The sequence below is a fragment of the Triticum aestivum genome, chromosome 6D, assembly GCF_018294505.1.
Source record: "Triticum aestivum cultivar Chinese Spring chromosome 6D, IWGSC CS RefSeq v2.1, whole genome shotgun sequence".
Taxonomy (NCBI): Eukaryota; Viridiplantae; Streptophyta; class Magnoliopsida; order Poales; family Poaceae; genus Triticum; species Triticum aestivum.
The window spans coordinates 62,056,797-62,128,885 of NC_057811.1; the positions used below are offsets into that span (position 1 = coordinate 62,056,797).

Below are 72,089 nucleotides of genomic sequence, written 5' to 3' on the forward strand. Positions count from 1 at the left end.
CTTCGCACGCAAGGAAGTGCCTCCTTATTACGCAGAAAAAAATGAATACTCCCCCTGCTAGCTGGGACCCAGTACAGTGGCAGGCTGACTTATGGGCCTACTAAGTTGACGGGGATGGAGGGCTTTGTCAACTTAGTCAATATGCACGATTCTAGCTCCAGTGACCGTACGATGTCCATCCAACGGCCGTAGTGCTTCTTCAACCTCTGGCCTTCTTGCTCCAGCCGCCCAAAGCAGCGCCGGTCGTGCCTCGTGCTCCTGCCTCCCGTGGCCGGCTGCGATGCGGCGGAGGCCTCACCGCCCCCTACTACTCCCACCGCTGGCCAGGCCATCCCTCTACTCACCCACACCCCCTGTTATTCTGCGGCGACAGCAGCCTCACACCGCAGTGAACCAGTGAACCCTCATACTCCTCTACGCGTGGGCATCCACTGCCGCGTCTTCCCCGGCTCGGCGTCGTCCCCTTCCTAGGCCTCGGCGTCGTCCACCGCCCTGGTGCTCTCGGCGCGGCGTGGTCAATGTGGTCAAGGAACGGCTTCCATCGGACGTGGACTATACGTGGAGAGGCTGACAGCTGGGTCCACGGCCGCATCAAGGAAGTGCCTCCTTATTACGCGCAAAATAATTATTCCTCCACCTAACAGCGGGGACCCACCGGACGGGCCACCGTATTTCATGAAAAAAACGTTTCCCCCTGACTGCTGGGACCCACCAGCTACATCTTCGCACGCAAGGAAGTGCCTGACAGTCGGGACCCACCTGGTCGAAGCGTACGTAGCGTTCTCATTCTGGTCGCGAACGTGTACGTACATACTGGTCGATGTAGAGGCGCGCACGTAGCATGTACACGTACGTACAGCGGCTAGGGTGCAAGAAAGTAAATACGGCCACGTACGTACGTATGGGCAGGGTCTCGAACGCCTACTCGCGCGTACGTACGGCCAGGGCTCATGTACATGGCTGGGTCGGAATGGAGAAACAGCGTCGTCGTCGTGTTCATGGGGAGCCAACCGGCTGGGTCAGAACGAAATGCGTCGTCGTGTTTATCGGGAGGGCTTGGACGGAACAACCGATGAAAACGAGGCCTGGCGTACCGCAGAACGGAGGAAACGGCCTTGTGTTCGACCGGCCACGTTCGAAACGGGATCCTGTTCATCGGGAGGGGTCTGGCGTACCGCAAAACGGAGGAAACGGACCTCCTACGGTCGAAACGGGGGTCCTGTTGATCGGGAGGGGTGTGGCGTACCACAAAAACGGAGGAAACGGACTTGTGTTGGAGCGCTACGGTTGAAACGGGGGTCCTGTTCATCGGGAGGGATGTGGAGTACCGCAAAACGGGACTCCACGAGATACTGTTCATCTCCACCGTCGACCCCCTCCAGCCTCCACGGGCTACTGTTCATCCACCGTCGACCTCCTCCAGCCTCCACCTGCGACTGTTCATCCACGGGCTCCTGTTCATCCAGCCTCCACCGTGCGCTACTCCACCGGCTACTGTTCAACCAGCCCTCTCCACGGGCTCCTGTTCAACCACCCCTCCACGGGCTACTGTTCATCCTGCCCTACACCGTCTACTTTTCATCCTGCCCTCCACGGGGTGGTCCTGTTCATCCTGCCCTCCATGGGGTCCTGTTCATCCAGCCCTAACCGACTCGAACGATCAGGGTCCTGTTCATCCACCCCCACCGGGAACTGTTCATCCAAACCCCCCAGCAACGCTCACTGTTCATCCAGAGGCAACGCCACCGGGTCCTGTTCATCCATCTCCACCGGGAACTGTTCATCCACCCCCCCCCCCCCGCAACGCTCACTGTTTATCCAGAGGCAGCATCGATCGGCTTCAGTTAGCAGCAGTAGCGAAGGAATCGCTCGATCCGGTTCAGTTAGCAGCCATCGATCGATCGCTCAGGTTCAGTAACGCGTAGCCTGCAGTGCAATCGCTCGGGTTCAGTTAGAGCCCAACGCCTCGCACACACGCGCGTACGTACGAGAGAAACGCGCATCGCTCGGCCCCCGACCACCCACCGTAACTGGGGACTCCCCGATATTTTCCGTGCCCTCGCTTCTACCACGGTTTTTTCCGTCATGGACGGCCCAAAGAATGTCATGCAGCTGCGTCTCCGGCCCGCCCAGGACGAAAAGCCCATTTTCTGTCATGATTTTTTGTCATAGAAGTAGGACCCCACCACATCTATGATGATACCGGGTTTTGTCACAATTATCGTCATAGAAGTGTCATAAGTATGACAGAAAAGATTTTCGTTCGGCCCAAAATGTCACGGATGTGTCTTTTTTTGTAGTGTAAAGAGGTGGAGTGGATTCCTCACATAGCTCTGCCAACTTGGACATAATCTGTAGAACTGGAGCCACAACATCGACGATCACTTCACCCCCGACGTCAATCGACACCGCAGAGCATGGCCTAGCACGAGGAGAGAAACCTCCATAGAGGTCGACTTCCTCTCCATCTGCAAAACTAACCTGAAGCTCAGGGAGCAGATACCCAATCGGCACAACCTGAAGTTTACCAAGAGCAACCTCCGCCCTTGCCAAGACACTCTCGACACGCACAAGACATTCACAAAGCTCAATGCAAAGAAGCTCAGCCTGCTGCTCAAGGACGGGTTGTAGTGGCACGCCAGCTTGGATGACGGATGCAGGCGGTGGAGCAACACATGGTTGCGGCGCAGCCTGGTCGAGGGGTTGCTTCGCATGGCAAAAGCGAGCAATGTGGTCGAAACGGAGGCAATTCCTGCAACGGATTGGATCTCTGCAGGAGTGTGCTCGATGACCCCGGCATAGACACCGAAAACATCTGCCTCTCAGCGACGCCAAAGGAGGAAGCCGTGCATTGAAGGTAGGGCGATGAAAAGCCGGAGGAGGCGTGAAATGACGCTCCTTCGAGACGAGCTGCCAACCCCCAGCTCATCCCCGCGCGGAGCAACCGCACAACACTCAAGAACGGCAGGTGCCTCATCCCGATGGGAGCATCCACGCCAATCCCCCCAACCCGGGCGCACTATTGAGTTGTGATTAGCCGTTTGCCACCGTAATTCGTTTCATGGACCTCCGTTTTTTTTAAAATGCCATTTGCATTGACCGCTCGTAAAGCCATCTTTGATGAGGTTTCTCACTCATGGGAGGTGCCTGTCAGACATAGTTGGGAAAAGAAAAAAAATATCACACGGGCATGGCTTGAAGAATCAGGAAGAACTAACATGTTTATTCATCGACAATTTTGTTTTTATTTTTATTTTTATTGTGCTCTCGATTGTTGGGAGTTGTTAACTTTGTAGTATGTTTGTTATAATCACACGGCTGTTAGCATCTATAATAAGTTGATGTATATGTTTGTAGTTCCTCTATCTGAATTTCTTACGCTTTTAACTATGACGATAACTAAGTCCTAAGCTTTGAAATTCAAAGTTGGAGGTCTTCGGTACCAAATATTAACTCACTCCACTTCCTAAAAGTTACTACCAAATAAAGTTTAGTATCTGGCGAATGTGTTTTAGTGGCTGTCGTGTTAATTTCCTGTCAACGCTGTTACCGAACGCTCAAGCATAGTTATCCCTCTTTCAAAGCTATAATGATACTCCTCTGTCCTGAAATAAGTGTCTCAACTTTGTAGGAACCTTAATAAGTACTACCTCCGTCTAGGTGTGTAAGTCATCTTACGTTATGCACCATGACCAAGACGGAGAGGAAAACAAGAAAACTTAATGTCTTTTTGCTAATTAATAGCATTGCATGCAATGAACTAACCACTGCATGTCATGTTTGGTAGTCTCAAGTTATTGAAAGCATGCACGGCCCACATATCTTATTGGTTGATATGTCACAAAACAAGAAACAAGAAATGAGTTAATATACCGTGCCTAAGTGTTTTAGGATTATTTGATTTTCGTAAGGTGACTTGCACACCTAGACAGAGGGAGTACTACAAAATTGAGACACTTATTTTGAGAAGGAGGGAGTATGATGCAACGACCAATGAAAGCTAAATTGTCCTTACAAGTAAGGAAAATCTTTTGTCAAAGTCTTCCTCGCGTGAACAAATGTAAAGAAAAAAATCTTGCGAGGAAAATGTAGTTACTTGTTAAATCAGCAAAATTAGCCATCTTGCAAAACTTAGCTGCCAATTCATTTCCAATACAGAAAAGAGACGATCGTTTGCGGTGAGAAGGAAAATTTTGCTAATACATTCCCCTTGTTTAGCAGGCTTACGTTGCCCCCAAAATGGCGAGTTATATCACGGACCCTACCCTCTGTACATCACACCAGCAAAAAGTTATTTACTCGCCCCAGCCAACCCAAACAGAAAGACCCTAGTACGGTTAGCGCCAAACAAGAGATCTCTACTAACTAGAGAGATATATACGCCCCGGCTGATTCCAATGTTACAGTGTTGTCCACACCCAGTTATCTTGGAACTCTCGGAGGCTTGCCCGAGGCGCCTGTATCGCAACGCTCAGCTGTCGAATGTTGTTGCTCCTCCAGGAAACCGTACACCCGCGAACGGAACTTCTGGGCCAAATCGGCGAGATCATTCGCCATCTGAGGGTTTAGCTGCCTCAAGGGGTACTTGCTCCTCTGGGGCAGCCGGTTGGCGATGTCGATTGTCAACCCCGCGCACCGCTTGCTCCCCATCAGCACCTCCAGGGTTGGCTTTGAAAACATGGCGTGCGAGGCTAGTCGGTTTAGAAGGATCAGAACTTCTCTCATCAGCAAATACCTGCATTGAAAAATTATTATTTGCATCAAATGCAAATAGGGAAGCACCGAAAACTCTCATATTTACAGCACTTGTTCAAGAACACAAAAGCATGTAATCTACGATAAAATTACAGATTATTATCTTGCAACAACTGTTCAGATTTGTCATACAGCCCACACTTTATGTGCTTGAACAATTGGGCAAAGCAATATACATCTAATCTTCAGGTGGGCTCAAGCTCCCTAACAAAGAAATACAACTATGCATCCAAACTTCAATCAATTATTCCTTATAGTGATGTATAAGTTAGCCTTCTGATCTATTATTTGTGCAACTATTTTACAACATTTTAAAAATACTGAATGAACAAAAAGGTACTCCTCCGTCCCATAATATAAGATGTTATTACATCCAATATGGCGAATGATATGATGGGACAGACGACAGAGGGAGTAGCTTCAAAGTTAATGGTCAACTAAAGAATAACATCTTATATTATAGGACAGAGGGAGTAGCTTCAAAGTTAATGGTCAACTAAAAGAACTGGGGGGGGGGGGGGGAGGTTTCAGGTCAGGATGGAGAAGTTTGAAGAATACCTTTCATTCAATAGCTCATGTACCTCGGTTGAAAAATCAACTTTGCATTCCATCTGTGAAGCAAGGACTTCCATGGTCAACTCAAGAAAACTGTGGGCAGTCACTGAACCTAGAAGCACTTCATATCCCAATTTGCCACTAGAAGCTATGAACGCTAATAGATTCACAACTAGCCGACAAAGCTTGAGCTCCTGAAAAACATCAGCTCTCTTTAGTTAATAAAATTTGGAAATACAAATGCTAGCTATTTTAGCTATGATGAACTTCTATTGTTGCAATCAAGCTTAAAACTTTGGAGGACATATTATGCTCATGCAGCAATGTTTTTTAGCATGGCAGGGGAAAGAACCTGTTACTCTCTTTTTAGGGTGCATTTGATTGAGGGGTGGCAGAGATATCCACTTTTTGGGTGCCGCCAACTGTTTGGATGTCTGCTGGATGAGGGCAACCACCCTTTGCTTGCATGGGTCCCGTGAGTGCAGGTGAGGGTGTACCCCCATTGGCCCGTCTCAAGTCCCGCCCCCTCGTAAAAAGAACTGTATCCTAGTGCTTGAACTACTGTACATTCAGTCATATGAATTGTTTCTATAACACAGGCTAATCTCACGACATCTTCACAATAGGTCGTCACAACCCAATGTTTATCCACATCCGTCCGACCAAACAAAAAAAATGGCTCATCCAATCCAACTTTTGTCCCTCTAACCAAACGAAAAACTGGCTCATCCCACTGATCCAATCGAACAAAAAAGGGATATCGTCATCCATGTAGACTTGGATATCCCCAACTCAGCCTGGGAATGGGGCGGTCTCGTTTGGGTATTTCCGTGCGGGTTACTGATTGGTTTCACTCTGGTTGGGCTATGCACAGAAAACGCTAAATGGGTGGGGCGGTGCGGGTGTAGCACAAAAGTGGTCTGGATTGGGGTGGTGCGGGCAGAGTCCGAATGGAGAGGCCACGGGTTCGACCCACATGAGTACAGCCGCTCCAGGCCAATAGCCACCAGCCACAGACTCTCTACTTCTATGGGGTTTCCATGGCTGCCGCTATGCGCCGCCGCCGCTGCCGTCAGAACATGATGCTGCCAGCATCATCCTCCTCCATGCACCCCACCGGCGCCGCTTCAAGTTCTCGCTCTCCACCATTGATTTGAGCGGCGTGACATGCCAAGGCATCACATGAGAAACGATCGAATCAAGAGCTGGCAATCCAGGCGAACACCACACCGGTTTCTTGACGTCTGCAACCACGGCCGCACCAAGAGGTGGATGGAGTTGAGAAACTTCAGTTCCATACGGCACGACCACACCAAGACGTCCTGCAGGTTGGATAGCTTCACAACCACGGGCTTGCACGGTTTGAGGAATCGGGTTCAACCCAAAAGTTTGGAACGGTTTGGTGTGGGTTTGATGGAAGTTTCCCATGGTCTGATGTGGGTTGGATTCTGCAAATTGTTCTGCGGACTGGTTTGATTTCGATCGTCGACTTTTTGTGAGTGGATTGGATTGGATTCAGTGTGGGTTTCAAACCATTCCCAGGCTGATCCCCAACCCATCCCTCTTTGATCTCAAACAAAACACACCCTTAAATCAAAGGTTCCAACCTATAAATGCTACAGACAATAAGTTAAAGCTAAATATGTTTATGCAGAGTCCTGACTGAATCACTAAAGATCCAAGGAACATACCAGAGAAGTTGTTGCTTCACAAGTCAAACATTCAGACAAGTCCTTAAGAACTGAGTTTATAGCTTGCTGTGGTTCGTTTTCACATCCAACAGTTTCCATCAGTTCAGAACCATCTTTACCTCCACTGCAAAGCATCTTCAACATCGCAGGGCCTAACAGCAAGGCAGAAACAGGTATTAGCTTGCAGTTACTGGGCACAGGGAAATCAAAATAACAGCAACAAAAAATGTATACATCCCGTTAAAAAGAATCAGAAAACAAATACCAAAAAGATTGTGTGTCCCAGTACACCTAATATACCAAGAGGAACGAACGTGACCAAAATAGCATTTCTTCTTGGAGCACGTGTTTTTTTTAACAGAGTGAACAGTTAGCAAAAAATATCTGTAACTTGAAGAATTGTATAGAATCCTTGCGAACACCATATTTACGTTTAAAGGTCCGTGGATTATCATACATAGGCAGTTAGTTTAATATGCAAAATGAACCCACAGTTTTAGGCTTTTAACACCAAGACAGCATAAGTCCACATCAAAATACCTCCAGATATGACTCGACGCAAGTTTCTCCATGAGCAAAAGCTATACATGACAGTAGACCATCGATAAATACAATTTACATTAAAACTTGAGCACTGCATCAGTTTTTTTCAAATAAAATGGAAGAACTATATGATGCTAAGTTGCAATAGAGATACAGCAACCAACTTAATTTATGAGATGTCACACGCAATTATGTACATGATGTGTGTTTGGAACAAGCCAGTTAGGCAGCAGAAAGTTCAGGAAATTGACGAGGGTCCAAAACCCTTCTATCAAGCATTTAATACAAGTTTGTGATTGTCCAAGCATTTCTGTAATTATTTCCCCCTAAAATAGCTAGGAAATTCAAGGGATATGGTGTCAGGCAACTAACTATTCTGCAGAAGGCACAGTGGAGCATTCAACTGGCAAGAATAGTGCTCCATATGCAACATATTATGTTCTTAAATATGGAAGATAGAATATCTAAGCACAAGAACTTACAGTTCAAAAGCAAGAAAAGTAGATGCACCGAATGCTTCTTTACAAGCAATGCATTCTCTTTCTGCAGCAACTGATGCAAGCTTTCCATTACAGAAATAAATCCAAATCTGAAAGTAGCAGCATAATATATTAGGCGTCAGCATAGGTAATTTCAACCAATTTAAGAAAAATAAAGATTCTTCACATGTTTGCTTACTTTTCACGCTCCCCTTTGGAATCACTAGTCCTTACAGTGAGAATCATTATGGATAATGCATCAACACGAATACCCTCTTCCGAATATTTTAGCGCAATTTGTAGCACTCCAGTGAAGAATGGAGTCCAGAATGTAGAAGGAAGAAACATATTTCCAATGTGAAGTCCGTCTTCCTCTGGGTCAGGCGTATTCAGCAAAGCAGAACTGTGTTCTTGATTGTTCCTCTCGATTTCCATGTTATTGTCAACATACGTCTCAATAGAAACATTATTCCTGAGGTTACACTGAGGAAAATCATATTAAAGTTCATAAGCATTACATCCTACCATTATAAAGAAGTGAAATAAAGTAATCATACAATCCACACTTCTTACTGTATTACTGCCTATTTTCAAAAACTGCACTTGGTAGAACCTATAAATAGGAAAATATCCAGGGAAACAACCCTTTTGCTGAAAACTCTGCAGAAACCATGTGTACAAGTTTTAGAAGGAAAAAAAACTAAGAAATCCCATATGTAGGTGATGTTTTTTTTTTTGACACTTAGGTGAGGTGAAGTCATATAAACCTGAAATTTTTCAAGTTCAAACTGATTTGCATTTGAAAGCTAGAAAAAATAAGTCAGCATTGAGTACTGTTCCTTTTACTATTGGCTGTTACTTGTTTCTCTTTTTCATAGCTCCCAAATGCGCTGGAGGCCTAGAGTGCGTTCTTGAATTTTTACATGTTTGAAAAATGCCACCTCCCCAACATAATGCTTCTTTTTAGATTTTTCTAATCTGATGTCCACAGTCTTCAATGGAGAGGTAGATTACAGCAGATATTTTCCTACAGCATTAGTGGGGAGGCTAGTGGTACATCGTTCGTTCTTCTGATTCTAATCAAAACAACAGCACCTAGGACTGAATGTGCAAGGAAACGGAATTCCTTCATCTGGTGGAAGCCATTGATGGTGTTAGCCTCAACCCTGACGATGACGACCAATTTATTTTGCAATGGACCAAGTCAGGGCTCTACTTGGCCAGCTTGTCATACCAAAAGCTTTTCGTCAGCACAGCCAATTTGCCAGCTTGGAAACTGACACTGCTGGCCATACTTGAAATGCAAATCTTCACTTGGTCCCGGATGACACTTTCTCCATTTCGTCGATACTGATAACAACGTATATTGACCTCGTTTCTTTTTCTTGTCATTTGACTTCTTGGAATGGAGTTCTTCTCATGATAGTCACACAAGAGAAAGGAACTAATGAAGCAAATGATTGACCCATCATATATCATCCAAAGAAAACCTTCAAACGAGAGTAGGTTGGGGCTGAAGTAGTGGAAGAAGAGCAGGAAGTGTAATCTTTCCGGGACTTGGACTCGCATAACTACTAGCAATCATTCATATTATCGACGGAGTTATTAACCTTAGCAGCGCAAAACCGGTGTTGGACGGTGGACTACCTCGTGAAATGAGGGCTGGATCATCCTGAGACACGCCTCCTTTGCGACCAGGAAGGACAAACACTTTTGCACCTGCTGTCAGAATGCACTTTCACCCAGCAGGTCTGGCATTTAGCTTTGGCCAGACATGGACTTCATGGCATGACCCTCCACCCGGTGCGGTGATCGGTTTTTTGAGTGGTTCTGAGTGCGCTGGTGATGACAAGATGAAGGCACTTGGCCACTCAACGTCTTCATGATTTGAAGGCTCTGGAGACTGCACAATTCCTGCATGCTCAACAAAGTAATGTCATGCTACCAGGAGCAGGTAGACTCCATTTGGGTGGAAGCAGGGCCATGGAAATTGGCAGGCGCAAAGATACTGAGAAGGGTACCCCTGCTCATGATACCCCCTGGTGTCTCTTAGGTCTGGGCCATAGCTGTAGCTCTAGCTGCAGTTCTGTTCCTTAGGATATATTTTTCTTTGTTTTCTTTGTTTTCTTTAGGAGGGCCTAGGTGTCTTCGTTTCTGGTTTGGCTTTTCTGTTGGTGTTCAGCTGTCATTTGTGTCATTTTGATGCCTTCTTTCTATAGTTGTTAATGTGTTACTATGGCTAGTGGTTAACATTATCTAGGTTGAACATTTGACAAACCAAAAGGCATCCTTGTCCCTCACACAAAAGCAAAGAAAAGGCCACTGGATCATTAGAGAAAGATAACATTGATACTGAATATGGTAAAAATGGCTGTTCTGCATTTCCCTTGTCTTAATTACTACTTTGTTTTAACATTTGTTTAGCCTTCCAAAGATGCAGACAAATTGCTAACCACATAACAGCTATCCTGGGAATCCTGGCAACAAGAAATGTATTCAATGAAGTAAGGCATACCTTTGGTTAGACCTGGTTCCATGAGTGAGCAAGTTCTGCAAGATGCTATGCAATATCCGCAGTGCTCTACTGACCACAACAGCCTGAAAAGAAAGGGAACAGGTAAATACATGCATAAACCAGCTGGGCCAGTCGAAGTCCAAAACTCGTAATTAAAAAAAAAAATTGCCCTCACTTTGACATACATAGCAAAAGCTAAGAGGGTTTAATGACTATATATGCACTACAGAAGAGAAAACAATCATGATGTGTCACAGTTACCATTCTTCAAATCAGTAGAAACATTATATCCAATCGAACAGACTCTACCAACAGATGCATAGTTGCATAAGAAATCTATATAGCTATTAACACTAGCATTTTCCAGAGTCTACATAATGTCAACTGGTCAGCCTTTTATTCTTCAACTAAGCAACAAGCAAGGGAAGAGGAATAGAAGTGCTCAGAACTTAAGCTTGCAAAATAATGATGATTCCTTGTTAATTAGAACTGGTTCTTGGCTGGCCAGGATTTTTACACCCAAAAATGGGTGGAAATTGGTCAAAGGTAACCCTGTGTTCATCGGTAATTACAGAAAATCAATCATTTTCCTCCCCCGAAGGAATTACAAACAACACAGAGATCACCATTTTGCAATCATTCAAGTCGAATTAATCAACTATGTTAAAAATCATTAATAACCTAATTAGTACTCCCTCCGTCCCAAAATAATTGTCGTTGATTTAGTACAAAGTAATCAGCGACACTTCGGGGCGGAAGGGGTATTAGCTTATAGAGTGCTTAGAGCTATTTCTTTTCCTATGCCAGTGAAGAAGCACAATAGATAGTCATACAAACAACAATGAAATGGCTAAATAAGCAAGTGTTTCTATGGAGATAAAGCAGGATAATTGGTTCTCACATTACCAACAACACACAGATTTAGCAATGCTTCAAGAAGCGTCTGTATAGGTATGGTGTCACTATTCATCTGCACAAACAAAATAAACAGGTTGGAGATATGAGATGTTATAACAAAAAAAATACTCCCTTCGTTACAGAATGTACCACGTACTAGTCTTGGCTCTCTAAGTACTACTCCCTCTGTTCCTAAATATAAGACCTTTTAGAGATTTCACTATGGACCACATACGGATGTATATAGACATACTTTAGAGTGTAGATTCACTTATTTTGTTTCGTATGTAGTCTATAGTGGAATCTCTAAAAGGTCTTATATTTAGAAACGGAGGGAGTATTCAGTGCATGCATGGAGGAATAAAACGTAAAGCTGGATATTTGCTAGGTATATGGGGGACAACACACTTATTTTGCATTGGACTGTGAACAAAAACAATACAAACTATACCTTTTTTCAGAGGAACTAACTGGATTAGAAGGCAATATAGGAAGACAAGCTAACAGTAGCATTCTAGCTGTTAGAAGAAATAGCAACCTGTATTCCTATGAGACCATAGGACAGTATATATGCACATACAGGTGTGCTGGAAATCCCTTATACAACGAAGATGCTACGCAGCTAACGTAAAACAACTATACATGTGTCTAACACTAGCTACTGTATATACAGAAAATGGGTGAGTGCGGTGTTCCCAATTTAAATGGTGCATTATTCTGGTGGAAACAAATCGTTTACCACTCTGTCCTATCGCAAGGCAAATAAATTGCAAGCATTGTATAACAGATTTTAGCATTGAAAAGTAAAGTTGAAAAGCAAAGTAGAGTTTCAATCTTGAAGTGCATACTTAGTGCGAGCTGCAACAGAGAAAAAGGAATCGAAAGTTTTTGTGTTTACATGACCATCACCTTGACAATAATATCATATACTTCCGAAACAGCATTATTCATGGAGGAGCTCGCTTCAGTAGAGGTTTCACACTTGTCTGGCAATCTCGCAGATTGGAAAAGTGTCAACATTTCTTCTGAGCAAGAAGCAAGGATCTTCGAGATCAAACTCCTCCCTAACATACTGTTAGCTGGCCTGCCCCAGATTGCACATAGGTTGCTAGAGATGTTATTCATTAATACTTTCTTGCGCTCAAGATGTCCACTGTTCAGTGGAAGATCTGTCTGGACTCCTTTAGTCTTAATGTCCTTAGATTTGTTCCTTTCTAATTCAGGGTGGGCGCTTTCCTACCATTCACAGCAGAACTGATCATTAATGAAATTTGTTTCGACAATATAATAGAGAACAATACAAATAAGCTAGGCATAGTACCTCCAAACATACTCTCTTCGTGGATGTCCAACAAGAACCCCTGGCATGCAAAGCCTCATTTGCAGGGGTATGGCATGGCTGATCAATATCCATCTCCCTACTAGAAATATCTCTGCTACACCCAAAAAAAAATATAATGTTAATAGCATCAAGCATGCACCCAAATGCAGTATGGATGTCATGTGAACCAAGTACAGTTTCAAAAAAGCATTCCCTACCATCGAAGCTGGTTCGAGGCCAGTTAGTTATATTTACAGAAGTTCACACAGAAAACACGTGTTACATGAGTTAAAGAGAATAGTACTTACACATTTGCCTTCTTAAGATTATGAATCTCTGCTTCTTTGGCCTCGATTTCAAGGTCTTTCTCTGTCATGCCTTTCTTCAGCTCAATGTGCTCGTTTTTCTGCATGATTGATTTGCAAGTAAATATGCGAGTCAATTCAACACTAGACTAGTAGCTGCCATGAACTTGCAGCAGTCCACATCACAGAGTAGGATCAAACAGGATCAAAACGCACCAAGCTCGAATCAGTTACAACACAGCATGGGCATTGATGAATGGTAAAACTAGTACTGCTACTATTATGAACCAATAACAATAAGCGGGCAGTGAGATGCGCACCAAGTCATTCATCTGCTTCAAGGTACGCTCCAGCTCCCTCTGCAACATCCGGTGGGATCACAAGCATCGTCAGATCACGAAAGGCGGCGCGGTGATGAAAGCACTATGTATGGCTATCTATCTCACCCTAAGCTCCTCGGCCGACTTGCTCTCTTTCTCCTTGGCCGCCCTAGGGAGCCTCCCCCTGGGCGGCACGGCCTTGACGCGGTCACCATGGGCCTGGCTCAGCGCCCTGGCATCCCTCTCCCTCGGCGCCCCCCTGGGCCGGTCGGGCCCCGCCGCCCCTGTGATCTGGCAGTCGCTGTCCTCGGCCGCCACCGAGGAGGAGGGGCGCTGGGAGAACTCCCGCGGAGGAGAGAAGCCGCCGCAGCTGCTGTCCGGGACGCGCTGGGAGAGCTCCCTCGGGGGCGAGAAGTGGAGGGGCGCGCGGGGCGCGGAGGCGGGGACGTGGGAGGGGTGCGTGAACGGGGAGGCGGCGGGGGCTCGGTAGAGGGGGGAAGCGGATGCGGCGGGGGCGCGGGGGAGGGGAGCGGCGGCAGATGCAGCGGAGGACGAAGGAGGGTACGAGGCGGCGGGGACGCGGGGGAGGGGAGCGGCAAACGCGGCGGAGGAGGGAGGAGGGCACGAGGCGGCGGAGGGCGGCGCGTGGTGCTGGGTGGTGGCGGCTGGGTCGGGAGCGGGGGTGGCGGTGCTAGGGTTGCGGGAGGCGGAGCTCTCCTCGGCTTCGCGGCAGATGTTGTCGAGGTACTGCTGGTTCGCCTCCCACCAACCGTCGTCGAAGCCGTCGCCGTCCATCCCCGCGGGCGCCTCGCCTCGTCTCCCCCGCGGCGGCGGAAGGAAGCGCGGCCGAGGGTGGTGGTGGGGGGGGGGGGGGGGGGGGGGGGCTGGGCGTTTGGGAGAGGCAGACGACGCGCCCTCCTGGGGTTTTCGGTCCTGTGCTATATACGTCTACGAAACACTCTCAACAACTTCTTTCCAAATCAAAATCACGGTACAAACGCAGACGTTCATACACACGCACATACACCCAGACGTTCATACACACGCACATACACCCATCCCCTACGACGCACGCCGTGTCCATACGAGCTCGAACATACTACACGAAGAAAAAAAAGGAGTGGAAATTTGCAATGAGTTTTGGCGGTGAGAACTGAGAAGTGCACGCACCCACAAATGATCTCTCTTTTCACAGTAGGGATGAAACAAGCACAGGAGTCTGCAGGTAGCGGCGACAGCATCGCCATTGTCATCAGGTCGATAAGAGGCACAAGAAAGAAGAATCATCTGATTGTGTGTGTGTGTGGCAGATCGGGGTCGCCATGTTTGTTTGTTACAAGAATCATCATCAATCATCACGAGCTATGTAAGTAGAGTAGAGTAGAGGTCCCATGCGTCGTCGGTCAGTCAGGGCTCCTTCTGGTGGCTGCCGCCGTTGGTGTCGCCCCGTTCGTTCATGTCGGGGACTGCGTCGCCGCCGCCGCCGGTCTCCCCTAGCTTCGCCTGCAGCAGGTGCCAACACCACCGTTCAGTCAAGCTCCCTTCATCCTTTTATCAAGGTACTATTATTACAACACATGATCAGGGAGGCAGGGGCTGCGTGAGGTTTAGCTACCTTGAGAGAGGTGTTCTTCGAAAGGAGCTCCTCGTACTCCTTTTTGATCCGGTCGAGCTCGATCCTGAGGGACGAGTTCTCTGACTTCAAAGCCTCAGCCCGCTGCCCGAGCTCTTCACACTCGGCCTAGAACAAGTAATAACATGCTTTTTTAAAAAAGAAGCAACTGGCGCTTTCAAGTGTACAGTGAGTACGGCATCTGTTTTACATCATACCTGCTTGCGCAGCCGGGACCTGCGCGCTGATTCCCGATTGGACAGCTTCCTCTTCTGCTTCTTCAGTTCCCTTTCATCCTGAATATTTATTTATTGGCAAGAATACAGTTATTATATGGAGAAAACAGCTGAATATAATAAAAAAATAACTCCAAATCATGGTATCATTCACGCATGATAGGATTGACTAAACTTTCCTACAATCTCATTTTGAAAATGAAGGGGAAAAAAGGTCCAGCAGAAGGTTTTGTTCAGTGGACTGTAGGTATGTTCTGGTATAAATGTCTTGTCAAGAACTACACCTGAGCACAATAACAGAACACATCAAACTGGTTTCACATTGAACAACCAAGAACTATCTCCAAATAACCTAAGGAAAATTTGAGCTGCAGTTCGGAAATGAAACAAAATGCCGTCAAAAGGTGTGGCTCAGTGGGTGGCGGCAACATAATGTATGACTAAGAACTCAAGTATAAGCAGCACGGTTGCAAAAGCAACTTTGGTTCAGCGGACTAGTAACGCAAATGTATGGTCAAGCACTACACAGCCAGCAATGATTACATAGCAGACCAGTAACCTTGACTCCTTTTCGGAGAGAAACATTCTGGTAACATAGCAGGACATGCCAGTCTTCAAAGGTAAGATCTTAGTCTAACGTTTGTGCAGAAAGTAAGGCGAGACGGAGCATGTGCCAAGGACTTTACCCATTGCTCTCCTCGAGCTGAACCAGACGGTACTTTGCCGCGCATTGCAGGAACAGGTGAAGAGCCAGTTGCACCCCAGTAGTCCATCCCTATGTTCAAGTTCGTCGCAGGACCAGCAACTCCTCCTATCACGGCACCTGATTGTACTGGAACCAACGGCATGGATTTATTAAATGTTCCATGCGATGATGAATGAGATACGCCATTCTGAGCACTGCCTGCATCACCGAATGTACCCTCCATCTTATGCAAAGAAATGTGCAAGTCCACTTTATCTATCATAAAACTATAAATAAGCCCTCAAATGCATACCATTTTCATTTACATCATTCTCCTTTGAATGTGAATCCTGTTGCAACAAAATTAGTCCACGAGTCAAGAGAAAGTTGAAACTTAAACCAAATAAAAGATATGATGTGCAAAGTAATATCAAAATATCAAACTCACATTTTGAGAATTGGCATCACTTCCTTCACTCTCACTATCACTTCCGCTTTCACTGCAGGTTGAAGGTACCATATAATTAGTTGTTTTGGAACTAAAGAAACTTGTAATTACCACACATTGCTAACAAAAACCTGTTGGACGTAACCCCATTGGCAGATGGACCAGATGTTTTGCCAGGCTCATTTTTCCCTGAAATTACGAACAGAGATCTAAACCTGATTCCCAAGCTTAAATAACCTTAACACTGATCTTGGAAGACTTACCATTCGTTTCTGCAGCACCTGGTGCAGCTCCCTGAAAGACATGTCGAAATTTGCATGAACAACTAGTGACAATCAGAAAAAAAAAACAAAGAGATTATTACTTACAGCAGGTTCAGGATTTCCATTTGTTTGCATAGGATAATGAAATGGATGCACACCCTGTACAAGTAGTTATTGATTCGTACGAGCATGTCAGTAAAATTGGATACATATGGTGTGCGAATAGGAAGATAGCTTTGTAGATTACACTTGTCAGGTACAAAAGTTCATACAGGAGTAGTCGGATGGGCATATACTGTTCCTGGTGGATACATCATATAGGGGGGTGGTGGTGTCCCGTAAGGTGGCACCATGTGCTGCAATTGACAGGTCCATATTTTTAGGTTTACATACAAAAAGCACATGCCTACATATAAACATGATTTTACAGTTAATGCAAACCACCACCTGCCTAACTTTCACCCCCTTTCTTCCTCTTACAGAATTCTTTATCGCTAAGTAAATAATATTGGAGAGACCTTTTTAATAATATCGGGAAGAGAAACACATGTAATAATAAGAACTATAAATGGTCTATCAACAAAGCAGGAAAGATCCCAAATTCAAGATGAGGCGGACATCAACTGAGGTAGGATCAGATGATCAGTCCCTAATAATAGAGACCAAGATTCCAAACAGCACAAATTCATACTTTGCCGATCTTGCTCTAAGCTGAACAGGGATTTATGAGGAAAAGGGACAAAGTTTCCTATAGAGGGCACCTGAGCTCCCCACATATATGGATGAGCCTGGCCTGCAGCAACAGGAGGGGGGAAAAACCCATGTGGTGGCATCGCTGGGTAGCCCTGCCAAGATTTACAAGATAATAAAGTCAATGACAACATTAAATAACATAATTAATTCAGTAAAATAGAAGCACATCCATCTCATTGGTAGAAAAATCATAGAATAACCTGAAAGCCAGGCCATTCAGGGTAAACTGGAGCTGTAGTGCCAGAGGTAGTAGCTGGAGGTTGCTCCTGAGAATAGGAAAGTAAGAAACCAAAATGGGATTAGTAAAAAGAGAATGTTTATTACAACAGAAACAGGGAATTTGTATTTTGATCCAACAGGGTATTTCCTTCCGTCAGCACAAGGAAACTGGCCTAGGTAACTAGAACTGAAGTAGCCAAAATATCTTTCAGTAATGCAGTCCATGCTGTTAAATGTTGGTTCAAAACAATGGCGATTAGACTGACAAGCTGTGGGATCGAGTTTTAACAAACATTAGCTCTATTAATGATCTATCTGCCTTGCAAAACTCCAATTTTTTTATAAACCTAACCTTAGCTCCATTAATGATCTATCACCTTGCCATGTGGGCCTTGCCTGTCAGTTTTTGTGGTTAGTTCCATGAAAGAGAGAATTTGTGTGGTAAATTTCCAAAGGTTGGGGTATTGCGTGACTAGTGCCCAGAGATTGGGTTCCTTGATACAGTATTTACTAAAAAGTTAAGGGGTCTATCAGTGCCACTGCTTGAACAGATGTACGCACTTCAATTACAAAAAACAAGATTTGCAAGGCATCAACGTTCTTGAGCCAGCCAAACCATGGTAATCTGAGTAGTAAGGAAATGTGCACTTCTGCTATAATTTATATCATACAATACTTATTCAAAGTGTCTTCTAATTTGGGTGTAACAAAGTTACTGTCGTTTTAATAATCCATTAGGTGCTTGCAACACATCCAAGCTACATACACAGAAACACGGGAAGGAGCACTAAAAAACCAATCAATTTTGTCTTTTCGAGCGAATGGTCGGAACCAAACTAAGCACCACAAGACAATCCATTCATTCGAAAAGATGAAGACGTTGTGCAATCAGGCACCTGTTCTGGTGGCTTTGAAGCCTTAGGCGGCGTGCTAGGATCATTGCTCCCCATCGGATTCACCAGCAGAGCTTCCGGACGACCAGCTCCACCAATCACTCCATATCAAAACCAGTATACCTGTAACTCTGGGTGGCAGGAAAACCTAGAGCTGCAACAGAAAGGAAATCAAACATTTTAGCAGCAAGTTTTATTATGATAGGGTCGAAAGGCTTGAGAATTTCGCAGGCAGAACAAGATTCCACTCGTTTGGTGATCCCCTGGCGTCCAATCGAGCAGTAAGCTACAGCGATAGCAAGGAAATCACACTGAACCTCAAGAGAAAACTCCAAGGCGCATTACGCAGCGCCACCACAGGAACCCACACCAGCTAAAATTCTGACGAACCGCCGAACCCTATCTAACTAACCCTAGCCGATTCGGGCGCAGAGCCGGAGCCGCGTCCATCCGGCGCCACGGCTTCAAACCCCCCCAGAGATCAGAAATCCGCGGGTCTCTCGTCCAATGCGAGTGATGCACCAGGTAACCCTTCCGAGTGTTTCAAAAATTACCAGCAGGCCTCACCGGGCTCGGGCTTGGGGCGCGAGCGGCTCGCCGGAGATTCGGGGGCCGGCGGGATACGACGCCGGCGAGGGCGCCGCCACCCACGCGTGCAGAGGAGCGGCCCTCGCCGAGACCAGCAAATGCGCGGCGGCGGGGGAGGGAGGGGAGGAGGTGGTGGAGGAGGAGGGATTGGGAGGGGGGAGGGATCGAGGAAGAAGAGATGGAAGCTCCGCGGGGGGGGCGACTGCGTGGACCGGGTTCACGGCGGACGGCGGGCAGGAGGACGCGGGGGGGCCCGCGGTCCAGGCGGGCGATGATTGGTGGGCCGGGTCCACGGGCGGGTACGGCGTGAGCAGCGGCAACTGGCTGGGAGTGGCCCACTCCACTTGGATGGATAGGCCGGGAGTGGCCCACTTGGATGGATGCTGCGGCGGCAACAACCGTCGCCGGCGCCATGCTGGCCTGCCCATATCCCCTCCCTCTCTCAACTGGAGGAGTAATTAATCATTTCTTTGTGAATTGTGAGGCCATGTCATGCCAATTATGAATCCTTAATAATGCGGAGGGATGGAGATAAATAGATTTTTATAAGAGCAACTTGCGGAACGAGTGAGGGTCCTAAGAGCGTGGAATAAACCGAAGAAAAAATGATGTATGATTGCCGCCTCATGGATCGTCGAATCTTATGATCAAAGCACGTGGGATTTTGCGAAATTATCGCTCCGGCGGCAGTGGATGCATGAAAGTTATGTAGTGGCCGGGTTCTCAAGAAATTAGGGTTTAAGGTTGAGTATTATGTTTCACATGAGTTTTTTCGCTGCCAAAGGATGGAGACAACTTCAGATTTTTATAAGAGCAACTTGTGGAATGAGCGAGGGTCCTAAAAGTGTGGAAACCGAAGAAGAGAAAAGATGTATGATTGCAGTGTCATGGTTTGTTGGACCTTAAATAGAGGAATTCACAAAATCGCTGCTGCTTAAGGTCACATTCATCGCATCCCTTTATTCTTGAAAATCATCGCACTGGCGACGGCGGATGTATGAAAGCAATGCAGGGGTCTCGAGGAATCAGAGTTTAAAGTCTAGGATTATATTTGATAGGATTTTGTTTTTCATTGACTCAAACTCATTGAAAAGACCCTTCTTTTGTTCTTTCTACTGTACAATCAAAACATACAATGCTTCAAGCTCGAGGATGTATAAATTCAAATCAACATCACATTACAGTCCCATCAATGAAATCAAAGAGCAGTGCAATGAACGAAGCTTTGTGGTTGTAGGTCGTGGTAGTCTATGTTGTAAATATGATTATCGCACAAGGTTGTTCACGTAAACAAATCATCGTAAATTCATAATCCACCATGACGGATCCTAGATGAGGAAAAAGAAATAGACCGAGAACAGCAGGCAAAAAAAGGGATCTCGCACAAAGTCACCAGCCCTTCAGTTCAAGGGTTTAGTTGGTTGCTCTATTTGAAAGTACACGTCCCCCCTTCACCAATTCAGCTTTGTCTGCTTTCCACTCACTGTCCAACAATGTACAGCTACTAATAGTGGTACAAGGGATCTGATCAGCCATGAAACCAGGCCTGATCCCAACACACTCAACTGAGAATGGTGCAAACCAGACCCACTCCTCAGAGGCTCCAGACGGTGAGGGGCACAAGGTAAAGCTCCTTTGCTCCTCGGGCCGGAGGGGGAGTGGATGACAGTTCTCGAGGCGGCAGCCGAAGGCGCGCTAGAACCCAGGCTTGCGTTTACACCCTCACACCCACTGGAGCTGCCCTTGATGCTCCACACAATGGCGGATGTCGCCGTCTACGGCGACCGTTTGCTTCCTCATCGCTAGAGCGGTTGGTCTCGTGTTGTATTTCACCTGGAACCTTCCAGCTGGGCTCGCGTCGCTGTTGTTCGAGCTTTCGGGGAGGACCTCGTCCAAGAACTCGTCCAAGAACTCGTCGGCGACGTCGCCGTCTTCGTCAATCCTTAACCTCCTTGTATACCACCGGAAACCCTGGTTGGATGAAGACATGGCATGAATAAATTCGTATTCAAACAACACGATGGAAACAGCAAAATCTCAGGTAGTTTACAACATCGCAGGAATTTCACATTTTTCATGATACGAAACAAACATTTTAATGTGTTGATAGCACAACCTTCCAAAAAAAAGAACAATTGATGGGTAACAACTGACATCCTGTATTGCATCACTAGAGAAAACGGTGATGTGTTTTGTCATTTGCTCGTCAAGAGTAGGCAAATAACACCAAATTTGGTAGCTAGAGTGTACAGAAAAACCATGGGCTTGTGCAACACACAGAATGCTCCACATACACTCTTCTTAAGATCTTCCCACCCACCCATGCACCAACCCACAGAGCAAGCGCTCACACATGCACGCACACAAAGCTAGTCTGGTGTCCTACAACAGATTTGGTGATCAGTAATCCCTGAATGCTATCTTCAAATTCCTGGCGTTCAATACCACAGATATTTTATGCAACTTGGAGAATAAGGTATATTAGAGTAACTGTGGCCCTTGATCCAATGTCGGACCTGGGCAGATAACAAATTATTAAACCACATGTGTGACCTTTATGCTTAAAATGGGCATGATCACTTGAATGACATATGAATATGATGCATATCCAAACTCATATTTGTAGAAGTTATATCAACCATCAGTAAGTGTAGCAGCAGCCAGATTTCCAAGTCCACATCAAACTTTGGAGAAGTGTCTAGGCACCACTCGTGATGGATTTGGGAAATTCTGTACATTATACATTTGTGTACAGTCTAGTGCAAGTGCTAGGTCTAGTTCATCATTTAATGGTGACACATGACAGTAACTCATATCCGCTATCCAATACCATAGACTATCACATAAATTATGCATAACAAAAACGATAATATTGTATTCGCAGCAAAAAAACATTTTTAACAAAAAACAGGGGAACAGCTCTATTTGCACTAGGCACTGTAAGGTGCATCTCTATCCTGGGATTACTGTAGGACATCACCAGTAACTGCTCAAGGATCGAACAAGGGGCGCTCCCAGACTAAACAATATCAAAATCAGAACCAAAAGGTCTAATTCCGTATAACACATTACACATCACATAATACCAGAGTCAAATCCAACGATAGAGTAGGCTAAATGGTCATACCAGATCTAATCAGACTAAAAGGATTCACATCCCGAAGCGACTCTTAAAAGAGAAATAGGACAACAACATACTGAAGGACGACAACATACTGAATAGACAACTAAAATTGTGCTTTTGAGTTAAATAGACCATAATTGCATAAAAACTATCAACGCTCAGCAAACTAACATTGAATACCAAAAAAGCAAAAACGGGTAAACTCATCATGAGTTAATTATCCCATTTGGCCCTTGCCATTATCAAAAAAGTACTGGTGGAGTATCAATTGCACAATTCTTACAGGCACTAGAAAAACACCTAAACCAACAAGTCAACAGCGAGTCAGCAACCACCAGATGAGCAAGTCCATTAGCTAGGACCTAGAGCTGGTAATTTTGAATCACTACTGAACTTGGATAAGTACCAAAAGCAAAAGGACTTGAATTCCAAAAAATGCTTAGCTAAGCTGACATCCAGGCCGCTCATCGAGCAGCCTATGGACAAAGATGCCCTGCAGATGTGTTGTTAATTACGCAGTACAAGCTTCCGTGGCAAGCTCAGTGACTTCTTGGCCATGATCTTAGACCAGTGCTGGTGCCAATTCTTGCTAAACCAAGATGTGGTCCTGTTTCTAAGCAGGTGCCTATGGAGGCCGGCATGGGCATGGCATCAACAAACCCCACTGAAGCAGTCACATCAAGCAGAAGCAGAAGGAAGGGTTTAGAAACAAGAGCAAGTCTGAGGCGCAGGAGTTACTTGCGCGTGCATGTGTTTTTTTGGACGTGAAGCCAGAGCTTGGGAAAAAAGGAGTTGTGCAGGCCTCATAGAAAATGTGGACTTCAATTTCAAGAGTCCATTGCCAACTTGGTCCATTCACGGTGCTAACGCCGTATGAAGAATGCGGAGAACGTGAACAAGAATAAAAACAAGAAGGTTACCGCCAAGGGGAAGGCAACCACAACTACCTGATAGATGCCACTCAGTGCTTTGTGTCATCAGCATAGAATTTGTAGTGGTGGTCCTCATCAATGGGTTGGTTTCTCGGGTTTTCATTTAGTCATTGTGGGCAGTTAGATGATGCTAGTAGCCATGTTTCGTGGGCCTGCATGTATGGTGAGCTGGGGGACAAGGTGCACCTATACGATGGTCAATGGTGCTACGCTCGGAATGTGGCCAAGTAGGTGCGGCCGGCGCCCACTGTTTCTCTTTTTAGGAGTAGTCTGCAAGCCATGTAAGTGGACGTGTTTGTAACAAAATTTATTCTTTACTTAATGAATTGACAGAGGTCCTGCTGGTATCTCTAAAACATGATAAAGTATGCCTACCAGATTAAAATAAGTATTAAACTAGAAAAAGAAACGGGCAACCAGATGAAACGAGTTAAGCTTGTAGAAGAGTGGCTACATAATTGATTAATAAACATGAGAATTAGAAGAGCGGCTACATAATTGATCAATAACCAAATGAATTTGTACTCTAAAGATATATGCCTGCCTTAATATGTTCTAAACAATTGGTATCTCAAACTAAGTTTTGAAGTGATGAAGTCATATACTTCCTCATGCATCCGAACGATGGCACGATATCCTACCTTCTAATGGAAAATATCTCAGTGTACACCCCATGCACAGCATAATCTATCAGACACAAAGTATGGCCCTCAATGAACAACAAAAGTTTTAACACGAATTATGCACATTGCTTATTTTCTGGGTGAGCTCCTTTCCAAACCCTCCGTAACAGTCAGGTACAAAGTTCACCAATACATGGTAAGGCTCCCCTCTTCTGAGTGACTAGCAAAATATGTTGGCGTCATTTCTAAACCATTTTGCAGCTTCCCTCTATTGCAGTTAAAAAAGGCATCACTGTGCTAAACCGACTAGCTACGTTGCCCAAGTCATGACCAAGAAGGTCACATCTTTTGGCGGTGGACTAAATATAATCTTCACAAAGTTGCATAAGGAACCTACACCCGCACAACCTGAAACTGATGGGGAGGGGGGGGGGGGGGGGGACTGCAGCACCAGGACCAGGAGCTATAGTATCCATGGTCGCCTGCCAATACCAAATTCTAAAAACGTACAGCTGCACTGCAATTGTCAGAACAGGAGAAAAGGAGAACAGACGCCCTAAAACCTAAAGTTTGCATAAGCACGCAAAGCAAACCCACGTCATGAAGCTAAAAAGCAGTACAGAACTGGCACAGCCGTCAGCCAAGATTGGATTCGTCCAAGGCGCCGCCATCTAATCGCAGTATATGCGATGCTGTGACGGGCAAGATCCTCAGAGCCCGAGATTCCCACAATCTGAGCTACTGCTCGAACTCCAGCAATTCGGCGAGTAATCATACATTTCAACTAGCAGTACAGTAGATAGAAAGATAAAAAAAAAAAGAGTAAGAGCTCTACCAAGATCTCACGCGCTAGTGAATACAAGACCTACGAGGAGCAGCGGAACTACAGGCAGCACGCACATCACCGCGTAGTACGGGGGGGGATACCTGGACGCCGCCGTCTCCCGCGGGGCAGGGCGCCAGCACGGGCCCGGCCGCCGGCCGGTCGACCGGCACGGGCACCTGGACGCTGAATCCGCGCCTAGTAGCGTGCCCGGAGGCCGCCGCCGCGGCGGCGGCAGCGGCCACCTTCTCGTGCGGGACGTCCCCGCCGCCGCCGCCGCCGCCGCCGGCGTCGTGGTGGTGGTCGGCGTCGTCCCTGGAGCCGCCGAAGATGCCGGCGATCCGGCGGAAGAAGCCCATCGCCGGCGGGATCCCGCGGGAGGGGGAGGGGGAGCGGCGGTTGATCCGACGGCGGCCGGGCGCGAATGTCAATGGTCGGTGGGAGATGGGGATATGCCTCCTTCCTTCCTTTCGCTGCTTGGAGTTCTGGGCTGAGACGTGGGGAAGCAACTTCTCCTCTTCTTGTTCGATAAGTTCTGAATAGAAAGAAAAATGTGCATTTATATATTTTGCAGCGGATAAAATAATTCGCTACAAATCTGATGTCGGATTTTTAAGAATGACAAATCTGACCGTAGAATGGCAAATCATGCTTGTTGAAGAAAATTGGCATGCTCATGACAACATAATTCGCCAATCCCGAAAGTCAGATTTTGATTCCGGCACCAGATTTTTAACATTCCCGTAAAATAAATCATTTTCCTAGTTTCTTTGGCTTGGTTTCTTTACCATGATTTTTTATGGCTTGATGGTTTGCCTTCTTCCATCTTTCTCTTTTCCATGAAACCTATATCGACTGAACCCCCCCCTCCCGCGGCGCTCCCGCGAGCGACCGGGGGGGGGGGGGGGGGGGGGGGGGGGACCCTAGCGCCGCCCCCAGTCCCTCCCCTTCCTTGAGCCTCCCTCCTCGACGTACTGGCGGGCAAAGCCCGGCCAGTGCTGGCGGCGGCGGGGCCCTCTACTTCCCCCTCTCGGTCCGGCAGTCGTGGGCCTCTGGAGCGGGCGACGGAGCGACGTTTGCTCGGGGTGCGGCAGCAGTAGCTGGCGGCGGCGAGGCGAGTTGTGGGCCGCGGCATGAAGCGGTTGCAACAGAGGTGGTGCGCAGCGTTCGGCCAGATCTGGGTCCAGCCGGCGAGGGCCACGGACGGCGCGGGCTGCGGGCGTCCGCCCCTACCGTGGATTCCGCTGGTGGTGGTGGAGGCGCAGCGGCGGTGGTAGGTGGGAGTGCTGGTCAGAATCCAGTCGTCCCACCGGCTGGACGACGGCGGCAGGGCGGATGGGCTCCCCGGTGAGTATTCTTGGCGTTCGGCGGTTGTACTTGGGGCCCCCCTTGCCGGTGGTCGGGTCTGCGTCGGTGGCCTTGCGCGGTGTTACGTCGGCCGCTGAGATGGGGCAGCACAGGGGTGTGTCCGGTGGGGAGGCTGGCTGGAGGGATGGGTGGCGCCGACGTGCTCGGGCCCCCGTCACTGGCACAGGGGTGTGCCGGTCCGGATGCGTCCGCTCCCCCACCTCCCCCTTTCCCTGGCCGCGTGTTGGCTGCCGCAGCTCCGGCGATGTTCAAGGCAGGATGTATGCTGCAGTTTGTCGGTCGGTGGTGCTCCTTTGGGGCAAAGTTGATCTCTTTGGATGGTCTTGGGGGTGTCTGGATGTTGGGTGACGGCCCTGGCGGCAAGAGGCATGGCGTTCGGGGGCGAAACGTGCATCTCAGGTGCAGGCAGGCAGCCATGGTTTCGCGGGGGATGTGGCTGCGGGTGTTTGGCGGAGCAGGGGTGTGTCGGCGGAGTGCGGGCATCGGGGTTCATCACTTGCCCGGTCCTTTTCTGGTCATCGGTGGCGGCGTCCATGGACGTCGTATTCTTCTTGAAGGCTCCGTCGCGGTGCTCCCACCCCCTGCGTCGCTCCGGGTGAAAACTTGATCTGCGGATCGGGCGATGGCGGCTATCCGTGGCCGTACCCTTCTGGGAGGCATCGTCTTGGAGTCCTTACTTCGTCATGGACCGTCTCACTCCCTCGGTGGCTCCAAGTGGTTCTTTGTAGCTCATATTTTGTTGGCTTGGTTTGTGTCCGAGGGGTGTGATGGTGCTCGGCACCTTTGTATCCAGCCTTGGGTGTGTTTGTTGTGTGTCGTGGTGGCGTGTGTGTGCTCGGCTTGCTCAGATGTATGTAGTGATGATTGCTTTAAAATATAAAGCGGGGGGGGGACCTTTTTCGGTAAACCTATATCATGTTTGGTTAGGTGGGAATTAGTGGTATGAAATGAAAGTTTGAGAAACCTTTCTCTCAGATTCATACTACTATTTTCCGCTACACACCAAACATGGGTTAGGACAAATAACCAGCTTCTCAAGCCTAGACCCTGAATAAACTTCCACCTATAAACTCAAAGTCTTGCTAGTTCTTTGTAGTTAGAGCATATTTTGTTCAGAATTTCACAAGGTACTATATTGCTTTGCAATTTCTTCTAACGAGTTGTGTGTGCCGGTGGGGGGGGGGGGGGGGGGGGGGGGTAGGAGGAGTAGAAAAAATATATTTAATGCCATTATTCAGAAACTGATCAACTTTTCCTTCAATCCTAGTTTCCAGGGAAAGGTAACCAAAAATCTACAATCCAATTGAACCACTTTTTCGCTTTTTAGAAATTGTACATGCAGTGAATGAGACGACTGTCTTTAGCGACATAATAACATCTTGATTACTTCCTCTCTTTTGGTTTTATAAGGCTTGGGTGTATTTTCAGATCATCATTTTGACCAACCAAAACAAGTTATATGCCAAACAAAGAATATATATAACTGAATTCGTATTCAAATAAAGTTTCTCTTGAAATATTTTTATGACATATAACTTGTAATGTTGGTCCAATTGATGGTCGAGAAATATGTGCGAGCCTTCTAAACTGTAAGTGAGGGAGTATGCCTTTGGAGGCGGTTTAAGTTCAATTTGATTGTGTTTATTAGAATTTATGTGATTTTGAAAAAATTCTATCAATCAAGCACCTAAGTTTACAAAATTCATGCGTCTTTTTAATTCATCTGTTTTGTGCATACAATTTTTCAGTCATATCTTGTGTTTTTTGTGGATACACTTTTATATTCATGCGGGCTAAAAGTGGCCATGAGTTTCCCTTATAATCTACTCTCTCCATCCACTAAAGTTAGTATAAAGTTGAGACACTTATTTTGGACGGAGGGAGTATTTTACATGCATTTTCAAAGGATATTTTTCATTGAGTTCAACCACATGTAAGTTCTTTTCAATGAATTATGCCGCTGGTCCTACTGGTAATTCAACAACATGTTCATGAATATAGCAACACATATCACGGTATCCAATTCCTATGTTTTGCATATCCATGTGTTTTGGGAATCTTGTGAACCGTTGGCTCTCACTCTGTAGTTTAGTCATGCTTCCTCAACCCGTAACCAACAACGACATGTTATCTTTTGTTGTTACCATGGGGTTGTTGATTCTGGATCCTAAGTATGATACAAGGTCTTGACACCTAGGGCGTGTTTGGTTGCAGTTTGCAACAATAGTTGCATTGCATGTCCATCTCCAGCCAGCCTGGTTGATGAAATGCAGCCTCATATGCAGCAGATGCAACCTGTTTGGTTGTCTGCATCGCATGGAGCAGCATTTACCCCCCTGCTGTTTGGTTGACGTTTTTGTGCTTAGGGTGTGAGCAGATGCAAACTTCAGCTGTTTGGTTGCAAACAACGTTTGTGTTCTGCTCACCCCATTCAAATGTGGTGGCCTTACCACCACATGATCAACACAACAGCAACAGCAGAACGGGAAGATCAAACAAGCAATGTAATGACAGCAAACTTAACACAGCAAGCAAGGAAATGACAGCAAACTACTTAACTACATAGCATAAGTCTAGATTAAAAGCACGGGCATCCTCCTTCCTTGCTCCATGCCAGGGTGCTGCTCCTGGCCAAAATATGAACAAGTTCCCAGCACAAGTCTCGCCACACACCATAAAAGTTCTCCACTAACACCTTACTTAACTTAACTACATAGCCCGCTCGATGTTACCAACGCAATTGTGCCTGCTGCAACGAAACCTGCACATGACCGAGGAGTCGTGGTTGTAGATCTGAACCTTCAGTCCGAGTCCTGATATGTGCACAACGACGAGGTCGCCGGGGACGATCCGCACTACAAAAAAAAAATACTTCCGTGATGATACGTGTTTGTCACAGTAGGTCGCATTTTTTGTCATGCATGTACATCCATGACGATTTTATGACAGAATCAAGATAGTCATACCTGTGCTGTCGTAGAAGTGTTCCATGACATTACCAAAATTATCATCACGGAAGTGTCCACTTCCATGACGATAAATCGCGCGTCACAGAAGTGCTTTCGTCAAGGGTGACCGACACGTGGCATCCACCGTAACGGAACGCCGTTAAGCTATCGGGTCGGGTTTTGGATCCGATAACCCGTTAACAGCCCCGACCAATGGGAAATTTCCACGTGTAAAATTCTTATTGGCCGGACGAAACACGTGTCAGCTCGTCAGTGGGTCAGATAGGCGCCTATGATATGTCGACACGTGCCACGGCCCACCACTAGGCCCATTTAGCTTACAAAGCCGGCCCGTTTGACTTGGTCAAAAGTTAACGGGCTGGCCCATGAAAAGCCTGTTAACGGTCTCTTCGCAAATAGCCCATTTTACGGCCCGTTAACTCACGGCCCGTTAGGCCCTAAAGGAAATCGGCCCAACAACGTCATGTGGGCCGTCGAATATAACACCAGCCCATTTCACTTTCGGCCCATGTATGGCCCACGACGTCTTTCGGCCCATATGAGGCCTTCGTATCTTTCGGCCCTTTACAGGCCCACGGTGACTCTAGCCCATAATGAACAGTAATTTTCTTTATACCCGTTAACGGCCCGTGATTTACATGGGCCGTTTCCAGCCCGTGTTAGCTTTCGGCCTATTGACGGCCCATACGTTCTTGGGCTCCTTTTCGGCCCTCGATTACTTCCGGCCCGTTACTGGCCTGTTCCCCTAATGGGCCAAATTCGGCCCATGGCAAGAGTCGGCCCGTTACTGGCCTGTTCCCCTAATGGGCCAAATTCGGCCCATGGCAAGAGTCGGCCCGTTACTGGCCTGTTACCCTAATGGGCCAAATTCGGCCCATGGCAAGAGTCGGCCCGTTTCTGGCCTGTTAACCCGTTGCGCCGTTTCCAGCCCGTCCTATATTCTGGCCCATTAACGACCCGTTATGCCTGTGACAGAATTAAGCCTTTGCTGTCCTACGGCCTGTTAATGGCCTGTTACCGTGCTGGGCCGATACCAATTACGCCCGATTACGGCCCATGTAGACCCATTTATCCGACGGCCCGAGGCCCACCGATTACAGGCCCATTTATCGACGGCCCGTAGGAGACCCATGGATCCTACGGCCCGTATATGGCCCATGGTAGTTGCGGCCACTAGCAAACCAGGGAAAAAGAAGACTAGGAAATAAATAAGGCCGAAACTAACGCTAGGCTATTAAGGCGATTGCACAGATTACATCCACTCGGCATCAAAGATCGCCACCAGTGCAAATATAGGGAACACCCTACACTATACAAAAATGGCTTGCTGTTTTCTTCAGCCGGTGGCTGCACGTTAAGAATAAATTTTGTATCGCACCAAAACAAATTACAACTATATAACAAAAGGAAGGTTGGCATAAAACTTAACAGTCTAGCAGATAAATGCACCACCAGAAGTTCAGAAGCTCAGTTCATTTGACCTGACTGTTACGTTTTCATGCTGTATTGTCCGATGGAGCACCATAACCCTCGCCTTCATTTCCCCTAGGCTCCTGAACAACATAGCAAATGTCTGATAGTCTGGTTTCAAAACCATGCATATCTTGACGACATTGAGCAATGTTTCTCCTTGTTTCACAAAGGGTCTCTGTTAGGGAATGGACTTGTGTCTGGAGCGCAGATACAACATTGCTTTGAGCTTGCATATCTTGATCATGAGGCAGTTTGGACGATATTGCCTTAACAACCAACCCAGTATTACGCAGGAACGTGCTTTTGGCACTGTTAGTGGACAGGTACTGACCCACTGCAGCAAGAGCTGACATTGCGGTTATAGTTGCCTCGCCACCTTCAGAAGGTGGCGGTTCCACCATTTTTTCCATAGCTCGCTGAAAAGTTGAGGTTTTACATTAGTAGTACCAGAACAGAAGATATTAAGGAGGCAGCAAAACCAAACAAAATAGCTTTGGTCTATATACAGAACTTATTCTGGTGAACCCATGTAAAATATTAGTTGTATTTTATTGCAAAGTACATAATAAAACCAGGTTCCAAACATATGACCATGTACCATCGCTAATGTATTGTCTATTTCTTCACATTGTATTGAGGGCTAAGGATAAAGAGACGAAGTTTATAATACGGTAAGCATAGTATGACATCATTCATATCACAAAACAACTGAGAACAGACAAACAGGCAATTGTAACGTTGTGTGGGCAAGTCCAGCACGGAACTAGATTACGGGTCAAGATCAAAGGAACATCACTCCTCTCTTTTAAACCTTGTAAGGTGCAATGATACGCTAAGACAATTGTGTATAAAATTGAAAAGAGTAATAGACATTGGCTGCAAACCATGCAGTTCAAGGCACAAGTCAGAGTAAGTAGTAGTTAAAAGGCATGAGGATTAAGGACTTACAACAGCGGCTTTGACTGGTGTAGTCATGCCCTTCTTCTTGCTGGTGTGACAGTCCTTGAAGATTTCCACAGCATTTGGTTCAGGTACTTTTTGGTCCTTGCGGGCTTTCCTCTGCATTTCGAACAAGTCAATATAGATCTGATAATATGGTACAGCGAAAAGAGTGAAACAACAGCTAATTACAAGAGCCTCGCAGTGTGCAATATAGCTACGAGATCCTGTCGTCTGTTGGAATTTCACTTTCGTACGGTTGGCCTTGTTCTTTGAACAGTTCACCTACAAGAAGATAGATTTGTGTGGCACATGCGTAAATAGGACTTCAACATGTGATCTGATCACATATATATAATGTACCTGATACTTCGGATCAGACCAGTGTTTAACAAGGCCCCTCCAGTCTTCATCCGATATATTTTCCACTGGAGATGTTTGGGAAAGTTCACTGTTAGCCTTGCCTTCAAAGTGAGTTTTCCTCAAGTTATACCGATACTGTCGCAGAGCAGACTTGAAAACATGGGTGCAAGCTTGTCTGGTTGCATCATCTTGGCTATCCAACTTGAACCTCATCTGTTGAAAATTATGGGAGTCTCATTATCAGCAACCTAGAAAGTATGGGACAGAGCAAGACGATATTACTAGTTTCCATACATAACCATACTTACAGATAAATGGTCGAGGAAGGTGTTGAACTGGGTTTCGTCTTTGTCATTCCTGTACTGAATCCATGTTGGGAGGATACGTACATGACACCTAACGGCAACCGCTGCCTCTGATACTAACTTGGCTGACTCTGTAGCATCACGTGGCCTTTTTAAACCTGCCTCAAAACGGATCTCCATTCTTCCTCCTCTAGATTTAGTTAACCTATCGAGCATTATCCCTGATGTTTGTTTCCTCTTGCGCCTAGGTGCTAGTCCAACAACGAACATAGGAAGTGTTAGTGTACATCAAACTGTGAGACTACATATAAAGAAGCATGCAACTGTAACTTGACTCCAGCAACTACCTTCTTGCTGTTGAAGCTCACAAGGTTCATCTGATATTGCCAACTCGTCTTGTGTCAAGAGTGCTTGGGAAGTAGTGTCAGGTGGCAAGGGAGCTTGGGAACGTGCTGCTAGCTCAGTTGACGCACGAGTAAGTCGTGCAGCTGGTAGTACTGTGGTAGGTGTTGCAAGAACTAGGGCTGTCTCTGCTTGTTTGGTGGCAGCTATTTGTTTCTGTTTGGCTTTTTTTGCAACTCGTGTAGCATGGGATGCCGTGTTTGTAGAATTTTCCGCTGGACTTTGACCTTCTATTGCACCATCAGTACCAGCAGAATCTGCAGGATTCATCCGCTTCTCATTCCCTGCCATTCTGTGTTTCTTCCTCTTTCTCTGTGCCATGTTAAGTCAAGCCGACAAGAAAAACGAATAACAATTTAGTTCTTCAGAACAAATTGATGCGTGATGCAGACGAACTGAACTTTGATGTTAGACAACCACATGATAGGAGGATGTAATATGTATGAAAAACAGGACGGAAGAGATAACCAGAACTATGATGTGTAAACTAAGAAGAAGACATTTCACCAAATTAGAAGCAATGCAATGGAAGGTAGACACCATATGAAAGATGCTACAAATATCGCTCTGCCAAGTTAACAGTGTCTCATCATAAATGGCGTTTAAACAAATGTGAAGCAGTACAAGAAATAAATCATATGCAAGATGCAAACAACATCACACTACCATGTTAGAGGTCTCTCGTCATTAGTGCCATTGCATATTCACAGCATTGCATATTCACAGCTTATGATGTGTAAACTAAGGAGAAGGCATTTCAACAAATTAGAAGCAATGAAAGCTAGACACCATATGAAAGATGCAACGAATATCACTCTACCAAGTTAAAACTGTCTCGTCATAAGTGCCATTTCAACAAATTAGTAGTACAAGCTAGAAAAGAATGTGAGATGTAACCTATATCACACTCCGAAGTCAAACGTGTCTTATGATAAGTGATTGTTGCAGGTTACACAACAGTAGTAATTTGATGTAAGAACATGGTGTGATAGACAGATATTGTATGTTCTAGAAACAGGAACACGTGTCTTATTCAAGTATAATGTGTAAAGTAAGCAGATGGAATTCAACAAAATTAGAAGCAATACAAGCTAGACATCACACATAACATGCAACCACATATAACAGTGCCAAGTTAGAGGGAGCACCGGTGATGCTGCACTAGGGGAGACGTGCTCATCATAAACACAGCTTTGTTGAGTGTCTATGCATGTGTTGTCTTGGAAATCATCTTGGGGGTGTGGAGGAGTAGAAACTGTAGAGGCCCTCCGTTCGGAAGGAGCACCTTTATCCGCTGCCTTGCTAACTTCCTTCCGCTTTATTGATTTTGAATTGTCAAGTAAAACCGACAAGAAAAAGCAATAAAATTCTCTCTTCAGAACTCATTCATGCATGATACTGACAATCACTACTTTGATGTAAGGCAAACACATGATACCAGGATGGAATATGTACGAAAAACAGGACGGCATGGCATGTTCACAACTGTTTGTGTAAACTAAGCAGAAACCATTCCAGCAAATAAGAAGCAATGCAAGCTAGACACCACATGAAAGATGCAACCAATATGACTCTGCCAAGTTAAAAGCGTCCCATCATAAATGGAATTTCAACAAATTAGAAGCAGCGCATGCTATAAATCATATGAAAGATGCAACTAATATCGCACTGCATATACTAAAGGTGTCTCGTCATGTTGATTGATGCGGGATACAAAAAAACAATAGTTTTATGTAAGGACATGCTTAATAGACAGATGTACTATGTACTAAATACAGGAAGGCATGTCACATTAACAGGTATAATGTATAAGCTAAGCAGACTAGCACATGCAGTTTAACCAGATTGGAAGAATTACAATCTAGACACCATATGCAACATGCAACCACATATCACGCTGCCAAGTTAGAGCAAGCACCTGCGATGCTAGTGTAGGGGAAATGCTGTAATCAACTACAGAGCTACGTTCACTATCTTCATCTAGCATTTCTGTTTCTTGAGAATCATGTCGGGAGGCTGACGCTGCATTCTTTAAATGAGGAGTAGTCCCCTTGCCTGCCTGCCTCGTCATAAGTGATTGATGAGGGATACACAAGAACATTAGTTTGATGTAAGAACATGGTTAATACACAGATGTACTAGTATGTACCAAAAACAGAAAGGTATGTCATATTCAAAGGTATAATGTGTAAGCTAAGCAGATGCAATTTAACCAAATTGGAAGCAATACAAGCTAGACATCCGGCTGGAGTGGTGAGCATGATCATCTAGGACCTGAGAGCCTGGTGGGAGGCGGGCTGCTTCGCCACCATCGCAGCTTTTTAGTTGGCTTCCAGGTGATGCCTATCTTTGCTGGGCTTGTCACTGGCTCGGCCAGTGCCCTGACTAGCTATTTGTCTTCTGGTGCTCACGGGATGGTGGTTCATGTAAAAAATATCTTTCCTTATCTTACCGACTTCGGCCTTTCGAATACAAGCTAGACACCATATGGAACATGCAACCACATATGACACCGCGAAGTTAAAGCAAGCACCTGGGATGGTGGTTCATTGCGAGCGAGGTCATCAACTCCAGAGCTACGTTTACCGTCTCCATCTGCTGACACTGCACCCTTTATAGCGCTGTAACGTGTCTTGCCTACCCGCATACGAAGCTGGAGCGACTTCTCTCTTTTCTTTTGGCTTCTCTCATGGCAGCAGAGTCTGAAATACCCTTGCATAAAAACACAATAGTGAGAGTAAGGGTGAAGTGTGTGCAGAACTAGTGCACTGTAAAAGTAGCAGATAGCAGGTGGCTGAAAAATAAATGACAGGAGACATATGATAGCTCTACAACATTGCATGGCAAACAAAATTAGATTCTACTCCGTATGATTTTGTAATATATGAGCACAGGAAATGCAGGTACTCCTCCAGCACACCACCACATGTGGTCATATCTAAGATAACAGTCGACTGAAAATAAATAGTTAGTCAATTTTTTTAATGAACCGTCCGATCTATAAGGAACGGGCAGATGGCCTTCGTCTACCCTCCCGCCAGTCACTGTTGACGATCTTTCTCGAACCGCCAGCGATCACCGGCCCAGACCCCTGCCTCCGCCGCCCCGCCCTCCCATCGACCTCACACCACCGCCGTGCTTGGCAGCGCCCCCAGGCCATCCCTTTAATCCCGGCCGACCTCCAGATCGGGCGCCAGTAGCTCTAGGCCGCACACGCCCCTAAATAAACACCAAGGCGCTGCTTCCCCGGCGTAATAGGCATACTAGCGCCTGTTACGCCGGGGAATGCTTCCGTTAATTGGGAATCAACTGGCCAGAAATTGAAATTCAGGGGGCGACGGACCTCTAGCTAAGGTGAAATAGTATATGAGGAGAAACCTGTGCATCGCGAGTTACTAGGAACCATCTAGTATCAAGAAGAAGCGGTCAACTAGTGTCTTCTGTGGGATGAATACCGTGCAAGCAGAGACGTAAGATTTGCACGAATAAGGGAAGAGGAGTACCTTTTTTGGTTGCCGTGTGGGTCACCTCCACATGTCGCGCCGATCTTCTTCTTTTTACCGGGGAAACCGATGTTCTGGAGGGTGCAGGCTTGGACGAACCCATGGCCAAATTGTTGACTGTGTTGCCGTGGTCGTATGTCGGCGGAGGGGAAGCATGATCCGAGGCGGCGAAGGACGGCGTAAGCAGGAACAAGCTCCGGTGCGGTGGAGGGTGCGCGAAGTTGGAGCGGCAGCAGGTGAGGCGCAGGACGCGTGGTTGAACTGGCTCGGGTACGGAGGCTCGGCCTCGGCTTCAACTACTAGCCGTGGAGGGCGTTGCGGTTGAGGTTGCGGTGGACGACGACGTCGGGGTATCGGCTCCGGCGTGATGGAGGAGGGCGGCGGTTGATGGGTGGGATGGGGTGGCGGACGGACGGGGGTTTCGCGGCTGGTGGAGAGGTAGTTTTGGCGCCCACGGAGTACGAATGGGGAATCGGACGGGTGGGGGGAACCATGTTTCGGTCTGGGACGCGCTTGTTTTTGGCTTTTTTGAACAGAAGATGGGACGCGCTTGTTTGAAATTTGGGGAAAGTACAAACTTTGCCCCCTCTTAAATTTCGGACCTACTGCGGGTCGGGGGTAGGATGGTAATCCCAGGTGTCCCAAATAGTGGGCGGGAGCGATTTCGGCCGCGCGCATGTGTGCTTAGGCGGCCATTGTGTATGAATGTTTTTCGGATGCGGTTGCGTGGCGTCTAGATGAAGCTACAAACCTACCCCGGTTTAGACCTTTGGACGTCGGGCCGGTAGGTTTCACGGGTCGGAGTTATTAGAAAAGTAATTTCCTTGTACTACCAAACATTGGTCTCACGCGGTTTCGGGCGAGTAGAGGCTCTTTTGGCGCTTCGTTCGAAATTTTGAAACACAAGCATTCACGTTTAGAGTACTCTTGAACTATGAGGATTGACCTAAATAGACAACGTTATATTTGACCTTGTATGTTTGAAAACCTCATTAAATTATCCGCTTCTTTTTGAAATTTTGACACTTGAAAATCCTATAACTACGATTATTTTGGAATGGAGGAGCTAAATTTGAATCTATTTTGTACACGACTACATATGCTATTATGTACAAAATCAGAGCAAAGATTGGTGCCCCCATAATTTAGGTATGGTTTACAAATGCCATGATATCAAATTCAAATAATTGAATGGACTTCATGTTGAATTCGATTTTTTTAAACCACCTTAAGTTGAATTCAAATGTATGCTAGTTCATAGGTAGCTATTTATAATGTCCATTGTGTAACTTTCGTATGTATAATGTGCTTTACACACACAACATGAACTATACTCACGTTTATATTCGATTGCTAAAGCGATGCATTGTCTGGAGTTCAAAATACTAACTATGTGGATCAATTGTGTCGAATAATAACATAGACATGCTCAAATTCGATAGAATCTAGATGTCTGATGGATCAATGACCGCTCCTTACGCGAATTGCAAATATCATGATCCCATCCTAATATTTGGATACAATTTATATCTTTAATCAATGTGTAGAGCAGTCTTTTACGTGTAGTTTCACTCTCCATCGGTGGTCTCTCACACATGCTCACACACTCTCTCCCGAGGTGTCTTTCTCGCACACATGCTCTAGATATAACCCTCCCTCCCTCTCGTAACCATTTACAACTGTTTTCACTAACCTTTATCACAAGCACTCTTCCTCTCGCAAACATACACACGCACAATCCTCATCGACCCTTTCTATATACATGGACCTGCCTACGTGTCTCATGTACGCACATTATCTTTACGCCTGTCTCTCACGCATTGTCTCACACCTCTCTTCCTAATCGACGAGTATGATTCTAGCAGAGCATTCTGTAGGATGCCCCTTAAAGTTAGGTTGGATGAATAGTAATATCAGAGATAAAGGGGTTACCTTAGTCCGAGAACCTAGGGTTACAAATCCTAGCCGGCTTTGTCAGTGGACACAGAGTCCTTCACAATTCTGCTATCTTTGTCTTGTACGACTAGTCATCCATGGGTCTTCCTAAATGCGTCACGGGCCGACCAATGTGGCGCAGGACGGAACGAACGAAGGGCCTCACCTCGACCCACCGGACCTCACGCGGTGACACACCCTCTGCCCCCACGTCTCATTATCTTCTCACACCCACACATACCAACACAAACACCACACACACAGAAAATTTCTCCTGGTGCCTCTATTCCCTCCCCCCTTGCATATACACACTCAAGGGAATGGAATCTCTTGTCGTGACGTCATATTCGTCTCTCTCTCTCTCTAGACCACTCTCATTTCTCGTGCTATCTCTCCCACGCCCCCCCGTCGGCCCCTCTATCCATGCCTCTCTCGAATACGTAATACACACACATACCTCTCTAGGCCCCGCCAAATGCATCAACTACACATTCACACATGTTACATCACGTACCCCATTGATCTAAAAAGCCCTCTCTTCACGTTTATTTCGCATACAACATTCCTTTTGAATAAAGTGTGGCCAAAAAATTATTTTAGAGTTTCTACATATATACAACATTACAAAGTTATATGGAGGAGTACGAACGCTAATTTGCATTGCATGGTGCCCACAATGATATTTATTCCGCACTGTGAATTTGTATATTTTTATACTATATACAAAGTTAGTCATAATAAAGAGAAACGAAGAGCATCTCTCTCTCCATCGCATACCCCCCTGTATGCCCCTTTCACGTATGCACACAAAACTATCTCCAGGTCCTCTAAAAGTAAGCCCCCAGAAAATTCACGCATGTTTCATCTTTCTCTCGCGATATATGCAATGACGATCATTGTATTTGAAGCGAAAGCACGATACGTACATTGGACTTCAGAATCCACTCATTACGGTCACCATTTACGTTTAGTGGTTATTATACAGTCACGGGCTCACCGTACAACTCTGTATTTGCTCATGACATGACTAGTTGACCAGTTAAACGCTCCACGTGGCACCTCTAGTGTTGCATCACATTATCTCACTACCATCGTGCCCACCTGTCGACTTGTATCTACTCTACATCTACACTCTTATAAAATACATAAAATACACTCTTATAAAAAACAGAGTTGGTGATGATGGTGTGCCTGCCATCCTGCAATATAGGCCGTCCGATTTATATCTGACGGATAGGAAAGAAACTATGGCAATTTTGCAAAAAGGTACCCACACACCTCTCCACATTTGCAAATAAGGCCTTCCCTCGTTCATCCTTTTCTCTCACAAGATAAACAAGTCATACAAATGCATCTTGATGTTACGTGCAACGCACGGGCATCTTGCTAGTAAGAATGAAAACAAACGACAAAAAAATATTTCGACGGTGGTTCGAAGTCATGACTGCGGTCACAGTCGGACAAGGTGGCCTTGTATTGGTATGCTGAGCCGTCTGTTTTAACACACAGGAGCTGGTGTGGTGATTATACACACACGCACGCATGCACACGAACTGCATCCACGCAACACTCACACAAACACATGCACCCACGCACACACGCAACACTCACACGTACACACGCAGCCACGCACGCACGCAACACTCACACGCACACACACACACGCATGCATGCACACACCAGTACACCACACGACCAACACACACTCTCACGCTCAAGTGCTCAACCTACACGTGCATGCGCACACATCAGGCCCTGACAGACACATACACAACCAGGTGATTCCCGCGCACGGGTTGGAGCCTTGTCGCGCCTGCGTAAATTGTGTTTATCTGACCTTTTCCTATGCGAACTGACAGGTGGGACCCACAAGGAACATGGTAAATTTAACTAGTCAACATGGCGCCACGCAAACTATTTGGCCGGTCAATAGAGTGCAATCCGATGCTGAACTGTGAGCAAGTGACCGTATAATCACCGCAAAACGTATATAGTGACCGTAATCAGCTTATTCTGAAGTTCGGTGACCGTATTACGCTTTTCTCTCTGTAGGCCCTCCAAAACTACATCTCTACACGTTCTCGCATGTTACATCTAACAACTATGCAATACAGCACTACTACTACACTCTAACACAATAAATCATATGTGTTTTTAGTTTTACTAGATATCATATTGTTACTTATAATTATTCAGTTTGCATACATTAAAATTGCCTTTGAAATGTATGGCCAGTATCATCTACCGCGCGGGAAAAATCCCGCCCTTTCCTGTTTAATCGGGTTTGTATCGATGGATCGTGCGAAACAGCAAAACTATAGTACTATACAGTACAAGTGACAGTTCACTGGGCCGTCGTGTCGTCTACTCCTCCATCGTAAGAGTGGAGCGCTCGCTTTCATAAATCTTCTAGTCCCTTTTGCCGACATCTGGGACATCAAGCTACCGGGTCCACGTGCCATACCGGAATACAGTGCAGAGCAGCCGGGGTGAAGCACCCTAGTCATGGCGCCGGCGTAGTAATGAGCAATGAGGCGTCAAATCACAAAGCTTCACCTTTCCCACAGTTAAGTTGGAGGGACGAAGTAATACTGCTAAAAGCAAGAAGTTGGAGGGACGAAGCAACCATCATTTCACTCGGTGCTGAATCCGCTTCTCCCTCATCTTCTTCAACTTAACCATGTGTTGCTTCTGCCGTTGTTCTGCCTCATGTGGGATGCAGATCGGCTTGGTAAAGCACTGACACGTGGGACCACATGTTAGCAAACTGCCAGGACAACGTACTCCGAAAATAAGAAGCCTAATCCTAGACTTACAAAGGGCTACGTAGCTACTATGTATACTTTCCATAATCTATATATGCCCCCCTGATTTTCAGGTGGGGTGGGCCTAATCATCTCCTTTAATCCAATCAAATAGTCCCACATCACATCAGTTTGTAACTTTATGTAAACCATTACGTGGATGTACCATTGCTCAAATAAGAAACCTCCCCCGCCATCCGCGCGGCAAAATCACCTCCTTTTTACTAATCTTGATTCTATAATTTTTTAGATCAATATAATTGAGATTTGTATAGATAGCACACAGGAGCAAAACCAAGTGGTATGGTTAAGGGCATCCACAATGTGTAGCCAAATGTGAAAATAGATTTTGGCATTGTGGGAACCATTATGGACGGTGTTGCCAAAGCCAAAAAGATGGAACCGAAGCTCCCTGATTGATTGATTGAAGGAATAGAAAAATGCAACGTCTCTCCTCTTTCTCCCATGCTTGGACGCATGTAGTACAGTATAGAGCACAGAGTCTACTCCCCTGTCCCTTCTATCACAAATCACAAAGCAGTGAGGCGTCAAATCACAAAAGCACGGACGAAGCAACCATCATTTCACTCTTCGCTGACTCCGCTTCTCCATCGTCTTCTTCGAGAAACCATCTCACCACACTAGTACTCCTAGTAGTACTAGTAAAGGACTTCCTGGATGCAAATAAGGCGGTTGTCTCGGCTTGCAGGCGGCACTTGCGAACGACTTACCGTGGTCTCCCTCGATGGTGTTCTCCGTTGAACGCACTTCGCCAAACCACCAGAAAAAAAGATATCATCGACGTCACCGCAATGGGGAAGGAAGTCAAATATAGTTACTACCTCCATTTTTTTGTACACAAGGCCAGTATATCAAAATTACAATTTGCAAAGGGCCACTAACACTAATCGAGGCAAAATTGATGGGGTTAGCAACCAAGGACATTAATATCCCCTGCATGCATGCGGAAGTGAGAAGGTTGGTTTGCATGGCGCTGCATTAATCAAGCGATGAGGAGTGAGATGGTTAGCTCTTTGGTCTTTGGAGAAAAAAATACGCATTAATTGACACGTGAAACGAGGATTTGTATCGATTAAATCCCGCGAAGGAAAACCCCTCCTTTCTTTTTTAACACTAGTACTCCTAGTACGTACGTACTTATCCTGTTTGGGTCTAGGCCTTGCATTGCCAAACTTCGCCACACATTTTTGCCAAGCTTGCCTAAAGTTTTCAAAATGAGAAGGAGGTACACTTGCGCACGGCTGTCGCGGTGGCACTGCACCCTCACACGGTCGCTCCTGCATGCCGCGGTCGCACCGCACCCTCACACGGTCGCTCCTGCACGCCGCAAACCCAACCAAGGGAACACACCCTCACTGACATGTGCTGTCGCATGTGAACAAACCAAACTCAGCCTTCCTATCGCTGACACATAATTTTCGTTCATAGAGTATGTTTATCCAACCGCATGTTGGGGAGTATCCGTACAGCCCGTGCGGTGGTCTGTTGGGGAAGAAGAAGAGGTGAGGAAGAAGGAAAGAAGGGTTAGGAGACGTAGGATATTCATCCAACCGCCTGAAATGGTAGACTGACCCAAGTCAGGCGACTTGCATAACAAATATATGTTTTTACATAGAAAAAGATCCATAAAAACAACAACATAAAGAAAAACTATCACTGCTCGCGGAAAGAGACGGCCTCGTCGTCTTTGGCTGCCGGCGCGAACCAGCCGTCGCTGCCGACGTGTGTCTCCGCACCGTGGTTGTCCTCGGCCTCTAGCTACTCGTTCAAGCAGAGCGTGCGGGCGCTTTGCACGGACGAGAGCACAGCCCGGTTCAAGTCGAGGACGTCCGGTTCCGCGTGCAGGAGGGCCTCGAGGGCAGCGCGCTCCGCGTCGAGTCGAGCCTCCGCCGCCCGGTTCAAGTCCAGGACGTCCGGTTCCGCCTGCAGGAGGGCGTCGATGAGAGCGGCATCCGCGCGCTCTGCGTCGAGTCGAGCCTCTGCCGCCTGGTTCAAGTCCAGGACGTCCGGTTCCGCCTGCAGGAGGGCCTCGATGGCAGCGGCATCCGCGCGCTCCGCCTCAAGTTGAGCCTCCGCCACCCGGTTCACATCCACGACATCCGGTTCCGCCTGCAGGAGAGCCTCGATGGCAGCGGCATGCGCGCGCTCCGTGTCGAGTTGAGCCTCTGCCTCCCGGTCCTCCTTTAGTATCGCCATGTTGAACTGCTGGTCCGCCTGCACCATGGGGGACTCGGACGCCGGCACGAAGTCGACGTCCATCGTCTCATACCCATCGGGGGCCTTCTGCGCCGCGACCTCCGCCATGAACATTGGATCGGCTTCCTCCTCCTCGTAGCTTGGCTCCAGAGAACTCGGGGATTGGTCGGCCGCAAAGCGAGCTTGGGAACGGAGGTCTGTGGCGCCGACCACCGCCGCGATTTCTGCGCGGCGCTCCGGTGTCAGCATCTTGTAGTAAGTGATCTTGCGGCGCACCATGGCTTTCCGGCGAACTAGGGGACGCTTGATGCGGGCTAGGGGATCGAAAGGTGGGGGAATGGGCTGGAGATTTGGTGTGGTTTTAGGGCAGTGGCTGGCGTAGGCCGAGCAGCGAAGGTTCTGGTGTGAATAGTGGTTTCGGTGACGACCGGTCAATCGGTTTTGACTGTACATCACTCTTGTCGCGTTCGCGTTGTAGCCCGACACGCTGGACCCTCCACGTCGCTCATCGAATGGAACGCGCTTCGTCTTGCGTTTTCGCTAGCTTGTGGGACCGTAGTTGAGAGCAAACCGACGTCCCTCCCCCTCCCCCGCCCGCGTCATTTATTATACCACCACTCCCTCCATTTTATGCGGAGTAAATAAAAACAGAGGGAGTATACTACGGATGAGGATCCCCTGACATGGCCGAACCCATTGAGTAACTGACATGCGGGGCCTAGCAAGCATGGGGTCCGCCAGTAAGTGACCGAAAGGGAGGGTAAGGCAGGGATACCTACGTCAGAGGATCCACTTCCACTATACTACTTTGACCAAATGTTAGAGTAATAATATATGACATGCAACTTACACAAATGTTAGAGTAATAATATATGACATGCAACTTACACAAAGCATACAGGGTCTAATGCGTTTTTTGAGGCTAACTTTGACCAAATGTTAGAGTAATAATATATGACATGCAACTTACACAAAGCATACAGTCAAATTCGTATGTGAAAGGAGTTTCCAATGATATAATTTTCACATTATACATCTCATGTACTATTAATCTTGTCAATAGTCAAATTGGAAACCATCTCGAGTACAAATCTAGGAGTACGTACGAATCTAACAATATTGATTGGGCGTTGTTGAATGTTGATACCTTTTTTTTATCAAAGTAGAGATACTTTGACTACACATAAAACTTATATGTAAACTAGAAAGGATAGGGGGAGTATATTGTACGTTCAAAAACGAAACAAACATTGAATACCCTTTATATATGATTTGCGGATGCTATGATCACCGGTTCAAAATTTTGAATCCGCCTTAGGTATCACGTGCCCCCACTCGTTCCCTCTCGATTTCATCTCGGGGTCCGGAGATCTATTGAAAGAGGACTAGGGTGGGTACATGCGAATGATACTCGGCGGAATGTTCAAATGAGGCATGCGGGAGGATGGACTCGACTGGAGGGCGACATGATTGATGGAGAAGAGGGTTGGAGAGGAATGAGAAATAAGCAAACGCCACATGATTATACTTGAACGGCTCAAATAAACAATAAGTTGTCTCGCTTGGCCTACATAGTGAAAGGCCTAATGCGCAATGCGGAGCACTGACGCTCGAATATGGCCGGGAAAACAGGGAAACCGACATGTGGGGCACACCCGTCGGGACGACGTAGCGCAGACTAGTCCAATGGAGGAGCTGGCCCACGACCTCCTCGCCACCGACAACCGTTCATGTGGGTCGTTGGGGCCAACAACGGGGCGCAACTCCAGCACCGCCTCTGGACACGGCGACCGCGGTGAGCGACACGCTCATACCGTCGCTAGACACGGTCGGTTTCAGTGTGCCAAGGGTGGCGTTTGTGTTGTAACACCCCGGATGTAACTTCCCGTAATTGTAACTCCAACTCTTGCCATTTTCAGCTATGTGTTATGATATTCCCTTCGTGGTCGGGTTTTGTTTTTCGTTTTGCATTTTGTTCATGTCATGCATTTCATATCACGTCATCATGTGCATCTCATTGGCATACGTGTTCGTCTCATGCATCCGAGCATTTTCCCCGTTGTCCGTTTCGCAATCCGACACTCCCACATGCACCGGCGCACCCCTCTTGTCTCTTTTCGTGAGTGGGTATTAAACGTTCTCGGAATGGACCGAGTCTTGCCAAGTGGCCTTGGTACACCACCGGTAGACCACCTGTCAAGTTTCGTTCCATTTGGAGGTCGTTTCATGCTCCAACGGTTAACCGGGTAACCGCAAAGGCCTTTAGTGTGTTGCAGCCAAACACCCCTCCAAACAGCCCAATAACCCATCTAAGTCCCCTCCATGCTCTCGGTCGTTCGATCACGATCGTGTTGGCGAAAACCGCACTCCATTTGGAGTCTCCTAGCTCCCTCTACCTATAAATATGTCCTCCCCGTCCAAAAATCCGGGTAAAAACCCTAGCCCCGCTCCCTCCGCGCGCCGGACACGTCCGCCCGGCGCCGGACAAAACCCGCCGCCGCGCCCATCCAACCGGAGGCCGCCACGTGGCGCGCCGCCGCCGCCCTCCGCCACCGGTCCGCGAGCCCGCGTCGGGCCCGCCGAGCCCATCGCGCCGCCGCCCGGTTTGCGCCCCCGCGCCGCCCGACTCCGCCGCCCTCCCGCGCGAGCCGGCGAGCTGCCGCCGCGTGCCTCGTCGCCGGACGCCACCGCCTCGCCCCGCTGACCTCGCCGCCGCCCGTCGCCGCGGGCGCCCGTGCTCCCCCGCGCCGGATCCGGTTGGTCCAGCCCCGACCTCCCTTCCCCGAGCTCCCTCCGGCCACCACCATCTCCGTCTCCGGCGAACAAGCTCCGGCCAGCTCGACCGAGCCGCGCCTGATCCAGATCTGAAACGCGGTTGACCTTTTTCCCTCCCTCCGAATTCTCGAAGTCCTGAAAATATTGCATTATGTTGCTCTGTTCATCGCATCATATCTCGTTGCATACTGCTCCGTTTCGTGCGTGTAATATATCAAAATGTTCATCTCGAGATGCTCTTCATTTTGTTCCATTGGGCCATGCTCGTTTGTGTCCATCTTGATGCCCAAATCTCTGGTGCAAGAATGCTATATGATGTTTTCTGCTGTTACTTATCAGAACTTGGTGATTTGTTATTTTGTTGCAATTGATGTGTGCATCTTATGGGCATGAGCTCTATAGGTGTTTTGATCTATGCCATGCCATCTTTACAGGGGTGTATGCCATGTATTTTTGTGATCTATGTGGTCACTATCACAAGCGTGCAAACTAGGCTTCATGATGTTTCTGTTTTCGGGGACATGATTTTCACCAAGTCTGTTACTGCTGTTATTTTGTTGCCATGTATCCATGTGGCTACAGTGAGATACATGCTTAGTTTGAGTATGGTCAGTAAGGATGTTTTGTATATATAGTTGTGATCTATCCGTCCATGCCCCTGTTTGCAATTATGGAGTGCACTAACATGTCTTAATCTTGCTCTACTTTTGCTATAAAATATTGCTGGCAGATTGTTAACATGATATTCAATTTTGCCAAGGTTGTTGTAGTTGTTTCTTACACGCTATGATATTGCTCTTGCCATGGATAGCTTAATAAACATGCCATCTTGCTGTAGGTATGCTTGTTTTGTCATGAATTGCTTTGTGATGAGTGAATCAAGCTCACCAAGATGCCTTCATAATTCTGTTTAGTGCCATGCTCTGTTTTCTGCTAAGTCTGAAATCTGTTAACGAAACTTGCTATGTTTACATGGTTGCCATCAGATCTTCTGATCCTTTTTGGCTCATGGTCAGTAAGGGACTTTTGTTCTATGCTTTTAGTAGATTCATTCCTTGCCTTGTTTTGCTATGTTAAGTTCCTGTGGCATGTGTTTTTCTTGCTCTGAACATTGACACCTGATGCTGTTTCAGCCATGTCCAGTATTTTCTCTAAGTCTGCTATCCTGATATCTTTTGCACTTTTGCCATGCTTGTTTGAATCTGCTATTGTGTGATCTAGCTGTAACTCAGTGTTCATCTTTTTTCAAGCATCTCCTGTAGATTACTGCCATATGCTTTGTTGCTACGTTGGGGTGCTGTAGCATAGTTACTTGATGTATTCTAAGTGCTATTATGCTGTTAATCGCAGAATCGTGTCATTCTTCTTTTGCTTGCCATTTGCAAACCGTGCATCCGTTTCCGGTGATCTTTATATCGATTTCGACCAAAATCATCTCATATTTCCAGTGGCATACTTGGTTTTCCAAGTTACTGCCTTGCTCATTCTTTTTCTTCTAGAGCACGCATATGCATCGCATACCACATCTCGCATATCATGCATGTTTTGCATCATGTTGCTTGTGCATTTCCCGTGATTGATTGTGGTTCCATTGCTTGTGTTCTTGCTGTGGGTAGAGCTGGGAGACGAGTTCGTGAACGAGGAACCTGTTGAGTACGCTTACGAGGATCAAGCTTTCGACAACTCTGAGAACCTTGCAGGCAAGATGACCATACCCTCGAAATCACTTCTATCTTTGCTTTGCTAGTTGTTTGTTCTATTGCTATGCTGTGCTACCTACCACTTGCTATATCATGCCTCCCATATTTGCCATGTCAAGCCTCTAACCATCCTTTCCTAGCAAACCGTTGTTTAGCTAAGTTACCGCTTTTGCTCAGCCCTTCTTATAACGTTGCTAGTTGCAGGTGAAGTTGAAGTTTGTTCCATGTTGGAACATGGATATTTTGGAATATCACAATATCTCTTATTTAATTAATGCATCTATATATTTGGTAAAGGGTGAAAGGCTCGGCCTTATGCCTGGTGTTTTGTTCCACTCTTGCTGCCCTAGTTTCCGTCATACCGGTATTATGTTCCTTGAGTTTGCGTTCCTTACGCGGTTGGGTGATTTATGGGACCCCCTTGACAGTTCGCCTTGAATAAAACTCCTCCAGCAAGGCCCAACCTTGGTTTTACCATTTGCCACCTAAGCCTTTTTCCCTTGGGTTTTCGCGAGCCCGAGGGTCATCTTTATTTAAACCCCTGGGCCAGTGTTCCTCTGAGTGCTGGTCCAAACTAGAGCCACTTGCAGCACCACCTCGGGGAAACTCGAGGGCTGGTTCTAGTTGTACGTAGTGTTCATCCGGTGTGCCCTGAGAACGAGATATGTGCAGCTCCTATCGGGATTTGTCGGCACATCGGGCGGCTTTGCTGGTCTTGTTTTACCATTGTCGAAATGTCTTGTAAACGGGGATTCCGAGACTGCTCGGGTCTTCCTGGGAGAAGGTTTATCCTTCGTTGACCGTGAGAGCTTATAATGGGCTAAGTTGGGATACCCCTGCAGGGTATTATCTTTCGAAAGCCATGCCCGCGGTTATGAGGCAGATGGGAATTTGTTAATGTCCGATTATAGAGAACTTGTCACTTGACTTAATTAAAATACATCAACCGTGTGTGTAGCCGTGATGGTCTCTTCTCGGCGGAGTCCAGGAAGTGAACACGGTTTGAGTTATGCATGAACGTAAGTAGTTTCAGGATCACTTCTTGATCATTTCTAGCTTCGCGACCGTTGCGTTGCTTCTCTTCTCGCTCTCATTTGCGTATGTTAGCTACCATATATGCTTAGTGTTTGCTGCAGCTCCACCTCATTACACCACTCTTTCCTATAAGCTTAAATAGTCTTGATCTCGCGGGTGTGAGATTGCTGAGTCCTCGTGACTCACTGATTCTACCAAAACAGTTGCAGGTGCCGACGATGCCAGTGCAGATGACGCGACCGAGCTCAAGTGGGAGTTCGACGAGGAACGTGGTCGTTACTATGTTTCTTTTCCTGATGATTAGTAGTCGAGCCCAGTTGGGACGATCGGGGATCTAACATTTGGGGTTATCTTATTTTCATTTGGATTTTGACCGTAGTCAGTCTATGTGTGGATTTTAGATGATGTATGAATTAATTTATGTATTGTGTGAGGTGGCGATTGTAAGCCAACTCTCGTTATCCCATTCTTGTTCATTACATGGGATTGTGTGAAGATGACCCTTCTTGCGACAAAACCACAATGCGGTTATGCCTCTAAGTCGTGCCACGACACGTGGGAGATATAGCCGCATCGTGGGCGTTACACACGTGGCGCCCCGCCGCCCGCGCCGCGCCAGCCCGCCGAGCCCATCGCCGGCCCCCGCGGGCCCTTACGCCGCCGCCCGCGCCCGAGCGCCTCCCCGCGGACCCCGCGCCTCCGCTGCCGCCCGGGTCTCCGCCGGCCGCCGCCGCTCCTCCGCCGACCACCAGCGCCTCGTCCGCTGCCGTGCCGCCCCGCTCCTCCGCCGGCGACCCCGCCGCCTCGCCACCCGCGCGCGCCTCCCTGCCGCCCGGCGCTCCGGTGCTCCCTCAACCTTGCCGGAAGTCTCCCTCGTCTCCAACTCCGGCGAGCCGCCGTTGCCTCATTAATCGTGCCCACAAACCCTAGATCGAGGTTGTTTTTCCCCCTCATTTTTCTGCTAAGTCTCGAATATATCACTTTATATTGCTCTGTTCATCATGGCATATCTCATTGCATACTGCTCCGTTTTGCATGCATGATATATCGAAATGTTCATCACAAGATGCTCTTCATTTTCTTCCATTGTGCCATGTCTGCTTGAGCTCATATTGAGGCCCAAATCTGTGATGCAAGAGTGCTATATGATGTTTACTGCTGTTACTTATCAGAACTTGATGTTTTGTTATTTTTGTTACATTTGATGTGTGCATCTTATGAGCATGAGCTCTACAGGTGTTTTGCTCTATGCCATGCCATCTTTACAGAGGTGTATGCCATGTATTTTTGTGACCTATGGGGTGACTAGCACAAGCATGCAAACTAGGCTTCGTGATGTTTGTGTTTTCAGGGACTTTGGTTTTGCCAAGTCTTTTACTGCTGTTATTTTGATGCCATATATCCATGTGTCTACAGTGAGATCCATGCTTCTTTTGAGTATGTTCAGTAAGGATGTTTTGTACATATGGTTAGGCTCTATCCATCCATGCCCCTGTTTGCAATTATTGAGTGCCCTAGCATGTCTCAATCTTGCTCTACTTTTCCTATAAAATGTTCCTGGCAGAATGTTAACATGATATTCAATTTTGCCAAGGTTGTTGTAGTTGATCCATACATTCTATGAACTTGCTCTTGCCATGGTTAGCTTCATGATCATGCCATCTTGCTGTAGGTATGCTTGTTTTGTCATGCATTGCTTTGTGATGAGTGAATCGAGCTCACAAAGATGCCTTCATAATTCTGTTAATGCCATGCTCTGTTTTCTGCTAAGTCTGAATACTGTTAACGAAACTTGCTATGTTTACATGGGTGCCTTCATATTATCTGTGCCTTTTTGGCTCATGATTAGTAAGGGACTTTTGTTCTATGCATTTAGTAGATTCATGCCATGCCTTGTTTTTCTATGATAAGTGCCTGTAGCATGTTTATTGCTTGCTCTAAACATTGCTACGTGCTGCTGTTTATGCCATGTCCAGTATTTTCACCAAGTCTGTGAAGCGGATATCTTTTGCACTTTTGCCATGCTTGTTTGAACCTGTTATTGTGTGATCTAGCCGTAGTTCAGTGTTCATCTTTTGTCAAGCATCTCTTGTAGATCACTGCCATATGCTCTGTTGCTATGTTGGGGTGCTGTAGGATAGTTACTTGATGTATTCTAAGCGCTATCATGCTGTTAATCGCAGAATTTTGTCATTCTTGTTTTGCTTGCCATTTGCAAACCGTGCATCCGTTTCCGGTGATCTTTATATCAATTTCAACCGAAATCATCTCATCTTTCCAGCGGCATACTTGGTTTGCCAAGTTGATGCCTTGTTCATCCTTTTTTCTTCCAGAGCACGCATATGCATCGCATATCACATCTCGCATATCATGCATGTATTGCATCATGTTGCTTGTGCATTTCCCGTGATTGATTGTGGTTTCATTGCTTGTGTTCTTGCTGTGGGTAGAGCCGGGAGACGAGTTAGTGAACGAGGAACCTTTTGAGTACGCTTACGAGGATCAAGCTTTTGACAACTCTGAGAACCTTGCAGGCAAGATGACCATACCCTCGAAATCACTTCTATCTTTGCTTTGCTAGTTGTTCGTTCTATTGCTATGCTGTGCTACCTACCACTTGCTATATCATGCCTCCCATATTTGCCATGTCAAGCCTCTAACCAACCTTTCCTAGCAAACCGTTGTTTAGCTAAGTTACCGCTTTTGCTCAGCCCTTCTTATAGCGTTGCTAGTTGCAGGTGAAGTTGAAGTTGGTTCCATGTTGGAACATGGATATTTTGGAATATCACAATATCTCTTATTTAATTAATGCATCTATATATTTGGTAAAGGGTGAAAGGCTCGGCCTTATGCCTGGTGTTTTGTTCCACTCTTGCTGCCCTAGTTTCCGTCATACCGGTATTATGTTCCTTGAGTTTGCGTTCCTTACGCGGTTGGGTGATTTATGGGACCCCCTTGACAGTTCGCCTTGAATAAAACTCCTCCAGCAAGGCCCAACCTTGGTTTTACATTTTCCTACCTAAGCCTTTTTCCCTTGGGTTTTCGCGAGCCCGAGGGTCATCTTTATTTTAACCCCCCCGGGCCAGTGCTCCTTCGAGTGTTGGTCCAAACTAGAGCCCTTTGCAGCGCCACCTCGGGGAAACTTGAGGCCTGGTTTTAGTTGTACGGACTGCTCATCCGGTGTGCCCTGAGAACGAGATATGTGCAGCTCCTATCAGGATTTGTCGGCACATTCGGGGGGCTTTGCTGGTCTTGTTTTACCATTGTCGAAATGTCTTGTAAACCGGGATTCCGAGACTGATCCAGTTTTCCCGGGAGAAGGTTTATCCTTCGTTGACCGTGAGAGCTTATAATGGGCTAAGTTGGGACACCCCTGCAGGGTATTATCTTTCGAAAGCCGTGCCCGTGGTTATGTGGCAGATGGGAATTTGTTAATGTCCGGTTGTAGAGAACTTGACACTTGACTTAATTAAAATTCATCAACCGTGTGTGTAACCGTGATGGTCTCTTTTCGGCGGAGTCCGGGAAGTGAACACGGTTTGGGTTATGTATGAACGCAAGTAGTTTCAGGATCACTTCTTGATCATTTCTAGCTTCACGACCGTTGCATTGCTTCTCTTCTCGCTCTCATTTGCGTATGTTAGCCACCATATGCTTAGTGCTTGCTGCAGCTCCACCCCATTACCCCATCCTTTCCTATAAGCTTAAATAGTCTTGATCTCGCGGGTGTGATATTGCTGAGTCCTCGTGACTCACAGATTCTACCAAAACAGTTGCAGGTGCCGACGATACCAGTGCAGATGACGCAACCGAGCTCAAGTGGGAGTTCGACGAGGAACGTGGTCGTTACTATGTTTCGTTTCCGGATGATCAGTAGTGGAGCCCAGTTGGGACGATCGGGGATCTAGCATATGGAGTTATCTTATTTTCATTTGGATTTGACCGTAGTCGGTCTATGTGTGGATTTTGGATGATGTATGAATTAATTTATGTATTGTGTGAAGTGGCGATTGTAAGCCAACTCTCGTTATCCCATTCTTGTTCATTACATGGGATTGTGTGAAGATGACCCTTCTTGCGACAATACCCACAATGCGGTTGTGCCTCTAAGTCGTGCCTTGACATGTGGGAGATATAGCCGCATCATGGGAGTTACAGTGCTATGGCACGACCAACGGTATGTTTGGTTTGTGCCCAAGGTTGCCCCATCAATGCATTGGGTAGCCAAAATTTTGGTTGAGGTATTGGTTGCCCATGATTTGGCGGACATTGGCAAGAAAAATGAACTACAGTTGGCTAGAGTTCATTGGCATGCCAAAGAAACGGCAACCATCCAAACAAAGACCAATCTTTGGGTCATGACCAAAATTTTGGTTGAGGTATTGGTTGCCCATGATTTGGCCGACATTGGCAAGAAAAATGAACTAGAGTTGGCTAGAGTTCATTGGCATGCCAAAAAAATGGCAACCATCCAAACAAAGACCAATCTTTGGGTCATGACCAAAATTTTGGTAAGGTGCACTTTGGCCACAATCCAAACACACCCCAACAACCGGCTCGTCGAGGATGCACGGGGCGCCGCGACGTGTCCGCGGAGTGGTGTAGCGCGGCCAACTACATCCTCTGGACCTGAGACCATGCCGGGTCATCTTGCTTTTTCAATGACATGCGGGGATCGCATGTGAGCAAAGGGCATCTCCAACGTTGCCACGACCGCAGCTGACTACCCTGGCACACCAAAACCCTCGTCCCTCGCGCCGTCGCGCGGTGCGTTCCCAGCCGGCGCCAGCTGCCCGCATTCATGCCATCCGTTCGTATGTCATCGTTAAGAGGCTCGTTGCCCGAGGAACCAACTCCGGCGACTTAATGACGCACCCGGACGCTTGGCCTCACCGGAATGCGCTACTTAAAGCAGCAACACCCAGCTAACCTCCACACCATAGCGCATCGTCCTCCTACCTGGCACCACATCCGCCATGACCGCAAGTGCGAACGCTCTGCGGGAGAGCTTGTCTTCGGGGATGAAGCTCGAGGTCGCCGCCCTCGCTCAAGTCACCTCTCGCGACACAATAGCGGCGTAGCCGGACGCGGACGCGACCGCACAAGCGGTGGCCACGTTGGCGGCCGACGACGGGAGCACCGTCAGCCACGCGTCCTACTTGCCGCCGTCCAATGTCCGACACCGCCGAGGTCGGGGACTCCTCCGAGGATGTGTAGGGCATGGGAGGCGGCAGGGCATGGTGTGCCAACTGGCCGGTCCGTATCCCGTGTTCTACTCTTCCTCGCCGGAGACCGCACCTTCACTTCACGGGTCTTGAACCCCGCCCCCGTACATAGAGATCGCAGATGGAGAACATCGGTCGCCGCCGTAGAATAGGTTTAGGGTCGGGTTTCTTTTATTTTTCTGTCCTATAAAAGTTCAAAATGTAATGAAAATCTGCCGTGTTTGCATTAATCTCGGCCGGTGTATATGAACTTTCACAATAATATACATATTGTAGGAGTACTAGCAAGATGCCCGTGCGTTGCACGGAAGATCAAGATCTTGTGGGAGAAAAGGATGAACGAGGGAAAGCCTTATCTGCAAATGTGGAGAGGAGTGCGGGTAAATTGTCATAGTTTCCTTCCTATCCGCTAGATATAGATCGGACGGCCTATATTGCAGGATGACAGGCACACCATCATCACCAACTCTGCTTTTTATTGAACCGAGACAAATCTAACATGCGAAGTAAAATAAACACATAGGGTCTATACATACACAAATTATCTTAGGCACTCCAATAGTACGTCCACTACACATTCACGCATTTCACATCTTTCTACATCTACGGGAACCTACGAAAGGGTTAACGTAAATTGCCTCTCTCTCTCCTCCCCTGATTTTCATGGTGGTGGGCCCCTCCCTCCCCCCAATCTACAATCAACAGCTCACACGTTTCACATTACGTTAATTACGTAACTGGGATTACGTAGGTGTAGCATTACTCGTCCTAAAAAACCCAACTAAGCCAACCTCCCAGCATATCGCGCGGGAAAAGACCCGGCCGCGCCATTTTAGTCGGGATTACCGGATTACTAGTAGTAGTATCGATGGATCGCGCGAAGCAACAATTTTTTTTGAGGGGGCGAAGCACCTAGTTTAAAAGGAAAAAGGCGGTACACTCACAGCACTCCTGTCACGGTCGCATTGCACCCCGCACACGTTCGGTCCTGCACCCGGCTCATGCAAACGGAACGCGCTTCGGCTTGCCTCTTCACTGACACGTGGGACTGCACTTGGAGAAACCGACCATGCGCCAAACTCCCCCCGCCCACCGCGCGAAAATCCTCCCCCCCACACTCAAAAATTCCCCTCAAATCCGATTCAACCGCCCTTCGGCCAACTAGCCAATAATATTCCCCAAACCCCCCTCCCCACTGTCCCCCTCCACTCCATTCGCTCCGCCAAAGCCGCCTCTCGCTCCCACAGTACGCTCTCGTAGACTACCGTCTTCTAGCTGCGCCGCCACCACTGGCTACGTTCTTGTGGAGGCGCACGGCGGTCAGCGCCGCCACCGCTGGCGACGTTCGTGTGGAGACGCACGGTGGTCAGCTTCTCCCACGGTACGCGCATTCTAGATTGAGGCCCCGTTCATTGTTAGCTGATAGACGCTGTTAATCTCACTGTTTGCCGAAGTAGTTTACTGTCAATATGCTCTGCTTAAGAAGCTTCCTTGCCCTGTTCTACACTCAATCTACTTAGCTGAGATGGCATGCCAAGGCCGATTAGTTGCTAAAATATCCTGCCATATATTTATTGTGACGTAGATTGCCATGGTCTAGTAGCCAATCTGTTAGGTGAAATAGCTCTACACCATATTATACTCGATCTTTGTTGCTGCGATGGCCTTCGATAGTTCGATGGCTGTGTGCTCGGCCTCATTGACTGCTGAAACAGCCTCCATAATTTGGCACTCAAATCTGTTTGCTGAATTAGCTTTACATATATTTCGTTACTTAGATCTGCCCGTCCAAATATCTTGCCATAGCTTTAGACATCGACCTAGGTATTTTTTTTCTAGACTTCACAAAAAAGCATATATGTTTTTCCTGTAATATCTAGTAGAAGAACTAATTTGTATGTCTAACAGATGGACATGACTTGGATAACTTCTGCTCGAAGATTCTCCGCCGCATATGTCGAGGGGGTTGAAAACTTCATGAACTTTATCAGAGCTGAGTACGGTGGTCCGAAATCAGATGTGCTCAGTTACAAGACCCCAGTCAACTGTGCAAAATCATCTACACTTGTATGGGATGTCGGTCACATATACTAGGTGGGTTCATCATGGTGAAGCTGTGAACGTCAATGTTATTGACTACGTGGAAGCAGCAGATCACGATCTTGATCTGCCTGATGCTCAGGTGGAAGAGGAGGAGGAGGTGGTGGTGGCGGAGCCAGTGAGTTTGACCAACATTGAAACAATGCTACGAAATGCTCGTGCATTCCGTGAACTTTCACCTGCAGAAGAAAAATGGTGGGCCCACATGTTGGAACAATGCAACGTTGCTGTCACCCCAGGAAATAAGCTGTCGGTATTCTCAGCTATGGTCACCTTTCTTCAGGTGAAGACATCTGAGCGGATGACCAACAAATCATTCGATGCGATGTTGGCTGCTTTCCGCAAATCTTTCCCAGATGCGTCTGAGCTGCCACACACCTACAGTAAAATGAAGAATTTCCTTCATGCAGTTGGAATTGGATATGATATGATCCATGTTTGTAAGACTAATTGTGTTCTGTTCCGGAAGGATTATGCCAAGTTAAGTGAATGCCCGAAATGCAAATCATCAAGATGGAAAGATGGCGATGCTGTGAAGAGGATTCCTCATAATGTTCTGAGACATTTCCCAATTACACCACGATTGCAGAGGTTGTTTCATGATGCTGAAACAAGAGAGGATGTACTGTGGCATTCTAGGAACCAGGAGTACAGAGATCAGAATGAAATGAGCCATCCATCTCATATTAGTGAGTGGAAAAGCTTCAATGATAAACACAAAGAGTTTGCTGCTGACCCGAGAAACATTAGACTTGGCTTAGCTTCAGATGGATTTAACCCATTTGGCCACCAGAGCGCCACATATAGCATGTGGCCAGTGCTTGTTATCCCTTACAACATGGCTCCAAATGTCTGCACCAAAGAATCAAACTACATGATGGCCTTGCTCATCCCAGGTCCAAAAAGTCCTGGAAAGGATTTTGATTTGTTCATGGAGCCTCTTGTGGAGGAACTTCAACAGCTATGGAAGGGTGTTCTCACTCGAGACCTATATAGCAGCCCACTAGCTGATTTCTTTCTGCGTGCTGTTATAATTTGGTGCATCCATGATTATCCGGCTTTGGGCACTATGTCAGGGCGAACGACACATGGTTACAATGCATTTGTTCGCTGTGACAGGAATCCGCTGTCATACGCAATACTTAGCAAGATCTGTTACATTGGACACCGCTGTTTCCTTGCCAAGGACAAGCCGCATCCTAGAAAATACCGAAGACATGTGTTCAATGCAAAGCATGAAAACCGTGATGCGCCAAAGAGGCTCACCGCCGATGAGTTGCAAGTGGAATTAGAGAAGGTCAGGCATATTACACCAGGAAACCATCCTGGTAATGGTAGCGGGAAAAGGAAGCATGGCAGGGTAGAAGAGAGATTATTGTTTACCCGCAGGTCCACTTTGTGGGACTTGGAGTATTGGAAAGATTTGTATCTGCGGCATAATCTTGATGTGATGCACATCGAGAAAAATATATGTGATAGCATTATCGGCACACTTCTTAATACTGAAGGCAAGACGAAAGATACCTTAAAATCTAGGATTGATTTGACACACCTGGGTATCAGAAAGGATTTGCAGGTGCAAGATGAAGGTAAACCACGGGATATGGCACCAGCTGTGTACGTCTTGGACAAGGTAAAAAGAAAAGAATTCTGCGAGGTCCTGTCACGTGTGAGATTCCCACATGGATTTGCTTCCAACCCTGAAAGGAGAGTCAGTGCAGATGGAAACAAGGTACAAGGGTTGAAAACTCATGACTGCCACGTCCTACTTCAAAGGGTTTTACCTGTTATCCTTAGAGGATTGGGCCGCCCTGACTTATACAGAGCAGTTGCAGAGTTGGGACAATTCTTCAGGGAACTCTGCAGTAGGAATATCAGGATAGATGCTTTGGAGCATCTTAGAGACAAGATACCAACTATCCTATGCGACCTTGAGAAGATATATCCTCCAACCTTCTTTGATGTGATGGTGCATTTGGCTGTTCATCTACCTGATGAGGCACTACTTAGAGGTCCAGTACAGTATGTTAGGAACAGAGCTAGACCCGAGGGTTCCATTGCAGAGGCCTACATTGCTATAGAAGCGTTGACATTCTGCTCAAAATACATTGAAACAGCTGATCAGCTTAGCAAAGAGGTGGGTGAAGACAATCCCGGGCTCAATGTTTTCGATTATTCTGTTCGAGTTACAGGGAAGAGTCGACAAGAGGACAAACCTAAAGATTTGGACAAAATGGTTTGGTATGTGTTGAATAACTGTCCTGAGATACTACCTTATATCAAGTAAGTGCAGTACTGCAGCTTATACATCGTAATCTACTAAACTTGTAGCACATTCTTATATATTTAGATGTTTGACGCGATCACTATGTTGTGCAGCATCTACAAAGAGGAGTTACTGCCACAAAATCCAAGAAACATTGACAAACTGGTTATGGCAGGATTTGCGAAATGGTTCAAGAACCATGTAAGCTTTTGAAGTGCACTGTCAGTTTTTTTAATATATTGAGTACATAAGATGATCAACTTGTCTATTTTCTAACCATAGGTTAAGAAAATGCGGGAGGATGGGCAGGCAGTTGATGATGCCCTTTACTCACTAGCAATGGGTCCTGATACTCAGGTAAGACATTATGAATCTTGCGTTGTTGGAGATGTGTGCTACAACACCCTTGCACGAGACGAAGGCAGGAAGACACAAAACAGTGCCATCATGAGCACGGATACGTATGACAAAGAGACAACTGAAATGTATGCTAACATAACAGACATTGTTCAGTTGCAGTATATCTCCAGTTTCGAGGATCATCGGTGTGTGGTTCTGTTGTGCTGTCGTTGGTATAACCTGTTTTCCAGGATCGCAAAACCCAGAGCTGATGATTATTTCAAATCCATCAATGTCAAGGCGGTGTACCAGACCAACAAGCCTTTTATTTTGGCAAATCAAGCAACACAGATATTTTTCTTGGAAGACACATTTGCACGTAGCGATGACTGGAGAGTATTGCAAAGGTTTGAGCAGAGGAATTCGTTTAATGAAGTTGCACAACAAGATGATGCTTACACTGCTCCCGATGTACAAGATAACACAGATGTTCCTAATATCTTTGAGAACCATCACGTCAATGACGCCGGCGAAAAGATTGCCTGTCGTGCTGTGGACATACAAGAGTTGATCAAGAAGAAGCCAACGTTCGAGGACGTTGAGGACGAAGAAGAAGATGACACCGTGGGGAATTACGATTCAGACTGATACACATGGCGAAGATGTTGATGCTGCTGCTGCAGATGATGATTACATTGCTTTTGTCGTATTTGCCTGTTAGAAGATGTTTTTTTATCTACTATGTGAAATTGTGTTTGCTATGACAACTGAAACCTGATGAACATGTTGTTTAGTATTTTGCTGTGAGAACATCACTTGTTATGTATGCTGATTTGTGTTTGGTGATTGTATGACAACTAAAACATGATGACATTGTTGTTTAGTTGTACTCATATTTGGCTGTGAAACTTGAATTTGATGACATAGTTTGCTGTTGGACTGCAATTTGCTCGACGTCTTCGAATGAGAACAAAGCTGACCCGACAGGGCCTCTGCTATTTATTTATTTATATGAGAAAAAGGGGATACCCCCTGATTTCCGTTAATAGAAATCATTAGATGTTCACAACACTATGCCCAGCCTGCTACACAGGTTTCATTCATTACTAGTTTCAGCAAAGTGCTCATGTCATAGCCACTGAATACATCGCGAGTGCTACATACACTGCAAATAAAGAGACAATCATCCTACAGAGCACATCGATTTTGCCCATTATCTTCACAAGCTCTTTCATCTCCTCATTGCTGTCAAGGCCGTTCAGCAGCTGTTGCTTGGCCATGATCAGAGGAACTGCATCTTTAACCTTCTGCTCTGCATCTTCCTCTTCTGCCGTTCCTTCAGTTACTTGTCCAACACCCCAACCTGCTGGTATTGCGATTCCTCGACTAACCAAATAATCAGCATAGTTGCATTCCCCCACATCAGCAACTTCCCAAAAATACAAATCACACGAATATTCCCTTTTCTGCACGAATCAAATTGGAAGATCATCAACCGAACTATTAAAAAAAAATCAGCAACTGAAAGCAGCAGAACAACACTTAAACATATTATTACCCCATTATTCGGGCATTTGTAGAAGACTCGGCCAGGGTTGCGGATTGTGGTTGAGACGCGACGGATGACTCTGCGTGATTTGCAGCAGTGGCACCACACCAACGGCAGCGGGTTGCGATGAGCAATCGGCTGCGGTGCACGTGCCGGCGGGGGTGTGATGAGACCCACAGGCGATGGTATGGGTGGCGACTTGGCGCATATCTGGTTGTTGCCTGCTGAAGAGCAGGTGGACGAGTAGCCAGCGGACATGGTTGCTGCGGCCAGAGCTTCTGATGCTAGGCAGAGTAAGTAGAGAAGACGAGAAGCGAACGTTGGATATGTCAGTTTCATTACTTGCAGAGTAGCATAGCACCATATATAGTCATAGTCTAGGTTTGGATTCGAACCAGCTACAGGAGCACGTCTTTCTTTTTCTAAAACTCGACAACGTCTCTTTACTGGTACACTAGCTTGTTCTGTACGCCTTCCCAAGTCTTTGATTTTCTTTCCCTTTTTTTTGCGAGGAAGGAAGGAGGACAAAATTGAGAGTTCCTGGGACTCGAACCCAAGACCTCTCGGTTGAAAACCAAGGGTGCTAGTCACTTACGTGGCGAACGTTCCCTGTGAGGAGGACGGTGTCGGAGTAATTGGACACGGGTATCCCGAAGACGGCAAGACAATATTTCAAGACATCGGGGCTAGCAAAGCCCCTCAGTCCGACTGCCCGGCTGCTCCTGCCGGCTCCCCGTCCGACTGCTCTGCCTGGCCGGCTGCCGGCTGCCGACTAGCCAACCAGCCGGCTGCCGACTACAGCCCGACCCGACATCGACAAGACCCCGACGAGACGGCCATACCGCGGACAAGACAACCGTACCGCGACACCATCATGTATAGTGTCACTTGTCCCCTGGCACTATTTATGAAGTGACCCAGGGGACAAGCGTGACACGCACCATGCCTTGCTCCCATACCACCACATAGCTTAGATAGTAAGCTAGCTCCACACTATATATAGCCATCCATCCATCCATCCATCCAAGAGGATGGACTCACTCTCACACACACTCACGCATGAGCACCCACATGCTCACGGCCATGAGCATGGCCGGCCACTAGCATGCTCATACGAGGCATATACAAGGCCAGATGCCAGATGCCTATGGCACTGACCTCAGATACAGCTCCAGGAGCAACTCTGTACCAAATATACTACAGATACACAGACATGCAGGAGTAGGGGTATTATCTCTCCGAAGAGCCCCGAACCTGGGTAAACTAGCGCGTGCTACTCGCATACCCGCTCCCGGTCCTATCAGCAGCAGTCTTACCCTCACACAAAGCCCTTGTGGCATCTGTCGCCTCACACCCCCCGTGAGAATACCACGACAGTTGGCGCCCACCATGGTGTGGTACTACTACTATGCTACCACGCTGCTGCTGGTTTCGCAGTACGGGCGGGACCATCTTCGCCATCACCGCCGCGGCGTCGCGCCGTCTCTCCGGTAGCGCTCGGGGGCTCGACTTCGACCCGCCCCCGGAGCGGCCGCGCGGGACGGCGCATCCTCGCCGTCGGCCTCGCCTTCGTCGTCACCGCAGCGTCGCCGTTGTCTCTCCGGTGGCGCTCGGGGGCCCGACATCGACGCGACCCCGGAGCACCCGCAAGGGGCGGCGCGTCCTCGCCGTAGCTTCGTTTATCGTTAGCACCTACACTGCATCCGAGCCTTATGCATCTCCGGCCGCGCTAGCACTGCTGCGGCTTGCTCAGTGCCCGCCCGTCGGGGACCCGCACGGCCGCGCCTGTGCCGCTGCAGCTTGCTGCGTCCCCGTCCGGGCTCTTCCCCAGCGCCCCGCAGTCTCCGCGTGCGCGGCTTCCCCGCATCGCCCCGGCCTCGCGCCGCAGCCGCCCCGGCGCCCCTCCTCGCCCGGCTTGCGGCTCGGGCCGCTCCGCGCCTGCGCCTCCCCGCCTGGCCGTGCGGACCCGCCTCGACCGCCGCTCGCCCGCATCCCCGTCCTCGGACTCGCCTCCCGCGCCCGAGCTCAAGCAGGAGCTTCAAGAGCTCGAGCTCCGCCTCCCCGACCCAAGCGGCAACCGCCAGGTCCCTCTGCGCCATGCCCGCCCTCTGCTCTGGGCTGCTCTGCGTCGAGCCGCCTCCGCTACTCGGCCGGGTGCCCGTGTCGGCTCGCGCCCCGGCGCCAGCCCTGCCGTCCTCGCCGTCTCGCCGCCGCGCCCGACCGCTGGTTCGAGCTCGCCCAGCCGCCGAGTCTACCTCGCCTGGCCGGCTCCTCCGCTCAGCCCCCGGCCGCCTCCCACCCACCAGTTGGCCCCGGGCTCCTCCAGACGCGCCCGCCCCGGCACTCGTCGCTGCGCCGTCCCGGCCTCCGCCTTCACGGCCTAGCGCCTCCTGGCGTCGCGCGCGTCCGCGCCTGGCCCTCGCGTTGCTGTGCCGCCCCGCCGTGCCCGGCCCGGCCCGACCGGTCGCCTACCGCCCGCGCCGGCTCCGGCCCCGACCCGGCCGGCTCCCGAGCACCGCCACTCCCGCGCTGGCCACTGCTCCGCCCCTGCCAGGCCGCCTCGCCCGCCCGCCGGCTCCCGCGGGCCGGCTTCGCCTTGCCTCGGCCGCCTGGCCGCGTGGCCGGCTCTTTGCCCCCGACCAGCTCCGCCCATCCACCTGGCTGCACCACTCTGGCCTCCTCCACGCTCGGTCGCGCCAGCTCCGCCCGCTCCGCTATGGGCCCATCGCTCCTCCGGGCCGCCTCCCGCGCGCCGAGCTCGCCATCCTTCGCGTTGGGTCCTCCCCACGCCGGCTGCACCGCTCGGCCTCTCGCTTTCGCCCCCGGCTCCGCCCCGTCCGGCTTCCGGGCTCCGCGTGCGGCTGCGTCCGCCTTGCCTCGCACTCGGCCGCCGGCTCCTGCGTCAGCCTTGCCTCGCACCCGGCCGCCGGCTCCTGCGTCCGCCTCGCCCGCAAGCCGGCTCCCCAGCCGGGTCCGCCTCCGCGCGCCATGCCTGCCGGGTGCGCCTGTGGCCGCCTGCCCCGCCGCCGGCTGCCGGCTTCCTCCCATGTCGCCCCGGCTCTGTCCGCACGGCCGGCTTCGCCAGCGCCCGGCCGCCAGGTCGCCGCGCCCCTCTCCTCCGCCCTGGCCGCATCCTTGCCCCGGGTGGCCGGCTCCCCGCCTGGCCGCCTCCGCCTGCGGCCGCCTGCCACCCGCCTTGGCTCGGCACCCCGCCGGGTTGTGCCCCGGCCGGTTGCTCCGTGCAGATAGGGCCGCCTGCCCAAAGGCCGACTGGAAGAAAAAGGACGGCCGGCTAGACAAAAGTTGGAGCCCGACTGTTAGAAAAGTCAATGGCCAAGTGCCAAGCCGGCTCCCCGAAAAAAAAAGAAACACCCGTCCGGATGATTCGTCCGCCTGCTTCGCCACTCGGATGGTCAGTCGTGACCCACGCTGTCGGCAGTGCCAAGCCGGCTGGTCTGCCTCCTGCTCCGACGGCTACACCCAGCGGGTGCGCTGACGCGCCCCCGCGAGGAGAGAAGACAAAGTAGTCGCCGGGAGATCTGGCCCGACTGCTCAGCAGTCGGCCCGAATCTCGGGGGCTACACCCAGCGGGTGCGCTGACGCGCCCCCGCGAGGAGAGAAGACCAAGTAGTCGCCGGGAGATCCGGCCCGACTGCTCAGCAGTCGGCCCGAATCTCGGGGGCTACACCCAGCGGGTGCGCTGACGCGCCCCCGCGAGGAGAGAAGACAAAGTAGTCGCCGGGAGATCCGGCCCGACTGCTCAGCAGTCGGCCCGAATCTCGGGGGCTACACCCAGCGGGTGCGCTGACGCGCCCCCACGAGGAAAGAAGACAAAGTAGTCGCCGGGAGATCCGGCCCGACTGCTCAGCAGTCGGCCCGAATCTCGGGGGCTACACCCAGCGGGTGCGCTGACGCGCCCCCGCGAGGAAAGAAGACAAAGTCGTTGCCGGAAGATCCGGCCCGACTGCTCAGCAGTCGGCCCGAATCTCGGGGGCTACACCCAGTGGGTGCGCTGGCGCGCCCCCACGGAGACAAGACAAGAGTTTCGTCCGGCTGCCAGCAGCCGGCAAAAGAAGAAAAAGGGAGCTGCAAGACGCCTCGCCGCCTGGCCGGTCGAGCCTGACCGGCCGGGACCCTCCTTCGAGCGACCGGGGGCTCGAAGGCTACACCCAGCGGGTGCGCCGGCTCTCTTCGGCAAACTCCGCCTCGGCTACACGAAAATTAATGTGAGCTCCTCACTCGCATATTTTTTCACGCGAGAGCACGGATAACCCCGAGCGATGCTCGGGGGTTATTTCCGCATTTCATTACAGTTGCATCACTGTTCGCCCCGGCGCCAGCCAGAGTTGGCCCGGGGGCTGGCCGCTTGGCCTGAGACGTTTGTTCCCGCAGACGGCTTAGTAGCGTGCGCGGTACCAAAGGCCCACTCTTAGTCACAGACCGCAGAGCGGCTGTCCGGCTAGCAAGAGTGAACGCTGGAGGCCTCCTACGCGAAAAACGTCCGGGAAGAAAAGCGGTTCGGGCGACCCGGCCGTTTTCTTTACGAGTATCTACTCGGTTGAATTCGCTCCCAGAATCTGAGTATTGTACACTCCACTCCGCGGCCCACTCTCAGCCACAGACCGCAGAGCGGCTGTCCGGCAAGCGAGAGCAAGCCAAAGAGTGGAGGGAACATGAAAAAGATTGAAGGGGGCTCGGACGAAACCGAGTCGGCACCCTCCGCATAAAACTTGCAATGCTAAAAGCAATCATTTGATATATCTGCGTGGACTAACTTTGTCCTTTTGCATGATCATTTCCATGAACACTCGCGAAAAAACCACCGCCCAACTTTGCCAAGTTGCCCGGAGGCTTGGGGGCTACTGTCGGAGTAATTGGACACGGGTATCCCGAAGACGGCAAGACAATATTTCAAGACATCGGGGCTAGCAAAGCCCCTCAGTCCGACTGCCTGGCTGCTCCTGCCGGCTCCCCGTCCGTCTGCTCTGCCTGGCCGGCTGCCGGCTGCCGACTACGCCAACCAGCCGGCTGCCGACTGCAGCCCGACCCGACATCGACAAGACACCGACGAGACGGCCATACCGCGGACAAGACAACCGTACCGCGACACCATCATGTATAGTGTCACTTGTCCCCTGGCACTATTTATGAAGTGACCCAGGGGACAAGCGTGACACGCACCATGCCTTGCTCCCATACCACCACATAGCTTAGATAGTAAGCTAGCTCCACACTATATATAGCCATCCATCCATCCATCCAAGAGGATGGACTCACTCTCACACACACTCACGCATGAGCACCCACATGCTCACGGCCATGAGCATGGCTGGCCACTAGCATGCTCATACGAGGCATATACAAGGCCAGATGCCAGATGCCTATGGCACTGGCCTCAGATACAGCTCCAGGAGCAACTCTGTACCAGATATACTACAGATACACAGACATGCAGGAGTAGGGGTATTATCTCTCCGGAGAGCCCCGAACCTGGGTAAACTAGCGCGTGCTACTCGCATACCCGCTCCCGGTCCTATCAGCAGCAGTCTTACCCTCACACAAAGCCCTTGTGGCATCTGTCGCCTCACACCCCCCCGTGAGAATACCACGACAGACGGCAGACGAACGCATTTTCCTTGCAGTTTTCTTCCTATATATAAAAAAGTATGCTACTTGGTGTCCGCTTAGTCAACAAACGATTGTGCCAACCTTGACCGTTGGATTGACATTCAACGTCTGTCGCGTTTCTTCAGTCTCTTCTTCCTCAAGCCGCCAAAGCCAAACCAGCGCCGATGGGACCGCCTGCTCCCGCCTCCCACGGCTGGCTGTGATCTTCCCCGGCTCCTGTTCGTTCCCGTCCGAGGCCTCACCATCGTCCTCCGCCTTGGTTCGCTCGCCACGGCGCCGCCCTCCGGTGTTGTCAACATGGTCAACAACCGAGAGGAATAAGGAGATGACTGTACATGGTGAGGATGACAGTAGGGACCCAGCAGCGCGCGCAGTAATTTTGTTTTTTCGGGACGGAGAAGGGTATCAACTGGGTTGTGCGGGACACGTGGCCCGTCTAGCCCAGGCTTTTATTTCATATGTTTAGCACATGACCAGCCCAGTTTGTTTTTTTCCTTTCTGAAAATGGCTAGCCAGCTATTTTGTTTTTTGCAGAATAACCAACGTAGGCCTACTTGCTTTTCTACGCCCTGCTGGGCCGGAAATCTTTCAAGACGAGGAGGGATGCATTTTGCCCAGAAAATGGGCTATAAGTAATAAGAAATGGGCTATAAGTAATAATAAATGGGCTGTAAAATGAAAAAATACAGCAAACAGGCAATTAGTTCCAAAATACTGTTTTCTTTCGGATTTTGATATTTTAAATTTCATTGTTTTTGTGCGGGTAAAATTTCATTGAATTTAAATTAAGGTATATTTAGATTTAAAATTAATTTGAATCTGGCTAGAAATTTCGGGCTGTATGCTGTTTGGGACAGATTTGGAGGCTGACTTGTGGGTCTACTAGGTTGACGTGTACTTTGGCTTTGTCAACTTAGTCCACAAACGATTCTAGCAGCAGTGACCGTTGGATGTTAATCCAACGGCCGTGCTGCTTCTTCAATATCTGATCTTCTTGCTCCAGCCGCCCAAACCAGCTCCGGTGGGACTGCCTGCTCCCGCCTCCCGTGGCCGGTTGTGCTGCCGCACAGGCCACACCGCCCCACCCTACTTCATTGCTGGCCAGGCCATTCCTCTACTCACCCACACCTCCTGTTATTTTTCGGCGACAACAGCCGGACCAGTAAACCCTCGTACTCCCCACCGCGTGGGCAACCATTGCCGAGTCTTCCCCGGCTCCGTGCCGTTCCCTTCTTAGGCCTCGCCGTCTTCCACCGCCATGGTGCTCTCGGCGCGGCCTGGTCAACGTGGTCAACGAACGACATCCATCGGCCGTGGACTGTACGCGCAAAATAATGATTCCTCCACCTGATAGCTGGGACCCACCGGAAGGGCCTCTGTATTTCGCGAAAAAACGTTCCCCCCGCTGACATGTCGGACCCACCAGCTATATCTTCGCACGCAAGGAAGTTCCTCCTTATGACGCACAAAAAAATGAATACCCCCTGCTAGCTGGGACCCACCATAGTGGGAGGATGACTTGTGGGCCCACTAAGTTGACGGGGACGGAGAGCTTTGTCAACTTAGTCAATATGAACGATTCTAGCTCCAGTGACCGTACGATGTCCATCCAACGGCCGTAGTGCTTCTTCAACCTCTGGTCTTCTTGCTCCAGCCGCCCAAAGCAGCGCCGATCGTGCCGCATGCTCCTGCCTCCCGTGGCCGGCTGTGCTGCCGCGGAGGCCTCACCGCCCCCTACTATTCCCACCGCTGGCCAGGCCCTGCGGCGATGGCAGCCTCACACCGCAGCCGAACCAGTGAACCCTTGTACTCCTCTCCACGCGGGCTTCCACTGCCGTGTCTTCCCCGGCTTCGCGTCGTCCCCTTCCTAGGCCTCGCCGTCGTCCACCGCCGTGGTGCTCTCGGTGCGACCTGGTCAACGTGGTCAAGGAACGACTTCCATCGGACGTGGACTGTACGTGGAGAGGCTGACAGCTGGGTCCACGGCCGCAGCAAGGAAGTGCCTCCTTATTACGTGGAAAATAATGATTCCTCCACCTGACAACTGGGACCCATCGGACGGGCCAATGTATTTCGCCGAAAAAATGTTTCCCCCTGACTGCTGGGACCCACCAGCTTCATCTTCGCACGCAAGGAAGTGCGTTTGGGCAAAAAAACGATTCGCCCCCTGACTGCTGGGACCCACCAGCTATACCTTCGCACGCAAGGAAGTGCGTCCGGGCAAAAAAAAAACGATTCGCCCCCCTGACTGCTGGGACCCACTGGCTACATCTTCGCACGCAAGGAAGTGCGTCCGGGCAAAAAAAAATGATTCACCCCCCTGACTGCTGGGACCCACCAGCTACATCTTCGCAGGCAAGGAAGTGCCTGACAGTCGGGACCCACCTGGTCGAAGCGTATGTAGCGCTGTCATTCTGGTCGCGAACGTGTACGTACATACTAGTCGATGTAGAGGCGCGCACGTGTCGTAGTAGAGGCGCGCACGTAGCATGTACACGTACGTACATCGGCCAGGGTGCAAGAAAGAAAATACGACCACGTATGTGTACATACGGGCGGGGTCTCGAACGCCTACTCGCGCATACGTACGGCCAGGGCTCGTGTACATGGCTGGGTCGAAACGGAGAAACAGCGTCGTCGTCGTGTTCATGGGGAGGCAACGGAATGCGTCGTGTTCATGGGGAGGCAACGAAATGTGTCGTGTTCATGGGGAGGCAACGGAATGCGTCGTGTTCATGGGGAGGCAACGGAATGCATTGTGTTCATCGGGAGGCAACGGAACGCGTGGGAGCCAACCGGCTGGGTCGGAACGGAATGCGTGGTCGCGTTCATCGGGAGGGCTTGGACGGAACAGGCGATGGAAACGAGGCCTGGCGTACCGCAAAACGGAGGAAACGGACCTCCTACGTTCGGAACGGGGTCCTGTTGATCGGGAGGGGTGTGGCATACCGCAAAACGGGGGAAACGGACCTCCTACGGTCGAAACGGGAGTCCTGTTGATCGGGAGGGGTGTGGCGTACCGCAAAGCGGACAAAACGGACCTCCTACGGTCGAAACGGGGGTCCTGTTGATTGGGAGGGGTGTGGCGTACCGCAAAACGGACGAAACGGACCTCCTACGGTCGAAACGGGGGTCCTGTTGATCGAGAGGGGTGTGGCGTACCGCAAAACGGACGAAACGGACCTCCTACGGTCGAAACGGGGGTCCTGTTCATCGGGAGGGGTGTGGCGTACCGCAAAACGGGACTCCACGGGATACTGTTCATCTCCACCGTCGACCTCCTCCAGCCTCCACGGGCTCCTGTTCATCCAGCCTCCACCGCGCGCTACTCCACCGGCTACTGTTCAACCACCCCTCCACGGGCACCCCTCCATCGTCTAATGTTCATCCAGCCCTCCACACCATGGAGTCCTGTTCAACCACCCCTCCACGGGCACCCCTCCACCGTCTACTGTTCATCCAGCCCTCCACACCACGGGGTCCTATTCATCCAGAGGCAACGCCACCGCTCACTGTCATCCAACCCCCCCCGCAACGCTCACTGTTCATCCAATCGATCGGCTTCAGTTAGCAGCAGTAGCGAAGGAATCGCTCGATCGGGTTCAGTTAACAGCCATCGATCGATCGCTCGGGTTCAGTAACGCGTAGCCTGCAGTGCAATCGCTCGGGTTCAGTTAGAGCCCAACGCCTCGCTCGGGTTCAGTTAGAGCCAACGCCTCGCACACACGCGCGTACGTGTACGAGAGAAACGTGCATCGCTCGGCCCCCGACCTCCCACCGTAACCGGGAACTCCCCGAAATTTTCCTCCCCCTCGCTTCTACCATGGTTTTTTCCGTCATGGACGGCCCAGAGAATGTCATGCAGCTGTTTCTCCGGCCCGCGCAGGACGAAAAGCCCATTTTCTGTCATGATTTTTTGTCATAGAAGTAGGAGCCCACCACATCTATGATGATACCGGGTTTTGTCACAATTATCGTCATAGAAGTGTCATATGTATGACAGAAAAAAATTTCGTTCGGCCCAAAATGTCACGGATGTGTCTTTTTTTATAGTGCCAGTGGCGGCGGCAGAAGTAGCTCCAGCCCCGGCCAAGCACCATGTGCCCCTCGAAGTTCTGGACCTGCACCCAGAACACGCACCGCTTGTTCACCGACAACCGGACCACGCGCGGGAGCCGCTTGATGACCAGCCAGGTGTTCATCACCTCCACGAACTTGGTAGGCACGACGAGCATGGCGAGGTCCTCGTTGTCCTTGATCTGCTGGTAGAAGCTCAGCGGCTCCCTGGCCCCCTCCTCGTGGCCCTGCCTCGGAGATCGTCCCCTTGAATGAGGTACGCTCATGAAGGCGATCCTGCCAGGTAGGTCCACCGTCCTGAGCCACCTGTTCGTGGGGATGAAATCCTCGGGGCGCTCAGCTCCGGCCACCACCTGAGATCCTCCTCCCGCCACATCCCAGTCAGTCTTCAATATCTTGTCAGGTAAGATGACAAGTATTAGTGCACAAACTCTTTGCAAAATGTCACTGATCAGGGACATTTGCCCAAGAGCAAATGACACTGATCAGTGCACAAACTCTTTGAGGAAATACCACTTATCAATGGCACTTGCTGTTGGGCAAGTCCACTGATCAGTGGACTTGCCCAACAGCAAGTGCCATTGATAAGTGGCATTTTGCCCAACAGCAAGTGCCATTGATAAGTGGCATTTTGCCCAACAGCAAGTGCCATTGATAAGTGGCATTTGCCTATGGCAATGGGCAAATGCCACTTATCAATGACACTTGCTATTGGGCAAATGCCACTGATCAGTGGCACTGATCAGTTGACTTGCTGTTGGGCAAGTGCACTGATCAGTGCCATCTTCTTTGCTGCGACTGGCACTCATCACTGCACTATCCTAAACATGGAAACATCTAAAAATAGCAACACCAAGTGCCAATAGCACCCATGTGTAGCCATGCAGATTTGGCACCATCTTAAAATGGTCCTACTACATGCACATATAACATTCAACACAAACCCTAGCTTGAACATGTATGTTAGCAACATGAAACATGAACATGATCCTAGCTTGAACATGACATGCCCTCAGTCAACATGATTCTAGCATTCATCAGTCAACATGAACATGCCATCAGTATAACATTCATCAGTCAACATGAACATGATTCTAGCATGAACACACCTACTAGCATGAACACAAATCATAGGACACACAAGCAATAGCACAAGAAAAATTATCCTAGTACACACATTGTACAAAACAAGAACAGATCAGTCCGATTGGATTTGATTGGGATCGCATCCAATCGGATCTGCAAGAATCCTATCTAATCCTATCGAATCCACTAACTACTAGCACATGCCTAAGAAATAAACCCCTAATCTACACCTAGGAGCAAGGATTGAGGGGGTTTGACTCACCGGAGCACGCGCAACCGCGGCGAACCAAGGCCGTGGTGAAAACCCCGGCGGGAAGGAGAGAGGTGGCGGAGCAGAGGAGGAGCCGGCCCCGGCGACGGCCTGCGGCATCGGCCCCGTGCTCAACACCACGCCGGAGGTCGAGAAGGATGGCCCATGGACAGGAGAAAACACTTGGATGGGGGTCAAGAAAACCCCCGTGCCCAATGGGGTTCCAGGAAGGGGCAGCTCCGTCGACGGCGCCGGCGTCGAGCCCAGGACCACGAGGTCCGGAATCGGCGGCGGAGCAGGAGCGGCCGGCACCGCATTGGCCGACGCTCGTGGTGGCCGGCAGTAGATGGGGGACGGTGCTCGCAGCGCCGACGCCAGGTCACGGCCCGAGTTCTGGAGCTCGGCCAACCAGTGCTCCTGGATGCTGGCGATGCGCTGGTCGACGGGGGTCAGAGGGCGGTGCGGCGGTGGGCGTGGCGGAGCCATCGGAGGAGAGGAGAGGGAGGGGCGGTGAGGGAGAGAGAGGAAGTGGTGGGAACAGTGCGTCTGGGCGGTGACAGGAGAGTGGGGGACGAGTAATGAGATGTCGCCTCCGTCTCCCGCGCTGCCCGAGCCATGCAACTGCCTCGCACGCGTGGCCGCGCGCGACCAGGCTCGCGAGAAACTGTTGATTCGGCAGTTTCCGCCGAGCCAGGCTGCAGGCTGCTTTAAGGTCCGTGCGGGCCTCAAACCGCATGCAGCCCAGGCAACCAAACAGGCCGCGCACATCCCGCGCGGGCCTGGTTGGGCTGCATGCGGGCAACCAAACACGCCCCTAATAATGTCGGTGGCCGAGAAGTCTTTCGAAGTATGAGCCAAATGTGCGTTTGTGTTTTTCAAGGTGGTTTTACATTCCTTTTCACATGTATTGAGAAAAGGGACATGCAAATGAATATCATATTTAAACATGGCGAGGAAGCGATTATAAACCATAGATGGCCAAATAATCAAAGTAGTGTGATGAGTATTATTGTTTAAGTGAGCATGCATGATTGTGTCAACCAGGACCAGATGATTATTGCAGAGTATTTTTAGGAGTCATGAAACTTTTTTTGAGGGATAGGAGACATTAAACTTTGATTTCAGGCCATCCACTGAAATTTTCCTACACGTGTGCAATAGCATCGGAGTAGTGGAGTCGGTGTCCATGATGTCTTTTTTG

General features: G+C 48.8%; 2 protein-coding genes across 2 annotated transcripts; both read right to left on the reverse strand.

The window, feature by feature from the left end:
• Positions 1 to 4,075: 4,075 nt before the first annotated feature.
• LOC123142435 (uncharacterized) lies at positions 4,076 to 19,274 on the reverse strand. Its single transcript, XM_044561349.1, has 27 exons — positions 19,045 to 19,274; positions 18,494 to 18,644; positions 17,579 to 17,644; positions 17,387 to 17,470; positions 16,898 to 16,981; positions 16,731 to 16,784; positions 16,626 to 16,656; positions 16,494 to 16,551; positions 16,363 to 16,414; positions 16,228 to 16,264; positions 15,916 to 16,133; positions 15,212 to 15,289; positions 14,997 to 15,122; positions 14,796 to 14,884; positions 14,468 to 14,480; positions 13,508 to 14,329; positions 13,382 to 13,420; positions 13,065 to 13,162; positions 12,757 to 12,871; positions 12,345 to 12,671; positions 11,440 to 11,508; positions 10,539 to 10,621; positions 8,223 to 8,495; positions 8,027 to 8,133; positions 7,002 to 7,153; positions 5,314 to 5,504; positions 4,076 to 4,735 (listed from the first exon to the last, which is right to left on the reverse strand). Exons 2-27 carry the CDS (start codon positions 18,545 to 18,547, stop codon positions 4,423 to 4,425), a joined length of 3,633 nt encoding a protein of 1,210 aa, XP_044417284.1. The 5' UTR covers positions 18,548 to 18,644; positions 19,045 to 19,274; the 3' UTR covers positions 4,076 to 4,422.
• Positions 19,275 to 20,427: 1,153 nt separating this feature from the next.
• On the reverse strand, positions 20,428 to 25,100 carry LOC123143540 (uncharacterized). Its single transcript, XM_044562484.1, has 2 exons — positions 24,685 to 25,100; positions 20,428 to 21,049 (listed from the first exon to the last, which is right to left on the reverse strand). Exons 1-2 carry the CDS (start codon positions 24,937 to 24,939, stop codon positions 20,801 to 20,803), a joined length of 504 nt encoding a protein of 167 aa, XP_044418419.1. The 5' UTR covers positions 24,940 to 25,100; the 3' UTR covers positions 20,428 to 20,800.
• Between the last annotated feature and the right edge of the window lie 46,989 nt (positions 25,101 to 72,089).

What these genes read in the sequence shown, in the direction of transcription:
- LOC123143540 (XM_044562484.1), bottom strand. Translation starts at nt 24,939, where the DNA reads ATGGGCTTCTTCCGCCGGATCGCCGGCATCTTCGGCGGCTCCAGGGAC. An exon ending in CGGGAGACGGCGGCGTCCAG is followed by an intron (nt 21,050 to 24,684) that starts GTATCCCCCCCC and finishes TCATCCAACCAG; the next exon opens with GGTTTCCGGTGGTATACAAG.
- LOC123142435 (XM_044561349.1), bottom strand. Translation starts at nt 18,547, where the DNA reads ATGGGGAGCAATGATCCTAGCACGCCGCCTAAGGCTTCAAAGCCACCA. An exon ending in AATCTTAAGAAGGCAAATGT is followed by an intron (nt 12,872 to 13,064) that starts GTAAGTACTATT and finishes TTTTGGGTGTAG; the next exon opens with CAGAGATATTTCTAGTAGGG. An exon ending in GGAACCAGGTCTAACCAAAG is followed by an intron (nt 8,496 to 10,538) that starts GTATGCCTTACT and finishes GTGTAACCTCAG; the next exon opens with GAATAATGTTTCTATTGAGA.